General features: G+C 33.6%; 1 protein-coding gene and 1 non-coding gene across 2 annotated transcripts; both read left to right on the top strand.

Moving 5' to 3' along the window:
* Positions 1-12779: 12779 nt before the first annotated feature.
* LOC114294211 (small nucleolar RNA R71) lies at positions 12780-12884 on the top strand. The gene has a single exon (XR_003640401.2). It is a non-coding gene; the product is annotated as a small nucleolar RNA R71 (small nucleolar RNA).
* Positions 12885-27793: 14909 nt separating this feature from the next.
* On the top strand, positions 27794-41142 carry LOC114294209 (protein CELLULOSE SYNTHASE INTERACTIVE 1). The gene is made up of 8 exons (XM_028238334.2): positions 27794-27988; positions 28729-28856; positions 29131-29204; positions 30142-33187; positions 35804-38348; positions 39377-39831; positions 40420-40536; positions 40651-41142. Exons 3-8 carry the CDS (start codon positions 29194-29196, stop codon positions 40789-40791), a joined length of 6315 nt encoding a protein of 2104 aa, XP_028094135.2. The 5' UTR covers positions 27794-27988; positions 28729-28856; positions 29131-29193; the 3' UTR covers positions 40792-41142.
* The last annotated feature ends 30947 nt before the right edge of the window (positions 41143-72089 follow it).

Below are 72089 nucleotides of genomic sequence, written 5' to 3'. Positions count from 1 at the left end.
AATATAATGCAAATAAATGCTTGTATTGTGATTGTTGAAATTTTTTATGTTGCCTTTATTACTATGAAATTTTGTGTCAAATTCATACTTGTATTGGCATCATCAAAAAGGGAGAGATTGTTATTCATATAGTTTGATTTTGATGATGTCTGAAATATTATGGGATAAATTATGATTTTTTAATATACATATTTTATATTCTTTGACACAAAATATTATTTGTTAAAATATATGTTGTATGATGTATCTTTTATAAATATTATTTAAATAGATTTTACTATGTATCATATAATTTTTAATTGAAAAGTTACTATTCAAGTTACTGTGTAACTTTTGAAATTTGTAAGAAAAAATATTAAGTTACTGTTTTCAGTATTCATCGAAAGCGACTTGGCATTTAATTTAATTCCTTTGTCTGCCATTTTTGAAAAGTTATTCCCACGTGTTGGACCTCGTGATCTGAAGTGAAGGAGCATCTCTTTCCAACGGATATATTTTTGGGTATATATAGAATTGTTTTGGTTTGAGAAAAATAAGAAGTGAAGAAGCAAAAAATCTATTATATTGAAATATTTTCAAATATTGTATTGTGCTTCTTTGAATTATATTTTATGTGAGAAAATTTGTTGAGAGTTGAGCAAAATTATAAAAATGTTTTCTATCTCTTACTCTTATTATTCTTGTAAAGAGAGAGTTTTTATGAGGGATTTTTAGGGATAAAATCACTTGGATTATGTGTGACTAGGCACCGGATTCTAAACTAGTCGGAGTGATCGGGATTGGTCACTTGTTGTAAAGGTTCACTAGTACTCGTGAAGCTAGTGGTGTAATTACTATTTGAAGAATAGTGGAGAAATTCTTAAGGAGGATACTTGGGGAGTGGACGTAGGCCCAGCATGCCAAACCATGCATGCCAAACCATTATAAATCGTTGAGTTTGCTTTCTCTTCCATTTGCTCATTTTATTTCATTACTCTATTTTATATAAGTTATACTAGGAACCTCAAATATTCTACCAAACCTCTCACATGGGTGGGTGTGAGACCCACACACATGTAGATTTGTGTGAATCCCACCCCATGTGAGAGGTTTGGTAGAATATTTGGGATACATAGCATTTCTCATTTTATATTGTTGAGCAATTTTATTTATTTGTTATTTGGGTTAATTTTTAATTTAGCAATTTATTTAATAACCTAATTTACCCCCTCTTGGGTTGCCTACCTGGGACAACAAAATTAATTTTGGATTTCTCTATTAAAAAATTTTAGAGTGAGAGAGTGTGCCATGAAATTATTTTCATTTTATGATTCTTCAAATAATTGATTTTAGGATTTGTTAATGGAAGCTTAAGATGTATTTGATTAAAATAGGATTAGATATAAATGGTAGTTCAAGGCATTGGAATGTGTTGCTGTCGTTTACACACCAAAATAAAATGAATAAAACCGGTAGCAACTACTATTACGAAGTATAGTGGTTAAGACTAACTCGCCCTTTTAACTCCATTTTTTACATGTTATTCACAACCATCTTTAATACTCTTCATGTTATTAATTTTATTTTAAACATTGGAGTAAATAAAAACTTTCTTTTTTCTTTTTATTTTTTGATAATCTCCTTGTTCGGCTCACAAGATAGCTTCCTCCGAAAATAATAGACAAAATCCATTCTTGAGACACCAGAGGAAATGGCTAAATGAATTACAAAAAATTCTGTATAGGCTCAACGGGCTAACAAGGGATAATTGAAACGAGAAATGTTTTTTATTTTTATTTTTAAGAAGGCTCAAACAAAGAAAGATGACCTAAAATCACTTATCAAAATATAGCATGATCCATATGTTACAAGGACAAAACGACATAAAAATGATGATTTCAATATTTTTCGACCAATTTGATAGAATAATGAGACTTACAACGACATAATAAGCTATCAAAGAAAAATTAAGAGTAAATGTCGAATAACCCTCCAAAAATAATGATAGGCTCAAAATCTCACACGGGTTATGACATCAAGATTTTCAAAGGCTGTGTCCCAAAATCAGTCAAGTAATATTTGTGTAATGACGTGCACGTGATCAGACCCAGTATGAAATAAATGTGTAACGCCCCAAAATAAATATGATAAACCCATCTCATAGGCGGAAATAAAGTTGAAACAAAGTACTTTCATTAATCAGAGTTAATATATAAAAGGTGACACATGCGATATACATTCATAAACAGCTCATCCTGAATTTACAGTATGTGTTACAAATAGTGAAAAGTAATGAAAGCTAAACAAATATTCATCTGCTCTAAAGGCTTACATCTTTTCAAGTCATTATTTGGTTACAACAAAAATAAGTCTAACTCAATACAATTAAGCCCTTGGCTATGCAAAGCAAATACAATAAAAAAGAAGCTCTTGCTTCAAATCTCCCCAAACTACTGTCTTGGTGGAGGCATATCTCCAACACCTGAAAATGTTTTTTTCCAAATAGGGTAAGCCAAAACCCAGTAGAAACGATCGAACACACTATATGAATCTTAACGAAAATATAAGTATGAGATTCATATTCAATGCCTATGATAAAAATCATATATAACTCTTTTGTAAAACTATGCCATGCCAAGCTTTATATCACAATTCAGGTTACCTCAATTCATTCTATTTCATTTCATGATAACCAAATTTAAGGGTACAACTCAATGAGTTTCAAACAAACACAACCATTATACAAACACTTTCATTTGCCATTTTACGGATATTTTGTCTGCGAGAACCGGCACCCATGTATACATACAATTTTCGAGACTTTCATCCTGGACACATAGGCCAACTTAATTTAATGGAGTCCATCTCCTTTCTTCTCCCAAACATGGAGTACATCTCCTTTCTCCTCGCACATAACATACATTTACAATGTATTAAAACATAGTCATATTCAATGACAACGGATAAAAGATCACTTTCAATTCACCTAATGATCATACAATTTCTATAACAATCATAACTATCCTCCACCGATAGCCCAAAATAAATGTTTTTAAACAGATATCCAATCTTCAAGATAGATAAATTATCCAAATTTCCATAGGTGAGAGGTAATACATACCCAACTCCACCATTTATATAAGCATCCACCCAATTTCATATTGTTATACAAAATAACTATTTGGGACAATTAGGGCAAAGTTCCCTTTTCTTCCGAAATCCACCCCGAGTATCAAAATCAACGAATTTATCACAATACAACCTCACATCTACTCCCATAACCAATTTTCAGACATACGTTTGAAAACCCCTCTTTTGATTTTAAACCAAAACCCTAGATTTGTTCAAAATCACCCCAAGTTCCAATATTTCTTACACATCAACAAATAACTAAGTTAAAACTCATAAGAGAGTGTAGAAAGTCCCTACCTCAAGTTTAGAAGACCAAAGGAGGCAATGGAAGAACTTCAAAGACGTCAAAACCAAGTACTATTTAGATCAAAACATAGCCCTTGAGACGCTCTACCTTTTTAACAAAGGCACACGGGTAAAGAAATCACTAAATCTAGGTGAAAATGTAGAGAGAATATAGGTTTTAGAGAGAGAGAGGCTCTATATCTAGGGTTTTGAGAGAAAAAAGATATGAAAAGGTGATGTAAAAAGGTACTGCTGTGATTTGATATACACACAGTCCGCTCAAGTGCAAGAAGTGACGCTCGAGCGTCAGACATAACGAGTTGTTCCACTCGAGCACAAAAAGTGACGCACGAGTGCAGAATGCATACTCCCAGTAGTTTTGCAGACAATAGACTAACACTTGAGCGCAAGAAAGGTCACTCGAGCGCAGAAGGAACCGCTCGAGCGTAAAATACACTCTCCCAGTAGTTTTACAGACCTGCAAAAGCACTGAGAGTTCACAAAACCTGCTCGAGCATAAGAAGTGCCGGTTGAGCGGAGGAGTAAAATCCTGGGCAACAAAGGTTTGAAAACTAAGCAACCAACCTGTTCCAAACACAACCACTACAATCCAATAACCAAATTTAAAGATGTATAAGGGAAGCAAGACATGAACAACAATACGAAACCATGAAACCCAAGTATGGAAAACAAAATGGGTCGGGTCTAAACTAAAATCGCTATAAAATGAGTATTATAACGAGAAATAGTGCAATGAATTAAGACAAAATTATAATCCTAAGGTAACAAAATTACATCTAAACTTAATTACTGTGACTCCCTGAAATAAACACAATAACCCAAATACCATATTAATAAATGACAACACTAAGAAGGTAATCATATTCCATTAAGTTCCAATTAAGTTTACAAAAGAGTAACATATGTGTATATACATTCACAAGCCTATTCCTGAATCTATAGCATATGTTACACAATAGAATGAACTTCAAGCAAAAGAAATGCCCTAAAGGCTTACAGCGTTCCAAGACAATGCTTGGTTACAATAAAATAGATTTAAATCCAATACAATTAAAGCCCTAGGCTTGTACAAATAAATACAACAAAATAAACAAAATGAAGCTCTTGCTTCCAGGTCCTCCTAAGCTATTGCCTTGGCGAAGGTATATCATCAATACTTGAAATTGGTTTTCCACATAGGGTGAGCCAAAGCTCAATAGAAATAATACAACACAATATATGAATCTTAACAAAGATAAATGCACAAGCAATACTAGTAACAAAATGTTTTATATCTCTTTCGACCATGTAATGACAGGTTTATATCACAGTTCATAAAACATTCTCCCTACAATGGAAAACAAGATAGTGAATCATATCTTTGGGAATCTCTTAAACAAGTATCACATTTCATGGAAATTTCATCCGCGGGAAACTGTAAATCGGCACCCATGTAAATGTAAACTATACAAGCACTATTATTGCTATTTTATGGATGTTTCATCCGCGGGATCGGCACCCATGTATATGTGCAGTTTTTGAGACTTTCACCTCGGACACACCGGCTAACTTATTTGATGTAACAACAACTCCTTCCCAAATTCACCCATTTTCTCAAATAATATACATTTCCAGGAAATAAATATACAACAATGCTCAATGCAAATAGATGAGAAATTAGTTTTCAATTCTCCTAATTCCTATGCAAGTTCTACAACAATCATAGTTATCCTCCACCAATAGCCCAAAATAGATATCTCTAAATAAATAGATAATTTCATTAAAGATAAACTTTTCCAATTTCAAGATGTGAGTGATAATACATATCCAACTCTACCATCATCATCCATAACTACTCAATGTCACCATTTCAATATCAAATCCATTTATCAATACATTTGAGATTTCTGGGGCAAAAACCCTCTTTACTTCATAAAATCATTTTCCAAGGTAAAAATCCTTCATTTCATCATATCTCAACAATAAACATCCATCCACAATCATACCCAATAAACCATTTGAAAACCCCTATTTTGTTTTTGAACCAAAACTGAGATTGTTCAAACATCCATTTCCTTCACAAAGTGGTTTTATAAAAATAAATAACTAAGTTAAAACTTATAAGTAAGTGCGAAGAATCCCTATCTCAAGCTTAGAAGATGGAAGAGAAGAACTCGAAAAAACCCAACATGAACTAAACTACGAGTCACTCGGATCAAAAGGAAGCTCTTGAGATGATCTACTATTTATTTAAAAGGACCAAGGTGAGATGGTACCTCTAGGTGACTAGATCTAAAGGTCTAAGTGAGAAAAAGTGAACTTTGAGAGTGTGAGAGAGAGAGAGTCACGGGGTGAAAGGGGAAAAGAGGTGGAAAAAAAAAAGAGGAAGATGTTTTGAGACCTATTTATAGTGGCTAGGTATTAATAGAATAATAGCTCCAAGGTCAAATGAAAAGAACAAGTCAAGAATCCCTAAAAAGTAGGGCCCAAGCCGAACAAAATATGGAAAAAGACTCACAGGGGTTGACCCTTACGATAGTGGTGTCGACCCTTAGAAAGAAAATCTGAGACACTAATGCTTTGTAACACACGAAGGTTGACCCTAGACGACAGTGCTGTCGACCCTATATTTCAATATGTAATCCGGGACAAAGTAGCGATGGAAGGGTCGACTGCACCAAGACTGATGTCAACCCCAGAGGCCAGTAACAGGGTAAATGTCGACACCTCTAAGCCTGGTGTCGATCTCAAATTTCAGTAACCACTTTAAGGGCACAACAACAAGATGGTGTCGACACCACCAAGGCTAGTGTCAACCCTCAAGCCAAAATCCAACAAGAGAAGGGGGAAAGACGACCGCTACGGATGTGGTTCCCCGAGTTTAAAGGCAATAAATAGGTCGGGTCTAAGCCCGGATCGCTATAATTACCTCACGCACAGAATAAAGAAGAAACAATACAATCATCGCTCATTTTTTTTTTAATAGAAAAATGTCATACACAACAAGAAAAAAATAACAAAAAAACCGCATGAAACAAAAATAACAAATAAAACATAAATTTCAAATGAAATGGTCTTTTAGAGCCAAATTCCAAGGCTTACTGTGATAAAGTTCCTTAGTGAAAATTGTCAATTACGTCCTACTGTAACATGTCTCAAACAAAATTACTTTTGTTTTACTCAGCTATTCCCGAAGTAAGGTTTGTTTAGATCTTTCACCATATAGGCACTTATGTCATTTGAAAATACCACAAATGTGATGCAGAAGAAAGATGCCCCCTCTTCAACTTGAAGGAAGTCTTTCCTGCAAAAAGATTAGAAATTAAAAACAAATATACAGTTCAAAATCAACAATCCAAAAAATTTGTACATAACAGTATTTTTTTTTTAACTAACAAACAATCCTTAACAACGTCTACAGTAAATAGGAATGCTGCAAGTGATTTGACAACAATGATACGTCCCTTTATCCCGAATCCAATTTCTTACAATCTCCCTAACCTTGTAACTTAACAATAGATTAAAAATGGATGTCTCAAAGCCACATTCATGAGTTTTACTCTGCCCCATTGTGATCTAGCCATTAATTTTTTTTTTTTGAAATTGGATTTGTTTGGTCATGTGGAATTCTCCCTTCCAAACAGTAAAATATTCTCTTTGCTCTCCTCTTCTTGGACAGAGAACTTTTTCCATGAAGAGACCTGGCTTTTGAATCTCGGATTTCCAGGGTCTTCACCTCACTAGCCTTCACTAAAATTAGTGTCCGGACGTCATAAGGAAATGAACGAAAAACACACATTCCCAAAACTAACAATTGACCATCAATGTGAACAATGATTACTTTCTAACTGACTCTCTATCAAGTTCTTTAACGTCTGCTTGTCACAAAGACCTAGAATAAATTTTTTATTTATTTATTTTTAAAAACAAAAGAAATATTCAACAAAAGAAATTTTTTTTTTTCAAAAACAAAAGAAATATTACACACAAGAACTCTTTCCCCCCAACTTATTTGACATTGTTCTCAATGGCACATACCATAAAGGATTGATAACAACAGTGACAAATTAGTCTTTTAACGTCAGATTCCAAGACAGTTTAAAGCTTCGGACTAGTTATCCCTTAAGTAACCTGTCTCAGACCAAATTTCTTTGGTCCTACTCAGCAGTTCCCTACTAAGGTTAACCCTTTAACCCTTTTCATTTGCCCTGCAGAAGGAAGCTGCAAACCCTTACAAGGTTTTCCATTTTCCTTTCTAACTGAATTATACGTAAACCTTCCACATCTATAACAGCAACCAAGCCTTTTAGTTCTACGTTTAATAGCCAAAAGCCTATTACCATTAAACGACAACAATTATTTATCCTTAATTTCTTGCTTAGAGGCCTCTTTAACCTTCATCAAAATGATGAACTTGACATCAAGAGGTAACTTAAGATTTTTCACACACCAGATCGCTTGAACACAAGGCTGAACCATTAGTTGCCTCTAATGCAGTGCTAAGTTTAACGTCCTCAGCCAGACTAAAGGACAAATCAATTGGTTTGACAAACAGGTTCCACCAAGACAGTGGACTTAATTTTCTTCCTATCATGAATACCCTCTATGTATGGTTTCAAACGCTGACTATTAACTTTGAATATTTGACGATCACAGGGGTTTTGAATTTCTATCGCGCCATTCGAGAATACTTCAATGACCAAAAAAGGACCGTCCTAACAAGACCAAAGCTTACTAGGAAAGATGCACAATTTAGATTTGAAAAGTCACACCTTTTAGTTAGGCTCAAAGTCTTACGATTGATGTGCTTGCCTTGAAATGCTTTGGTTCTAATTTTGTAAATCCTAACATTTTCATAGGTATCATTGCGTATATCTTCTAATTCATTAAGCTGAAGTTTCCGGGTTAGTCCTGGGGCCAAATCAAAATTAAAATGTTTTATAGCCCACAAGGCTTGGTGCTCTAACTTAACTGATAAGTGACATACTTTTCTAAATACTATCTTATAAGCGGACATTCCTATAGGGGTCTTACAGGCTGTGCAATAGACCTAAAAAGCATCAGTCAAATAAATTGACCAATCCTTTATATGTGGCCTCATTGTCTTCTCAAGGATGTGCTTAATCTCCCTATTAGACATTTCTACTTGACCATTGGTTTGAGGATGATAGGGAGAACCGACTTTGTGGGTGGTGAAACATTTTTTGACCAAGGCTTCGAAAAATCAATTACAAAAGTGTTTCCCACCATCACTAATGATTGCTTGTGGAAAGTCGAAATGACAAAATATGGTGTCATGATGGAACTTAACCACAACTTTATGATCATTTGTCCTAGTAGCTACTGCCCCTACCCACTTGGAGACATAGTCTATTGCCACAAAAATGTACTCAAATGAAAGTGGAAATGGACCCATAAAATCGATGCCCTAAACATCAAAAATCTCTATAACAAGGATATGGGACATTGGCATCATGTCTCGACGAGATATGGAACCCATTTGCTGACAAGTCAAACAAGTGCTACAAAAAGCATAGGCATCTTTGAAAATGGTGGGCCAATAAAACCCGCTTTGTAAAACCTTGGCAGTTGTCTTTTGCCTACTAAAGTGGCCGCCACATGCTCCAGAATGATAAAAGGTAAGAATGCTATGGATTTCACTCTCGGGCACACACTGTCGAATCACTTGATCCAGACAATACTTGAACAACTCAGGATCCTTCAAAAAATATAACTTAATTTAGGGAAAAAAACGATCCCTATCTTGCTTAGACCAATGGGCAAGAAGTTGATTTATGGCCAAGTAGTTCACTATGTGAGAAAACCACAGAGGTTTTACTTGTAACACAATTAAAAATTGTTTATCTAGAAATGAATCATGCAAAGCTGATGGGTCACTAGTGTACTCAACTAAAATACAAGAGAGATGATCTTCTACCACATTCTCACAACCTTTCTTATCCCGAATCTCAAAATTAAATTCTTGTAACAAAAGTATCCACCTAATCAACCTAGGTTTAGTCTTTTTTTTGGAAAGCAAATGCAGCAAAACAGTGTGATCAGTGAAGACTATAATCTTAGAACCAAACAGATATGACCGGAATTCATCTAGGGCAAAGACAACAGCTAGCAACTCTTTCTCAGTGGTGGTATAGTTCAATTGGGCATCATTAAGAGGCTTACTACGTAGTAAATGACATGAGACTTTTTATTCACTCTCTGGTCTAACACTGTACTGATTGCATAGTCAGATGCATTGCACATGATTTCAAAGGGTAAAAACCAATCAGGTGACTGTATGATCAAGGCTATAGATAGAGAAGCCCACAAATTTTCAAATACTACTAAACATGCATCATCAGAGACAAAGGGGGTGTCCTTAACCAGAAGATTGCACAAAGGGCGTGAAATCTTGCTGAACTCCTTGATGAATTTGCAGTAGAAACCTGCGTGTCCTAGAAATGAACGTACTTGGAGCACAATAGTAGGCGGGGGAAGGCCAGAAATTAAATTGACTTTTGCTTTGTCAACCTCTATTTCATGCTTAGACACAATGTGACCTAACATGATACCCTCTTGAACCATAAAATGGCTTTTCTCCTAACTTAGAACAAGGTTGGTTTCTATGCAAAGCTTAGGAACCTTAGTTAAATTTTGGAGACACTCCTTAAAAGCTGGGCCAAAAACTGAGAAATCATCCATCAAAATCTCAAGAAAATTTTCCACCATATCAGAAAAGATAGCCATCATGTACCTTCGAAAGGTCGTTGGTGCATTATACAACCCAAACGGCATACGCCGATAGGCAAATGTACCGAAATGACAAGTGAAGGTCATTTTCTCTTGATCATCAAGAAAGACAGGCACCTGATTGTACCCAGAATAACCATCTAGGAAACAATATAAACTTTGACCTGCTAACTGCTCTAGGATTTAATCAATAAAAGGCAATGAAAAGTGATCCTTCCTAGTCATAGAGTTGAGTTTCTTGTAGTCAATGCACCACCCAGTAGTAGTACGTGTAGGAATCAATTCACTACTCTCATTTTTAACCGTTGTAATTCCTGACTTCTTGGGTACAACCTGTGTGAGACTCACCCCTATTAGAGATGGGGTAAATGATACATGCATCTAGCATTTTTACCACCTCATTTTTCACTACTTCTTTCATGTTAGGATTTAATCTCTGTTGCATCTCACATGATGGTTTTGCATTCTCTTTAAAATGAATGCGGTGCATGCAAATAAATGATCAATTCCCTTCAAATTAGCCACTAACCACCCAATGGCACTCTTATGCTCCTTGAGCACACTTAAAAGGCAACACTCTTGCTCACTAGACAGGTTAGATGCAATAATCACAGGAAGAGTGTCATCAAGCTCTAAGTAAGAGTATTTAAGTGAAGCCGAAAGAGGTTTCAACTCAAGTTTTGGTGGGGTCACAATGGAAAGTACTGTAGGCTCACTAGAGAGGATAAGTAGGAGCTCAAATCGGGGTTTACATGGCTAAAAGTTCATGTGAGGAGCAACATCAAGCAAAGTATTGACCTCCTGAATGGATTTGTTAATATCATAGTTCTCAAAACCAAAATGAGTGAGACATAACTCTAAAAGATCTATTGAGATGATAGACTGAAGAGCGTCGTTAACCAACTTATCAACCACATCAACTGTACAACATTCACTATCATTGGAAGGGTGTTAAAATGCATGAAATACATTCATCGTGACTTGCATATTTCTAAATGATACTTCCATTACTCCCGTCTTACAATTAATGCATACATTGGTAGTGGCTAAGAAAGGTCGCCCTAAGATGACTGGGATCTGTTTCCTATCAGTTAATGTAGGTTCCATGTCAAGGAGAAGGAAATCAACAGAAAAGTAGAACTTATCGACCTTAACCAAGACATCCTCAAGTATGCCACGAAGGATTTTGAGGGAACGATCAGCTAACTAAAGAGTCACTGATGTAGGTTTCAACTCACCAAACCCAAGTTCCTTGTACACCAAATAGGGGAGAAGATTGACACTAGCACCTAAGTTAAGAAGTGTCTTTTTCAATTGAATGTTCATCCATGACACAATAAATGGTAGGTGCACTTGTATCTTTAAGGCTTAGAGGCAGTGTTGTTGGTCAAAATGAAACTGACATGTTCAGTAAGTAGGATTTTTTTGGTCACATGGGTCTTGGATTTTCGCTTTTGTGTGCACAAGTCTTTGAGAAATTTGGCATAGAAGGGTACTTGTTTAATTGCCCCCAACATGGGAGATTGATTTTCACTTGTTTGAACACCTCCATCATTGCTTCTGTAGATGCATGTTTTTTCTTACTAAAAGAAGAAGGATTATTTAACCATTGGGGATACGGTGCTTTTGGCACATAGGGTGCCATAAGCTCACTTAAAAGATTCAGGGGAGGACTTTTAGGCTCACGACTTTACTCTGGTGAATTTTGGGTCTGACTACCCTGCTCACCCACTCTTTCATTGGTCTCATTTGTTCGGTTTGATATTTCTCGACCATTTCTAAGAGTTATGATAGCTTGGATTTTCTCTATGTTCTTGCCATTAGATGATTCCACCACATATTGCCCCTTTGGATTTTTGACTACCTGACTAGGTAATTGTCATTCCTCTCTCTTACTCAAGGTGTTAATTAGTTGGCCAATTTAGGTCTCAAGTTTTGAAATTGATTAGGCCTGTGAATGAACAAGCTGGTTTGTAGCATCCATCTTATGCAAGAGTTCTAACACTATTTCTTCAAGTGGTGAATTTTTCTGCGAAAGCTATTGGTATGGCTGTTGAGACACATAACAGTAAAGAGATAGACTAGCAGAATTTTATAAGAATTCCTTGTGGTTGTGAGCGCCAGAAAAAAATTTGGATGGTCTCTCTATCTTGCGTTATAGGTGTTTGAGAACAGATAATAACCCAGTTTAGAGAAACCTTCGATCGCATTGACATGCTCTGGAATTGACTCAGGACATTGAGGTGCTAATGGGCACTTGGCTTCATAACGGATAGGACTTAAACAGATTATGCAAGCCTCTTGGTATGGCGGTTGTACTGGTTGTGAAGAAATGTGTCCTACTGTTAATAGTTGGTTCATTTTTCTAGACAATATTTTGACTTTCTGAGCAATATCTGCACTATGACCTACCTTATATAGGCCACCTTGCTTCATACCACTAAGGTTCGATTGCTTCTCATGTCAAGAGGTAGACGCATGGTGTAAGGAATTTTACTCAGATTTTCAAACAACTTTCGTGCTTGTACATCACTTTTAGTTATAAACGTCCCACCACAGGCTGAGTCGACCATTTGTTTGAATGAGTCAGTAAAACCAGAATAAAAAATGTGAACAAGTTGCCACTGGGGTATCTGATGATGAGGACACTGATGAAGTAAATCCCAAAACCTTTCCCAAGTCTCATGGAAGTGCTCACTATCAATTTGAGAAAAATTGGTAATGGCACGTCGTATCTGATTGGTTTTACCTATGGAAAAGTATTTGTCCAAAATTTTTTGCCTCAATTGGTTCTAGGTTATGATAGAGTTGGTGGGCAAGGAATTTAGCCAGTATTTGGCCTTATCCTTAAGTAAAAAAGGAAACAGTCTCAACCTAAGGGCCTTATCTATAAAATTTTAGAGTTTCACTGTAGAATAGGTGTGACAACCCTCACTACTGTTTACTGATAACACCACTAATTACTGCTAAACTAAGACTGATCATGATAAGTAATTGAATTGATTGAAATTCTGAGCTAATTTATTGAGTGTGTTAGTTTAAATGCATGTCTATCTGTTTGACTGTTAAATGATTTGTTCATATGTTATGTTTTAAACTGCAAATTGAAGGCCTTATCGGCGGCCGAATCTGAAAATGATTAGTGTTATGTGTTGACTAGAATTTATGTAATTTTATGATATATTTAATTGAAATGTGATTTGGTATGTTTAAATTGGATTAAATAATGCTAATTTACAAGAGTTGGACTTATTCACCAAATTGCCATGCTTAGTGGGCCACTTTCTCCAACACCTTGAGGCTTGAGTACACTTAGACATATCTTTTGCTCAACCATTTTGAGAGACAAACCGACTAGAGAGAAAAAGAGTAGAAGAAAGCTTGATTCCATCTCAATTTGGCTTGGAAAACTTGAAAGAATTGAAGAGAGAATTGGCAAATTGAACTTCTAGACTTGGAATTGAAGACCTAAGGTAGAGAATTTATCTTCTTGTTTGTGTATTTGAGCTAATTCTTGCATGGTTCATGAATCATAAGTGATCTAAGTCTAGAATTGGTTCTAACATGTTGAATTAAAGCTTAATCCATGCATGCATGTCCTTATATGGAAGTTTTGAGGTTATGTTCATGGAAATTATTGCATGCATGTTCATGTTTTTGGTCTTGATCCATGAACTCACCATGTTTTGAAGTTAAACATTGCATTTGATCTTGTTTTGTAGCATTGGAGTTCCTAGGAACCCATGCATGTGTTGAATTTGCATTGTTATTCATGTTCATGAAAACTTCTTTGACATTGTGTTCAATTGAACTACCTTTGGGCTTTGATTTCTCAAATTGATCTTTGAAACATGTTATATTATGAGTTTACAAGTGTTTTCCAGAAAATTAGCTCAAAAGGATCGAATTTGGTACATTTAAAGTTGATTTTGAGCTTGAAGGTTCAATCTGGAATTTCCAGAATTTGGACTCACGCTCGAGCGGGGAACTCCACGCTCGAGAGTACAACCTGTGTTCATGCAGTCTGCTCGAGCGGGAAATGCGTGTATCCAGTACTTTGCATGCATTTACAGTCCGCTCGAGCGGGAGAATGCACGCTCGAGCGAGGACTTGTGTCTTACGCTCGAGCGGAAGTCGAGCGCTCATCGAGCGTGAATTTCACCCATCCAGTACTTTTGCAGTCCGCTCGAGCGGAGTAAGTCACGCTCGAGCGGGGATCTTTTGTCTGCACGTCCGCTCGAGCGGGGAAACCCACGCTCGAGCGGGACCCCTGTTTTCTGAAAATTCTAAAAAGTGTTTTAAAGTGCATCTTTGCATCCTTATTCCATCCTAGGTACTCTTAGGCCTAGTTTAAGGCATCTTAGTAAGGATATTGATGTAGAACCACACTGAGGCAAATTAGGGATTAAGTTATTATTTCCCAACTGTGTAGCTTAGTGTGTGTTCGTTCTGTAACTGTGTAGGGTTGGCATCCGAGGATGCTCTAGCTGCTTATAGCCCAGTGCTCTGTGAGTAACAATGTTGTAAAGATATATTCAACCATGAATATTTTCTGAATGATCAACTGTACTTCTTTTTGAAATGATATTTCTTACTGAATGAATGCTTGTCTTATTTGCGAACTATATTCATGGCATCTATAGCAATTTATTGTTACTGTACTGTACTGTACTGCTACTGTCACAGAGATCTCTGTCGGTTCCTATGCTTGGAACCACTACTGTTTACTGATATGATGGCCATCAATTGACTGTTCGGTCTGATAAGACCTACTGTACTATTTGCTATTGGGTGTACCACTTATGACTGCTATAATTGAATAACTGATATACTGTTCAAATGACTGTTTTAAATACTCAAAGGACATTCATTCTTAACCTCTTTACGCATGTGTTATTCACTGGGTTTTAGCTCACTGTTTATATATATGTAGGTATCCAGGCACCAGATCGGAGCCAGGGGCGTGGGGTTTAAACTCCCTTTTTGTCAAGCCAACCAACGTGCCTCACTGCGAGGTTCCAAGTGCTGCCAAGCTAAGGCTGCTTTGGGGCGTTTTAGATCTCCCCTTTTTCTGTCTCTGTTTTGTATAGACTGTATAGACTGCTACTGTACTGTTCTGGTAGGGACTTGGTCCCTAACCTGAATGATTGTATATGATGTATGTATATACTGTTTTTGTTCTGAATGTGAATATGTTATGAAAAGTCTTTTTGCATACAGACTGTCACAGCTCATTGGACATCTTTTATTACTGTTTTGGCTTCTGCCAGCACCTCTATTATGTATTATTGTTTTACTGTTAAGCAGGCCTTCGGTAATCTCGGATTACTGGCCGGTTACGGTGCTAAACCCATAGGGGCGGGTTTGGGTCGTGACAACAGGTCTCTAAAACTCACTGAGATATTTATAGGGATCCTCATTACTAAGCCTGTGAAAAGATGAAAGCATTTGAATGGTACTAGGCTTAACCTCATAATGGGTTACTTCGGTAATTGGCAATTGAATACAAGATGATGAAACATCAGCGGTAGGGGTAAAATGTGCCTTCAGTGACCTAGGTTAGTCAATTACTGCTTTAGCCATTGCTAAAGTCAGTTTAAATTTCCAGAGATTTCTAATAGTCCACTCTAGTTTAGGGTCATACAATAATTTTGGAAGACAAGAACGACGACCATGCATACAACACACTCACATTTATTATTATTATTATTATTTTTTACAACAACACAAAGAAAGAAAACACCTGCAAATTAGTACAACAAAAATAAATAACACTTTACAAGATAATAAAATAAATGTACAACATATCAGGAGTCATAAACTACCCTTTAAGAAAAATTAAAGTGTGATAAAAAGAAAAGGGGGTTATAAGACCTCCCAAAGAAAGGAAAAAAATATGCAATAAAGTAAATTGTAATAAAATAAATGTTAGTAGTTAGTAGTCAGAATTTTTTTATATCCTTAGAGTTATATGTTCAGCAAAGGTCATCCACCAGTGTCCAACAAAAGTAAATATCCTACAAGTTATATGTCCAGCATGGGTATTTCCTTAATGGAACAGTATGAATATTTTTAATGGTTTTTTAATTTTTTATTTATTTTGATTTGTTGATTTTTTTTAGTTCACCTGCACAAAAAAGAAAAATTGATAAAAACAAAAACTAATTGAAATTTCTAGAAAAAAAAAAAAAAAAACTTGCCAAAGTCCCTAACAACAGTGCCAAAATTTGATGTTGTCGTTTGCACACCAAAATAAAATGAATAAAACTGGTAGCAACTATTATTACGAAGTATAACGGTTGAGAACGGGTGTCGAATCATTGCGACTAGGACAAGTTATTTTTAGTTCAAAGATTTCGATTTTGAAAATAAAAAGTGAGAAAAAGAAACCTCAGGGTCTAGAATCTGTTAGATAATGTCTCAATGGGACCACATAATTAAATGTAGTGTTATCATTTATAAGAAGCCTACAATTTAAGTGATTCAATTTAGTTAATAGGCTTAAGGGTATATGTGTTATGGACCTAATGTGTAGATACTAGTTGTATAATTTCTATTTCTATGAGGGGCAGAAATAGAAATTAAAACATATTGGTTAAAGTTGGTTTTCATTCCTTTTGAACTTCCACAACCTTTCAGTTTTGAAAACCAATAAATAGAAATTAAAACCAATAATGGTTAAAGTTGGTTTTTATTCCTTTTAAACTTTCACAACCTTTCAGTTTTGAAAACCAATTACAACCTTTAAAAGGTTATGGTCCCTATTCCTTCCCAAGTGAAAATAAGAACACTGTTTTTTTTTTCTAAATCCTCTCAAGGAGAAACATAAGGCACCAAAGGGGAAAGGATTAGAAGACAATAACATAATCAATAACAAAGAGTTCATTGATAATCACGCTTCCGTTTAACCGATCATCAATGGATTCAGGTATATCATTTTGTCTTGATTTCTTGATAATACACATGGTAAATGATCCAAAGTGTAAGGTTTATGTTAACAATTGGTATCAAAGCCAACATATCATGTGTCTTATCAGAATTGATATGCTTTATTCATTCTATTTAGTTTCCTGGAATCAGATTCTGAATTTTCTTATGGATGTAAATTCTGTTTTTTCCTGTTTTGTTCTGTGAAAATGACAATCTGTTTTCTGGAATTGTAGTATGATTTGGTGGGCAGTTTTTTTTTTTTTTTTTTTTTTCTCTCTCAAATGGATGAACATCATGTATTTATATATATATAGATATATCTTGCGATTTGATCAGTTTAATTTTGAACATCATAAAAAAAAAACTATTTGTTTTTGGACCCGTCAATTCTATTTATATATGTATATATATAATTGGAATTGCTGCAGATTATATAACATATACGGGGTCACAAATTTAGAAATCTTTAAATTTAATATAATTTCATACAACGTCTACAGAAATTTAATTTTCTAACATTCTCAATATAAGTCAATTCAAACAAGATGTCACAAAAGTGATCTCTCTTGTCTAGATTGTTTTATATGGAATGTTTTGAAGTTCATGTCTGTGTATCTCATGCGGGTATTTATCGGTCCAAAGACATGATTAAGACTTGGCAGAATTACACACACATTTTGTGGTGATAAAAATGTGCCAATTGTCAAGAAAACCTAATGTGAATAATAAATCCATCAAAAGATAGATTTGTTATTTGACATAACTTATTGTCAATGTTTGATCATTACAACAAGAATACCACTTATAGTTAATATCACTACCCAAAGGCTTGGTATTAATGTTGTGCTAGGTATCTTGAGATGTTGTCATTAAATTAATTTATTTAGAGATTATCTGTTTGGTAACTTAATGTGAACATATATTGTATATCTCCAGGAACATGAGGTAGAAAATAGAATGTCGAAAGATGATCCAATCAACTTTCGTCAGGCCATGGAAAGTTCCAACTCTCATAAGTGGATAGAAGCCATGAATGAAGAATATAAGTCTATGCAAGACAATAAAGTTTGGGAACTTGTCTCATTACCAGTTGGTGCGAAGCCCGTAGGTTGTAAATGGATATTTAAAACCAAAAGGGATTCAAATGGTAATGTGGAGAGGTATAAGGCACGTCTTGTAGCCAAAGGCTTTACTCAAAAAGAATGAATTGACTTTAAAGAAACTTTCTCTCCAGTTTCTTCGAAAGATTCTTTTAGGACAATTATGGCGCTTGTTGCATATTTTGATCTTGAGTTGCATCAGATGGATGTCAAAACAGCTTTTCTTAATGGTGACATTAAAGAAATAATTTATATGGTGCAGTCAGAAAACTTTGTGTCAGGAGACCCAAAGAATATGGTTTGCAAATTGACTAAATCCATCTATGGACTCAAACAAGCTTCTCGTCAGTGGTACTTCAAATTTCATCAAGTTCTCACTTCGTATGGTTTTGAAACTAATGTTGTTGATGAATGTGTGTATCACAAGTTCAGTAGGAGTAAACACATATTTTTGGTTTTATATGTTGACGACATATTACTTGCCACAAACGATATAAACTTATTGCATGACACCAAGAGATTTCTATCTAAGAATTTTGAAATGAAAGATCTTGGTGATGCTTCCTTTGTATTAGGAATCGAAATACTCCGAGATCGTTCTCGGGGTATTCTGGGATTATCACAAAGGAGCTATATCGAAAAAGTACTCAATAGATTTGGCACTGCAAGACCACTTAAGTTATATTGTGACAATAAGTCTGCAGTTTTATATTCCAATAACAACAGGAGCTCGACAAAATCAAAACATATTGATATCAAGTTCTTAGTTGTAAAAGAAAGAGTGCAGAGTGGACGGATTTCCATAGAGCACATTGGGACAAACTCCATGATAGCGGATCCACTTACGAAGGGACTACCACCCAAGGTCTTTCATGAGCACACTGCTCAGATGGGTGTTGTTCTATTTGAGAACATTCTGGTTTAGTGGGAGTTTGTATTTATATTACTGCTTTATGTCAGCCTTGAGTTTTATCTATGTAATTAGATTAATTTCTGCAGAAATGAAATATTCAGTTTATTACGCTCTGTTACGTATTGTGAAGAATTGATCTCAATAAAGTTAAGTAGGACCAGTTGGAAATAGGCATGTATGGATCACATCACATGTAATTTCCATGCTACGCATCCATGATTGATCTATGTCATTTAGCTGTATTAGTATACGTGACCATTGGTGGGTCGAGTTACGATTGATGTAACGAAGACCGCTTTGATCCTATATTAATATAGTTAATGGACAAGAATGTTTATATACCCTCAAGTTATGATAACAAATTTCTGAGCTCACTAAAGTTAAGCACATTTTTCAGGATACATATGTGGTCCAGTGGGAGATTGTTAGATAATGTCTCAATGGGACCACATAATTAAATGTGGTGTTATCATTTATAAGAAGCCTACAATTTAAGTGATTCAATTTAATTAATAGGCTTAAGGGTATATGTGTTATGGACCTAATGTGTAGATACTAGTTGTATAATTTCTATTTCTATGAGGGGCAGAAATAAAAATTAAAACATATTGGTTAAAGTTGGTTTTCATTCCTTTTGAACTTCCACAACCTTTCAGTTTTGAAAACCAATAAATAGAAATTAAAACCAATAATGGTTAAAGTTGGTTTTCATTCCTTTTGAATTTCCACAACCTTTCAGTTTTGAAAACCAATTACAACCTTTAAAAGGTTATGGTCCCTATTCCTTCCCAAGTGAAAATAAAAACACTGTTTTTTTTTTCTAAATCCTCTCAAGGAGAAACATAAGGCACCAAAGGGGAAAGGATTAGAAGGTAATAACATAATCAATAACAAAGAGTTCATTGATAATCACGCTTCCGTTTAACCGATCATCAATGGATTCAGGTATGTCATTTTGTTTTGATTTCTTGATAATACGCAGGGTAAATGATCCAAAGTGTAAGGTTTATGTTAATCCACTACTGACCTTGTAATTGAGGGTTATTATATTTAGGTCGTAGAAAATCATTGAAATGGGTACTACGATGTGTCTTGGTCGGGACACATGACTTAGAAAGATTTATGTTTTAAAATCAAAAATTCACGAATCATTTTTGCTTAGTACGGACTGTCACCATTAAACTAAATTAACGTTGATGCACGACCTATCTTATTAGATATGATTCGTTTAATAATTTTAATATACAAGCATGAAAATCATTTGTATAACATACATTCATGATTAGTGAACATATAATTTGATAAAACAATATTTGCATAAAAATCTTAGTTATACAATAGTACCCAAATCAATTAAAAATCTACAAAATTAAATACAAATTACCCCAGTTACTTGATTAGAGTTTCATCCTAACCTTATGATATGAAAATTAGTTCCACGTATTGATATTACAGTCACTATAAAAAAAAATATACAATCTAAACCTTCCCATTCTCCCTTACTTTCTTTCTTTCTTTCTTTCTTTCTTTCTTTTTTTTTTTTTTTTTCTCTCTCTCGCAGAGCCTCGACTCCTCTCTCAGCTACGCTCTCCTTTCGTTGAGTAGCCCTCTCCTTTCTTTTATAGACTCCATCCTCCAAAAACAAACAAAAATTATAGTATTAATATAATAATATATATTAAATGTTAATTGAGAGGATGCATATGGGTGGCGTGGGTATATAGTTAAATACTGTATATTTTTCTAATAAAATAATATTTAAAATATATTATTTATATTAATTTTTTGTACAAACACTCAAAATATATAAAGAGACACAAAAATATGTAAAATTATAAAATAGTAAAAATAAATAGACTAATAAAATGTATTTTAGGAGGTTAAAAATGTAACATTTAACCTCCAATCAGAATGATTGGCCAATAAACTAACATATAGGGCAAATTTGTAAATGACCTATTCTTGTTAGTATTCGCTATAACATTATTATACAGCAACAAATTTTTTATTTGATTTTTTGTCATTTAACATAAAAGTAGTTAATTTATATTAATAAATATATTTTGAATTCATTATTTTATGTCAAGTGAAAAAAAATTATGTAAAAAAAAATTGTTTATTGTTTATAACATTTTTTCAAATTTGTCAAAATATTGAAGGTATTAGCATAAAATTTCCCTTGAATTTAGGAATTTGGTCTCTAAGGAATTAAACTCAACTATATAAATTGGATAAATTAATACTATTTTACTGAAGGATAAATTACATTGACACCCCATGAGATTTATGTTTATTATAGTTCCTCCTCACCTTTTGGAAATTACATCCCTCTCCTTGAGGTTTAAAGTTTCATTACAGATTGCTCTTTGAGGTCTAAAGTTTCATAACAGTTCCCCCTTCACCATAATGATCATCATACATAAAATTAAATTAACAAGGGGTGTCAGTATAATTTCCCAAATGTGAGGGGGGAAACTATAATAAATATAAACCTCAGAGGGTGTCAGTGTAATTTACCCTTTACTGAATTATGATCATCATGCATTATACTGTTTCGGATTAAAATGGATTGATATTACAAATTTAGGTCTTGTTTAGGGTGTCCTAAAAAAGTCAAAAAGTTACCATTCTATTTAAGTTACATCACTTCAAATCCAACCCATATTTCATAAAAAGTTAAAAAGTACACTTATTTAGATCATCCCAAACTACCCCATAATCACCTCCTATACAAGAAAGTTGTAAATTTTTAACTTAAAATTTGTTTCCAATATTATCGATTATTATTGTTATTATTAATTTTCAATATCGAGTGGAATATGAGACAACAGCACGCACCGTGTGGCCAGTTTTAAGTAGGTTGGCGGTCTAAATTCTAATTTCTTCTCCACAAATAAATATTGGTACCACAATAAAAAAGAAAAAAGAAAAAAAAAATTGTTAAACACCTTAAAAAATAGATATATAATTTGCCCATAATAATATGGTACAATTGATGTACACTTTTAATCTATTAAAAAAATGATTCATCTCTCTAATTTTAAGAGAAATTTAGTCAAAATCTCTTTATTGGACCATTATTTGGTGAAAATGGCAGTCCAATTTATTTTTTTTCATAAACCCTCTAAGAGAAAACACATAATTGAGGACAAAGTAAAATATCTTTTTTTTTTTGTTTTCTTGGAAAATATTGTTAGAGTAACATGTTACTGTGAAACAAAATAACATGTTACTGTGAGACAGAATAATATGTTATTGTTAAATAGAGTAATTGTCAAACAGAATAACATATTATTTTGAGATAGAGTAACATGTTACTGTTATTGTTTACATCAATTTCAACGGTAATAATTAAAAAAAAAAGAGAAGAATTTCATAGTCAACATGGATCTTATTTGACAGATCTTGATAAGAGAATTCTAAAAATATAAATTTTATTAAAAACCGACATCTACATCAAAAGTTATATTATTTTAAAGTTTAATATTTTGATATAGTGATATTTGTTGGACTTTTTAAAAAAAAAATTATATTTGTCCTTAATGTATTAAAATTTTATTATAAGGGGGTTTGGGCCAAATCTCCCTAATATTAACCCCCTAACGATGTAGAATTATAAAAGACTAATGATAAGATGTGAGAAATGTGAGACCACTTCACATGGATTTTAGTTAGTCATGTCATTGAGGATGAAATTGAGAGAGCAAAATTAGAAAATGTAATAAAACTATGATTAAGACTGTCCCTTATTTTATGAATATAAATTTAAAATTGTGAATTTCTAACTTTTTTTTCATGAAAAAAAAAAATGTTATGTAACTGTTAAAAGTACTCCTTTATTCCTTTTTTTTTTTAAATAGAAAATTGCAAATAAGTAAAATTTCTACAAAATATTTACAAATTTATTGAAAATTTTATAACTTTAATTATTAAAATTGATAAACTTTTTTTACTAATTTATAATTTTTTTAAAAATACTTTCACTTTTTTTTTTTTTGGTTGTCATTTATGGTTTCAAAATCTGATTGATGCATTGATTTGATTTGATTTAGTTATTCGTTTGGGATATGGATTGATTTTTTAGCTTTTTAGTTTTTTTAGCTATTTTAGTTTGGGGTTAAAAAGTCTCATTTGAGATGGACTTTTTGATTTTTTTAACTTTTGTGAGAGAAAAAAATGAAATGATTATGATTTGAATGTGACATTTTATCTTATTAACTTTTTAACTTATTTTATGACTAAAATAACCCAAAAAAAAACTCATACCAAACATAGCCTTGAGACAATTTGCATGGTGTGATTAATTTTAGAAAAGTTTATACACCAATTTGTATTAAAAAAATATTTATAAATTAATTATAAATTTTAAGAACTTTTTTAGCTCATATTCTTTTTGAGTATTTCATTATATCTTATTTGGTGTAATATGACCAAATCGTCTTTTCAACTTTTTGTGTTTGTTTCTATTTTGAAATTAATACACAATAAAAAATAACAACAATTTCTTATTCCATTAAGAAAATCTCTCATCATTCTAGTGAAAATCTCCTCATTCTAGATAGAAAATCTCTACATTATTTCACGGAGAAAAACTCTTCCTCATTCTAAGGAAAAAATCTCTCTCTTATTCCGCAGAAAAAATCTCTCACATACTTAAAATTCTAAATTACCTACCTTCTAAAAGTCTCTCACTAAATAGTGATGTGAACTTTCACATTACAAATACATGTTGATAAATAACAACTTATCATAAACCATACACACACTTAATGTTACATGAGTGTGTTAACATTAATATTAGATGCAACTACCTATTTCTATTATAGAATCAATGTAAACATTCACATCTCTATGCACATACTATGTTTGTATTAGTATGACTATTAATATACAACCAACCTTTGAAAAAACAAATACATACAAAAATATAATGTGAATTTTTTAATAAATAATAAATATACAACTAATTTTTGAAAAAATAAAATTTTTATCAAAATATAATGTGAATGCTTACAATTTACAATTAACATACAATTAGCCTTAAAAAAAATCTAAACTCATACCAATGTAAACATTCATACTGTAACATGAAAACATAAAACAAAATTGAAAAAAGTGAAAATCGACTATTTCATTTGTTGAATGGTAACAAAAAGGATTGTTCAACCAACATGCTTTTAGTAACAAAAATAACAACATACAACTAACATTCGAAAAAATAAAATTTGCACCAAAATACAATGTGAATGTTCACAGCTTACAATTAGTCTTAAAAAAATTAAAGTCATACAAATGTGAACATTCACTCTGTAACGTGAAAATATGAAACAAAATTGAAAAGTAAATCAACTATTTCGATTATTCAATAGCAATAGAAATGACTGCTCAACCAAAAAGTGTAATAACAATCAATATACAACAAAACATCAAACAATATATAAAAAATCATCAAATAGTTCATATATATTAATGCACCATTTTAGAAAAATTTGTATATAATCAACTCCGACATTATACTGGTGAATAAACTACATAATATTGGTGACTACACAAACCGACGAAGATATTACGGTTTATATATGATAATGACAAAAAAATGATTGTTTATTGCCGGTTTACCATTATCTCTATTGTGAGTTCATCACAACTCTATCATTGGTTTACATGTATAACTAACTTTCTCTTCAAATATTCTTCCATGGTAAGACGTTTTTGTAAAATAATGGTGAAATAAGATCTTTGATCAAGTGAATTCTTCACATTAAGACAAAGAAAATACTAAGAATAATAATCTTCTATATTTATATATAACATTTTCTCTATATATATATATATATATCATAAATGAAATATATCTAATAATAATTTTCTCTCTCCTAGATATATGGTATAATATATATATATATATATATTATAATAAAATTTTATAAGGGTAAAATAGTCCACATAATACTTCTAATATGGAAAAAATGACCTATTGAAATATATGTTCAAATGTATGGGACTAAAGTAAAATATAAGAATACTTTGTAGACTTATTAGGTTATAACTCCTCTAAATAGAATTTATAAATAAATCTCTCTAAATTTACTAGTGTTAGTATGAAGTAATAAATTTATCATCAATAAGTGATTAATAGTTTAGAAATTGACTATTTAATTAATTTTTTGATTTTTTTTATGAAAAAAACGCAAAAATAAAAAAATAGAAAGAAGAGTTGACTATTTTATAATTTTTGAGTTTTGACTATTTTAACATGTTGTCATTACTAGTAGGGATGGCCACGACGCTGGTTTGTGTCAGGTATGCCATTTCCTGCCCTATAGACAAACTCCACCCCCGCTCTCGCCCTCGCCCTCGCCCTCGCCCTCGCCCTCGCCCTCGCCCCCACTACGAGTGAAAATTTTCAACTCTATTCTCTCCCTGTGGATACCCGATACTCACGAATACCTGACCATATTTCAAATAACTAAAAAAATTAAGAATTATTTAAATTCTTAGCATATTAAATAATTTTCTTTATTTCCATATATATATATATATATACAGTAAGACTTTTAAATTATTATTTATTTATATTTAAACAGAACTACAGACTTTTAATATCTTTTTCTTATATCTAATTATGTTATATATATACATATATATTATTTATTATATGGGGTTGGGTTTGGATCCGAGGAGGTGATACTTGCCCTTGCTCCATCTCCATTGCGAGTGACCAAAATATAATCTATTTTGCCCCACATAAGTGATGGAGTGAGTAAAATTTGCCCCATTCGAACTGGTATGGACAAGCCCTACAGATCGGATTAAAATGACCATCTTATGAGTTTTGTTTCAATGATCTGAACCGTTCATTTTATAAGATCTTTAATGTATTTTATTGATAAAAAAAATTAAATTAATCCAATAATTGTAACATTTTTATTTTATCGAGTTTGACTCCCAAAAAATAAACAATAAGTATATTTTTTAAAATAACCCATCTATTTTTTTGAAAATAAATAATTTTTTATATAATTATCATATCGATTTAATTTTTTATAAATAATTTATAAAATAAAATAAACAATTTAAATTATTAAAATGAGGCCATAGCGGTCAATAAGCCTCTCAAATTCTCAAGAATTCGAACATACATGAACTTAGGAGTTGTTTAGGAACGTATTTTTTAATAATTTTTTGACTAAAATTTGAGAAAAAAAAATTAGTTTGTCTTTTTGTTTATTTAGGAAAAGTTATACAAAAAGTAAAGTAAACGGAATTTTTTTTTGACTTTTTAATATATTTTTTTTTCCTGAACTTTTGTAGCGATTTTTTGAATTTTAGAATGGTTGCTTGGAGGCATAAATTGAGTTTTTCTGCTCATTATAAAAAAATGTGCAAAAAATAAAAATGTAATATGATAGAATTAAGTTACATATAAATCAATAAATAACTTATCAAAAATGCTAGAGGCCTCAAAAATTTTACCAAAAATTTTACCAAATGTCTCACATGGGTGTGGGACTCACATGGGACCCACATTGTGTGGAACCCACACCCATGTGAGACATTTGGTAAAACTTTTAGTAGAATATTTGGGATCTCTAGCATTACTCATAACTTATTTATAATAGAGATGTGATTGAGACCCTCTTTCCCCACCACCCCCACACATGTGGGGGTTGGTGATTAGAGAAGAAGAAAAAAAAGAAGAAGTTAGCCAATCACAAGCCAAAGGGGGTCATGGGAGTCACTTCCTGTGGGAGTCCGGATCATTTTTCTTTATAATATTGCTAAAAGAGTTCTATAGTATGGACTTGCCAAATGAAGCCTTACAATGGTAGGACCGAATTGATTCCTACATTAGCATATTTTTTATTTTTTTATAGATCACATCATTTTTTATTTTTTACATAGTTTTTATATAAAGTCAAAAAATACTTACGCTGTGTTTGGTTGGAAGATTTGAAGAGAGATTTGAAAAGGGAAAGAGAAAAGTTAGGTGAAATATGAATATAATATACTTACATTTCACCTAATTTCACATACCCTTTTCCTTTCTCTTTCCAAATCCCTCTCCAAATCTCCCAAACCAAACACAATATTAGGGTTTGTTTGGGATATTCTAAATATAAGTGAATTTTTTGATTTTTTATTAAAAAAAATATGTAGAGAGTAATGTTGATAGATATTAATTGATATTATCCAAATAAATATATATAAATAAAAAAATATACTTTTTAATTTACCTCCAACACTACTTATTTAAATCACCTCAAATAACTTCTTACGTTATCTAAAAAAAAATATCAATCTATGTAATATTTTGAGTACTTTACAACAAAATTAGTAAAAGGAAATAAAATAATCTCATATTTAGGACAATTTTGGCAAGTTAAAAAAAAGTTAAAAATTTATCACTATTTACCAAAATTCAAAAATTACGGTTGCACAACTCTCAATCCTAATTTTTTCCTACACACTAATTTATACAAATTTTTAATACACATTATTTAATAAAAAGTAAAAAAATTAACTCAAACATCTATATTTTTTTCTCAATTTTTTAGTCTAAAAAAATAAAAAATACACGTATTTAAGACACCCCAAATAACCCCTTAAAGTACTTTGCAACAAAATTGGTAAAAGGAAATAAAATAATCTCATATGTAAAAAGTAAATAAATAAAAAAGCAGCGCAAGAGAGAGTCCAGTCCAAGCCAAGCCACAAAGAGCCCGTCGGTGGTCCACTGATAATAACTCAACACTCTTCTTCCCCATCTCTCTCTCTCTCTCCACATCTTCCCTGCATATTCTTCCCTTCACTGCTACGAGACCCATTTATGCATTGAAGATCTTCGATATTGGATCTTCGATCTCTGATCTCTTCCATTCTTTACAGTCTCTTCAAGGTCAGCTTAATCTCTCTCTCCCTCTCTCTGTCTACATTTATTGCAGACTGTTTTGATGCGGTCTATCAACTTCCTTCTTTGTCTTGGATCGTCTCAAGAGTTAATTTACAAATTCATACATTTCTTTCGTTTTCTCTTCAGATCCTGTTCTCCTTGAGTATCTAAAATGTTATGCTTTCTCATTGATTCTGATGTTAGTCACTACTGCTTGTGCCTTTGCTAGTTCAATTTCGCATTTGTGGCGTTTTTAGTTTTTTTGAATTTCAGTAGAGCTAGAGTTTTGATATCAATACATGTTGATCTACTGTTTTGCTAAGCTAATTCTGGGGAATTCTTTTGAATCTCTTTGGAATTGATTTTGGGTTTTTGTTTTTATTGCATAAATTCAATCAAGGCACTACATTGTGCTTCTAGTTGGGTTTTAATGGTGTTAAGTTATCATAATTAGTATAGATGAATCCAGTGATAAGTTGTTTCGAAGTGGTTTATATTATAGTTCAGTTGCTTTTGACATTCTTGGTATGTTTGTAACTTAGATTTGATCTGAAGCTATTCATGTGTGTTTGTATTGATTCACATTCTTTTAAGGAATGTATTGAGGTTTGTTTGGTTTGAAGTGATTTGAAGTAAATTGTTTTTGAATTATGATGGACTAATTGGTAAGCACAAATTTGTTGGGCTTTTTATTTTTTTATGGGTCCCAAAAATTAACATTTTTTAAATTTGATGGTATTTTGCAGGAGGCTTGAATCTTTTGACTGTGTTTGGAGGCAGATCTGAAGATCTCAAATCATCAGCAAAGCTGGCGGCGACACTAGCTTGGAGGTTTGCTCCCAACAATGGCAGCAACCTTGCCACTAATGATCTGGTACTTATTTGCTTATTTCTACGTACAATAAACGATTGGCTTGCCTTTTTGAGACTTGAATTTTGGAGCAATTTGGGCAATAGTGGATATATTTTGCATTCTTACACAACATGCTGTATCACTTTCATGTTATTACTCTTGTGGCTTCCTGTTTTCTTGATTAGAATCTTTAGGGTGGTCAGCATCCTTTTTGTGATCAATAATTATGTTGATAACATTTTCTTTGCTTCTGTATCTAGTGGTGACCACAACTATCTCATTCTTTTTATTGCAGGAGAGAAATGGGGACGCTAAAAATCATGATTCAGAGCCGCCAACTCCGCATTCACTTATAAAAATGGGTTCAAGGTTAGTTCAATTATTATCTGCACCTGCAATTAAGAGCCAAATAGTGTTCCAATTTGCAATTTCTGGGGACCCTATTCTTGTGAGTTTCTATGTTATAATCACATTTTAATATTCTTTGGCAAGCATGTCTTTAGTTGAAAACTGCCTGCTCACTGCAGACATTGGCAAACACTGATTGAGGCTTCTATTGGCTCATCAATACAGCATTCTAATAAAAAATTTATCATGCTCTGAACAATTTATCCTGCATTCAATTTTATCTTTATGAAGCAGTTACTGCTATTGGGCATCCAGCTTCATTGTATCACAAACGATTTATGCCCCTCAAAGCAGAAAAAATGAGAGAAAGATCTATGGGGATAACTCTGACTGTGGACATACCTGTCAATGTCAAGTTCACAGTTTTTGCTAGAGTGAAATATCTTATTCAGAAGACACCTCATTTATATATTTTACATATTTAAAATTCCCTTTTGAATGCTTATATAAATTGCTTACTGAAAAAAGGAAACATATTAATGTATTGACTAAAATTCAACTAATGTCGTTAAAAAAACTTATCCAGTAACTTGTGTTTATTTAAAATTAACATTTATTTTGTTTCTGCTCTATTGGGGCTTCCCCCTGGTAGGCTGTCATGTAACTTAGGGCTGTCAACCCATGTTCTCTTTGAACTCCTCCTGCTCCCTGTTGTGCCTTCAACTTGAACTGTCAACCTTCACTTTTCTTTGTCTATGGAGTCATTAGCCCTTTTTTTCTTGCTCCTGGAAATACTAATGTCATTAAAGAAATCATTCAGCATCTGCATTGTGTAGGCTTTATGTGGGGCCTTTAACAGTACATTGTTGCCCCAGATCAGTTTTAATAGTGTTGCAATACTTAAAAAATTGATGATTTTTTACTGCTCAAGTACTTTACATTCCCAAATTACCCGCAGAGAGCGTAGTAACATGGAAGACCCAGATGGAACACTGGCTAGTGTTGCCCAATGCATTGAGCAGTTGCGGCAGAATTCTTCATCTGTACAGGAAAAAGAGTATTCCTTGAAGCAGTTGCTTGAGCTTATTGATACACGTGAAAGTGCTTTCAGTGCTGTTGGATCTCATTCTCAGGCAGTTCCTGTGCTCGTGTCTCTTCTTCGATCAGGATCACTTGGGGTGAAGATGCAGGCTGCTACTGTTTTAGGCTCCTTATGTAAGGAGAATGAACTAAGGGTTAAAGTATTGCTTGGGGGTTGCATTCCGCCACTGCTTGGTCTCCTTAGGTCCAGCTCAGCAGATGGTCAAATTGCGGCTGCTAAGACTATTCATGCTGTTTCCCAAGGTGGTGCGAGAGATCATGTTGGATCAAAAATATTTTCAACTGAAGGAGTTGTGCCGGTACTATGGGAGCAACTACAGAAGGGGCTAAAGGCTGGAAATGTTGTTGATAACTTGCTGACAGGAGCTTTAAGAAACCTTTCCAGCAGCACCGAGGGATTCTGGTCTGCAACAATACAATCTGGAGGAGTCGATATACTTGTGAAGTTGCTTACAAGTGGACAGTCAAGCACTCAAGCTAATGTCTGCTTTCTTCTTGCTTGTGTGATGATGGAGGATGCATCTGTTTGTTCTAAGGTATTGGCTGTGGAGGCTACAAAACAACTCCTTAAGCTATTAGGACCTGGTAATGAAGCTCCTGTCAGAGCAGAAGCTGCAGGTGCACTTAAATCTCTTTCTTTCCAGTGCAAAGAAGCAAAGGGGGAGATAGCTAAGTCTAATGGTATACCTTCTTTGATAAATGCAACAATAGCTCCTTCAAAAGAATTCATGCAAGGTGAGTATGCCCAAGCTTTGCAGGAGAATGCAATGTGTGCTCTTGCAAACATTTCTGGTGGTTTGTCGTATGTCATCTCAAGTCTTGGACAAAGCCTTGAATCATGCACTTCTCCTGCACAGATTGCGGACACATTGGGGGCTTTAGCTTCAGCTCTTATGATATATGATAGCAAAGCAGAAACTACTAGAGCATCAGATCCTATGGATATCGAGCAGACATTGGTTAAGCAAATTAAACCACGCTTACCATTTCTTGTGCAGGAACGGACCATAGAAGCCCTAGCCAGTTTGTATGGGAATGCCATACTCTCAAACAAACTTGCCAATTCTGATGCAAAACGTCTTCTGGTTGGTTTGATCACAATGGCAACCAATGAAGTTCAGGACGAGCTAATCAGATCCCTGCTCATGCTTTGCAACAATGAAGGCAGTCTATGGCGTGCCCTTCAAGGTCGCGAGGGGATTCAGCTATTGATCTCTCTTCTTGGGCTTTCATCGGAACAACAACAAGAATGTGCTGTTGCATTACTTTGCGTTCTATCTAATGAGAATGATGAAAGTAAATGGGCTATCACGGCTGCTGGTGGCATTCCTCCACTTGTTCAAATTCTAGAGACTGGGTCTGTGAAAGCTAAGGAAGATTCAGCAACAATCCTTGGCAATCTCTGTAATCACAGTGACGATATACGTGCATGCGTTGAGAGTGCTGATGCTGTTCCTGCTTTACTATGGCTACTAAAGAATGGTAGCTCAAATGGGAAAGAAATTGCTGCGAAGACATTGAACCATTTGATCCACAAATCAGATACAGCAACTATCAGCCAACTCACTGCATTATTAACCAGTGACCTACCCGAATCTAAAGTTTATGTTTTGGATGCATTAAAAAGTATGCTTTCTGTAGCCCCTCTCAATGACATGTTGCGTGAAGGAAGTGCTGCTAATGATGCGGTAGAGACAGTGATAAAAATTTTAAGCTCTACTAGAGAAGAGACCCAGGCAAAGTCTGCGGCGGCTCTGGCAGTAATTTTTGGTCTCAGAAAGGACTTGCGTGAAAGTAGCATCGCCATAAAGACTCTTTTGGCAGCGATGAAGCTTCTAAATGTTGACTCTGAAAACATCTTAGTAGAGTCCTCGCGTTGCCTTGCTGCAATCTTTCTTTCAATCAAGGAGAACAAGGATGTGGCTGCTGTTGCTAGAGATGCATTGCCTTTGTTGGTGGTGCTAGCCAACTCTTCAATTCTACAAGTTGCAGAGCAGGCAACATGTGCTTTGTCAAATCTTCTTCTGGATAGTGAAGTTTCAGAAAAAGCCATTTCTGAAGATATTATTTTACCTGCTACTAGGGTTTTGTGCGAAGGCACAGTTGCTGGGAAGACCCATGCTGCAGCAGCGATTGCTCGGTTACTTCATTCTCGCTGCATTGATTCGTCCTTGACTGATTGTGTGAATCGGGCTGGAACTGTTCTTGCTGTAGTTGCTTTCCTGGAATCTGCTGATAATGGATCTGCTGCCATGTCAGAGGCACTAGATGCACTTGCCTTTCTGTCAAGGTCAGGAGCTAGTGGGAATATCAAACCGGCATGGGCAGTTCTAGCTGAATTTCCAAACAGCATAACTCCAATAGTCTCATGTGTTGCCGATGCATCACCCCTGCTGCAGGACAAAGCTATAGAAATATTATCGCGGCTTTGCAAGGCTCAGCCGGTTGTCCTAGGAAACGCAATTGTGTGTGCCTCCAGATGTATTTCATCAATCTCTAGAAGGGTTATCAATGCCTCAAACAGAAGGGTCAAAATTGGGGGAACTGCACTTCTTATTTGTGCTGCAAAAGTAAATCACCAGAGAGTTGTGGAGGATTTGAATCAATCAAATTCATGCAGCTTTCTTATTCGATCTCTTGTTGGAATGCTTTATTCCACGGAGTCTCCTCATTATGGAGATGATGTGGATATGGAGGGGGTAAGCATTTGTAGGAATACTGAAGAGGGGAGGAATGGTGAAACTGAGAGAAGCACTGCTGTTATTTCTGGTGTCAACATGGTCATATGGTTACTCTCCGTCCTTGCTACTCATGATGACAAAAGTAAAATAGAGATTATGGAGGCTGGTGCGGTTGAAGTCCTCACTGAGAGAATCTCTGAATGTTTATTGACGTACACTCAGGTATTGAGCTTGTTCATGTCAATCTTTTTTGGTAAGATTTTATTAACAACAAAACATACAAACAATCATGAGTCATACCCCATGTTTAACATACTACAGCAGCTGAGCTGTAGAACTATATACTTACTTATAGTGTTCCTATCAAGGTTCTGAAAAGCGGTTGCGGTCGCCGTAACGGTGGCGGTGACGCGGTTGCGGTTGCGGGGTGTAAAGGCCGTAGTGTAACGGTTGCGGTAACCGGAACCGTGAATTTTTTTATTTTTCGCACAATTTGAAAAAAACTTACCGATACGCATATTTTTTTTCCATGATCATATTTATTGGGTTAAAAATAAATATTGATCAATTTTTGTAAATTTTTAAGTATGATGCAATATATTTCATATTTTTAAATCACTATAAACTGAGTTTTTTATATTTTATTTTAATAATTAATGACTTTATATTATACAAAAAATCAATCACTAACTATTATACATAAGATAAATAATGACAAAAGTAAGAATAAATAAGAGGCTAAATATATATATATATATATATATACATATTTTAACCAAGCCAAATAGATAATGACCACCCTTATTATTATTATTATTATTTTCAAACAATATATAGATAGACACACACAAACAAAATGGTTTAGTGATAGCAGCTGAATAGAATAGCATAGGTCTTACAGTTTCAACAAATCAATAACATGTTCTTCATCTTCCCTCTTCTCTCTCTCTATCTCTTGCTCCTCCATTTTCTCTCTTTATCTTCTCTCTTCTCTCTTCTCTCTATCCCTCTTCCCTCATTTTCAGCTTTTTTTTGTGTGTTTTTTCTGAAGAAACAGTTTGGAACCGTTACGTAACGGTGTGTAACAGGCCGTTATGGCTGTTACAGCACCGTTACGACCGCTACGGCAGCCGCTACGGCCGACACACCTGTGAATCTCAATCACACTGCAAAAGCGGCCGTAACGGGTGGTGGTAACCGCCAAAACCGTTACGTAACGGCGTTACGTAATGGTTGCGGCCGCTTTTTAAAACCTTATTTTTCGCACAATTTGAAAAAAACTTACCGATACGCATATTTTTTTTCCATGATCATATTTATTGGGTTAAAAATGAATATTGATCAATTTTTGTAAATTTTTAAGTATGATGCAATATATTTCATATTTTTAAATCACTATAAACTGAGTTTTTTGCATTTTATTTTAATAATTAATGACTTTATATTATACAAAAAATCAATCACTAACTATTATACATAAGATAAATAATGACAAAAGTAAGAGAATAAATAAGATGCTAAATATATATATATATATATATATATACATATTTTAACCAAGCCAAATAGATAATGACCACACTTATTATTATTATTATTATTTTCAAACAATATATAGATAGACACACACAAACAAAATGGTTTAGTGATAGCAGCTGAATAGAATAGCATAGGTCTTACAGTTTCAACAAATCAATAACATGTTCTTCATATTCCCTCTTCTCTCTCTCTATCTCTTGCTCCTCCATTTTCTCTCTTTATCTTCTCTCTTCTCTCTTCTCTCTATCCCTCTTCCCTCATTTTCAGCTTTTTTTTTTGTGTTTTTTCTGAAGAAACAGTTTGGAACCGTTACGTAACGGTGTGTAACAGGCCGTTACGGCTGTTACAGCGCCGTTACGGGTGTTGCAGCACCGTTACGACCGCTACGACAGCCGCTACGGCCGACACACCTGTGAATCTCAATCACACTGCAAAAGCGGCCGTAACGGGCGGCGGTAACCGCCAAAACCGTTACGTAACGGCGTTACGTAACGGTTGCGGCCGCTTTTTAAAACCTTGGTTCCTATTTAGAGAGAAAGCATAGATCAAATTCCTATTCTTTACATTGTCATTGATCTTTCCCCAAGTTGCTACCCTGAATCTAACGCCTTCAAGAATATCCTTCCTGACTTCATGAAGATGTTTAGCCTTACGCAAAAATAGTCTTCAAGTTTCTTTCTATTCAAATGATATAAACTGTAGCTATAGTGCTAGATTATACAACCTAAGCCTGAAACATTTGCTTGCTTTATTCTGTCTCGCCTACATGAATTCCTGCTCCAAATCTAATGGAATCCTATTGCACTGAAGCAAATCTAACATGTACTTCCAGATACCAGTAGAAAACATGCATTCAAAAAACAGATGTGAATGGCTCTCATCACCCTGCCCACAAAGCTGACAGATCAGCACTTGAGTTAGCCGCCAATTGTATACTCTCTATAGAGTTGCAAGTCTTCCCTAAGTACTCAACCACAAAATAAAAGACCATTTGGGTACATTGCCCCTGAACCATACCATTTGAGCCCAAGGAGTAGGTTGTTCATGTCAATCTTATTCATGTTCCATATATATGATGGTTGAAAAATTGTTTATCGAAGTACACTCAGGTATTGCACTGGTTAATGTCAATCTTATTCATGATCCATATGATGATTGAAAAATCTAGGTCTTGTTAGCATTTTAACTTAGTTTCCTTGTCTTATGTTGAATCATCTAAGCCATAGTGCAATTTGCTCAGGCACTTATGCTAATATTATCATTGAAACCTTTGTTTGTGCAACGTGGTAATTCATGCAGATTGATTTTAAAGAGGATAGTAGTGTATGGATTTGTGCATTACTACTAGCCATTCTGTTTCAAGATAGAGATATCATACGTGCAAATGCAACCATGAAATCTATACCAATACTTGCTAATTTGTTGAGGTCAGAGGAGTCGGCAAACAGGTACTTTGCTGCACAAGCTATGGCCAGTCTAGTATGTAATGGTAGCAGGGGAACTCTTCTGTCTGTTGCAAATTCTGGGGCAGCAGGTGGCCTCATTTCCTTGCTTGGGTGTGCTGATGTTGATATATATGATCTTCTGGAGTTGTCAGAAGAACTTTCGTTGGTGCAATATCCAGAACAAGTAGCTCTTGAGAGGTTGTTTAGGGTTGATGACATTAGGGTTGGTGCCACTTCTCGGAAAGCAATTCCTGCCCTTGTCGACCTACTTAAACCAATTCCAGATCGTCCAGGGGCACCTTTTCTAGCACTTGGGCTTCTGACTCAGCTTGCAAAAGACTGTTCCCCAAATAAGATTGTTATGGTAGAATCAGGGGCTCTGGAAGCACTGACTAAGTATCTTTCACTTGGCCCACGAGATGCAACTGAGGAAGCTGCTACTGATCTATTGGGGATCCTATTTAGCAGTGCTGAAATACGGAGACATGAATCTGCATTTGGTTCTGTTAGTCAACTTGTAGCAGTCTTGCGTTTAGGTGGAAGGGGTGCAAGGTATAGTGCTGCTAAAGCATTGGAAAACCTATTTTCTGCTGACCATATTAGGAATGCAGAATCTTCCAGGCAAGCTGTTCAACCGTTGGTGGAAATTCTAAATACTGGTTTGGAGAAAGAGCAGCATGCTGCTATTGCTGCATTGGTTAGGTTATTGAGTGAAAACCCATCAAGAGCCCTTGCTGTTGCAGATGTTGAAATGAATGCAGTTGATGTTCTTTGCCGGATTCTTTCATCAAATTGTTCAATGGAATTGAAGGGGGATGCTGGTGAGTTGTGTGCTGTTCTTTTTGGAAATACAAGAATCAGGTCTACGTTGGCTGCAGCTCGCTGTGTTGAACCTTTGGTCTCCCTGCTTGTAACTGAGTTCAGTCCTGCTCAGCATTCAGTTGTCCGTGCATTGGATAAACTTTTGGATGACGAGCAACTGGCAGAACTAGTTGCTGCACATGGTGCAGTTATTCCTCTTGTTGGCCTTCTCTATGGTAGGAATTACATGCTTCATGAGGCTATTTCCCGAGCGCTTGTGAAGTTGGGAAAAGACAGGCCTTCTTGCAAGATGGAAATGGTGAAAGCTGGAGTAATTGAGAGTGTGCTAGATATTCTCCATGAAGCACCAGATTTTCTTTCTGCTGCTTTTGCAGAATTGCTCAGAATATTGACAAATAATGCGACCATTGCTAAGGGTCCATCTGCTGCAAAAGTGGTCGAGCCCCTTTTCCTGTTGCTAACAAGACCAGAGTTTGGACCTGATGGACAACATAGTGTTCTACAGGTTCTGGTCAATATTTTGGAGCATCCTCAGTGTCGTGCTGACCATAACTTGACACCTCACCAATCTATTGAACCACTTATTCCTCTACTAGATTCTGCAGCTCCTGCAGTGCAACAGTTGGCAGCTGAGCTTCTATCTCATCTACTTTTGGAAGAACATCTTCAGAAGGATTCAGTGACGCAGCAAGTGATTGGTCCTCTAATACGTGCTCTTGGTTCTGAAATACACATTTTACAGCAAAGAGCTGTAAAAGCTCTTGTTGGTATTGCACTGACTTGGCCAAATGAAATTGCAAAAGAGGGCGGAGTCACTGAGCTGTCCAGAGTGATATTACAAGCTGATCCTTCACTTCCTCATGCCTTGTGGGAGTCTGCTGGTTCTGTTTTAGCCAATATTCTGCAATTTAGTTCTGAATTTTATTTGGAAGTACCTGTTGCTGTGTTGGTGAGGTTGCTTCGTTCTGGCTCAGAAAGCACAGTGACTGGTGCACTGAATGCTCTTCTGGTTTTGGAAATTGATGATCCTGCAAGTGCTGTAGCAATGGCAGAAAGTGGTGCGATTGAGGCTCTCCTGGAACTTCTCAGATGTCATCAGTGTGAGGAAACTGCTGCAAGACTGCTGGAGGTGTTGCTTAACAATGTAAAGGTCAGGGATTCAAAAGCTACCAAGTCAGCAATCTTGCCATTATCCCAGTACCTTTTGGATCCACAAACTCAAGGTCAGCAGGCAAGACTACTGGCAACCCTTGCTCTTGGTGACCTATTCCAGAATGAGGCTCTTGCTCGAACTGCGGATGCTGTTTCAGCTTGCCGGGCTCTAGTGAATCTTCTTGAGGACCAACCTACGGAAGAAATGAAAGTGGTAGCTATTTGTGCTTTGCAAAACCTTGTAATGTATAGTCGATCAAATAAAAGAGCAGTTGCAGAAGCTGGTGGTGTTCAGGTTGTACTTGATCTGGTTAGTTCGGGTGATCCAGATACATCAATTCAGGCAACCATGTTTATTAAACTTCTCTTCTCTAACAATACTATTCAGGAGTATGCTTCCAGTGAAACAGTCAGAGCTATTACAGGTAAATCCTCTTCATCTCTTTGTGTGAAATTCATTCACCTAGTCCTGATTGGCATCTGTCTGTTATTATTGGCTATGTTACATAGGGGTAATTCTGTTTACACAACAACAAAAATTTCAGTACACAACCATTTATGTGGTTCAGATATAAACTTTCAAACAAAAGTCAAATATTCAGATATATACTTATGAACAAAAATCAATTGTTAGGACATAAACAATTAAACGGAATATATATTTGAACAATTTATTTTTGTTCATCAGTTTATGTCCGAATTTTTGCCTTTTGTTCGAAAGTTTATATCCAAACAACCTAAATAGTGTGTACTGAGATTTCTTGTGGGTGTGAATAGAATTTCCAGTTACATAGACTGTTCTAAAATAGTGAAATACCCATGTTGGACACTGGATACTTGAATAAGGGTATAGGATATGTGTCCGATATGCCTAGATGGACTTGTTCCGAACATGTGTAAATAATCAAGTTCTATACAAGTATAACTATGCATAAGACTTGTATTTTATGCATAAAATGGTATATTTTACTTAATAAACATCATTTTTTCCCTTGAGAATATAATATTTTATAAGAAATGTTAAATCTAACCATGTCATGATGTCCTTAGGCATACAAATTAGATGAGTACAACACTTAAACACATCCCCACACCTGACACCCGAACTTGTGTCCGTGTAACATAGGTTATTGGCATGAATGCACATAGCAGTGGAAATAACATCATTTCTTTATGATGAAACTTATCTTAGTTTCCATTTTCAGGGGGGAAAAGTACGGGAGAAAAAGGGGAAAAAAAAAACTTATTCCATCACTAAAGTGCACTGCATGTAATAGAGTCAGTCAGACCTTTTGCAGGCGAAACAAAAGTAAAATACATAAGATGGACTGTTACAACATTAACGCACCGCTTTATTATATAACATCACTGATGTTGCTTGTTGTTAGGATGGCATTCCAGGCATTAAGAGAAAATTTCAGTTGTTTAATCAGATTTATGGCTCTTTGCGCAGGTGCAATAGAAAAGGATTTATGGGGTACTGGATCAGTGAATGATGAGTATCTGAAAGCTCTAAATGCACTTTTTAGCAACTTCCCACGTCTGAGAGCCTCTGAGCCTGCAACACTCAGTATTCCTCATATGGTGACATCACTCAAGAATGGCTCAGAGGCAACTCAAGAAGCTGCCTTGGACGCACTATTTCTTCTCAGGCAAGCTTGGTCGGCATGCCCAGCTGAAGTCTCTAGAGCACAGTCAGTTGCTGCTGCAGATGCAATTCCTTTGCTGCAGTATTTAATTCAGTCAGGCCCACCTCGGTTTCAGGAGAAGGCGGAATTTCTTTTGCAGTGTTTACCTGGGACATTGATGGTTGTAATTAAACGTGGCAACAATATGAAGCAGTCAGTTGGCAACCCAAGTGTCTATTGCAAGCTTACACTTGGTAACACTCCGCCTAGGCAAACGAAGGTATGATTCGTATGTTATGCTTCTCCTATATCTTGTTTTCCTTGTTTCACCATGCTCATTGTTGTCAAATCGTGAACCGGATTGTGAATCGTTTTGTTAAACTAGTGAATCGGGAATTGTAAGATTCAATTTATTGAGCATAATCTATAATTTTATGTATGTATATACATATAGACAAACAGAGTGTTTAAATGAAATAAATATCAATATATGTATATGTATATACATATAAAATCACATCTATCAATATAATTAGTTGATCTCTCTTTTATTTTATTTTATATTATTTTTTTGGCAAAAACGACGTCATTTCATGCATTATGCAAACACAATTGAATCCTTTGAACAGTGAATCATAACAAATTGCAATGAATCTTGGTGAATTTTAATTGAATTATAAGATTAACTCAATTTAAGATTCAACTACAGGATTTGAATCGTTTTACTTGAAACTCATTGAATCATGAATTGTAAGATTCTAACAACCATGACCATGCACCCAAATATTTTGCTCTTTTTCACTGCCTTTCTTTTCTGTCACAGCCTTACACTAGGTCTAACAATTGCTTTCTATTCATTTGCTAACAGGTGGTATCAACCGGTCCTAATCCCGAGTGGGATGAGAGCTTTGTGTGGTCCTTTGAAAGTCCACCGAAAGGCCAGAAGCTTCATATCTCATGCAAGAACAAGAGCAAAGTGGGGAAGGTAAAATCAACCCGAAATGAATCAAACATTTCTAGAGGCAGTCCAATAATTTCCTCTTACATTTGCTTCTTTAATTTGTCACTTATCAAATTTTTTTTAAAAATCTATTGTCAGAGCTCGTTTGGAAAAGTGACAATCCAGATTGACCGTGTCGTGATGCTAGGGGCAGTTGCCGGTGAGTACACTCTATTACCTGAAAGCAAAAGTGGGCCTTCGCGGAATCTGGAAATAGAATTCATGTGGTCGAACAAGTAAAACATCTAATACCGAGTTTCTTTTAACCCATCCACACCAAAGTTTTAGGAACATGATAATTTGTATTTTTTTCCCCTTCATATTTTGAGTCTTATTTATATGTTATTAGTGTGTATATAGTTTGCAGGAGATTTTATATTTTGTAATGTCCATTTACAGTCTTGAAAAGTCAGTTCTTGTGTTTTTGTTTTGTGACCTGAAAAGTTTACACCTTTGTTGTATTTTTGTATTATTATTGTTGTGCTAGTCAATTTCAGAGGAAAATAAGGATTTGTCTGATTGATTAAAAACATTAGACATATTTGAGTGTAATATTTATTTATACGATCGATTGACTGATTGATTGAAAAATCATTGAGCAATGCAATAAAATTTGCCAACAACAGGGCACATGAAAAGTCTTTTTTTTTTCTTTTTTTTTATTGTATACTGCGCTACAGGTTTTGTAAGTTTGTAAGTCCTTTTTTAGGCAGAAATGCGCGAGACCCCCAGTAAAAGCCACCCCAGTGCCACGTGGCACTGCGGGATTGGAAGGAAAGAAAAAAAAAAAAAAAAAAAGAAAAAACTGGCCAATGGGGGAAGACCACGTCACTGGGGGTTGACCCCCAGTGGGGGTGCGTAGCAAGGTTGCTTTTTTAGGACTTGGTTCCTCTAACCCTGTGTTTGATTCGTGTTTGGATAGTAGTTTGAAAAAAAAAAAAAACAAATGAAGGAAAATTTTAACTTTTATTTTTTCTTTCCTTTCAAATCCCTATTTAAATTTATGATCCGATCACTGTCTAAAAGAATTAGTGAAAAAAATGTTAGCTAATAATTACTTCTAGGATAAAAAATTCACTACAAAAATTATTAAAAAAATAAATCAAATACATTTGTTATTCACGTTTTCGTGGATACAACTAGAAAAGTTATTTTCAAAAGCACTAATTTTTTTCACTTTATGAAAAGGTTGAGATATTAAAAAAGCACTTAAAATATAAAATCCCAAACGACCCTTCGCTAGTGCGAAAAGAAGCGGAGGTGTGCTTGCCTGCTTCTGCTGAATGCTTTAGTTTGGTAGATGCTGTTTTCGGCTTTTTATATTTCAGTGAACTATATAACCTTTTTGTTTTTGGGTAAATTACACTCTATCTCCTCTGAGATTTTTGACAAATATAGCGATCTCTCATGTAATTTTAATAATTATAATAACCTCTCTTATTTTACCTGACATTCTTCAGATCTCCCATTCTGTCAAATTGGAACTAATGGGATTACTTTTTCTATAATAAATGACCTTATTGTCCTTCCTTTTAAAATATTAAACAATATTTTTAGATTGGAAGACATGTTTAGAAGAAATGAAAAGCATTTGAAATAGTATTTTTGGATTTATTTTTTTAAAACATCAAAAAATGTTTAAGAAAAATTTATTTTTTTATTTTAAATATATTAATTTTATTTAATTTTAAATATTTTATTTTATTTTGTAAATATTTTAATTTTTTAATTTTAAACTCAAAACACAATTTCATACTCATATCGTAACCAAACACATAACTCAAAATTCAATTAAAAAATTATTTTCAAACCTCATAACCAAACACATAATTTGAAATTCCAATAAATGACTAACGGGGTTACTCCGAAAAATTTCCCTTTCCACGGCCAAATTGGAACTAACGGGGTTACTTTTTCTATAATAAATGACCTTATTTTTCTTTCTTTTAAAATATTAAAAATTATTATTGGATTGGAGGATATGTTTGGAAGAAACGAAAAAGTGTTTAAAACAGTATTTTTGGATTTATTTTTTTAAAATATTAAAAAATGTTTAGGAAAATTTAATTTTTTTATTTTAAATATTTTAATTTTTTTTAATTTTAAACTCGAAACACAATTCCATATTCATATCGTAACCAAACACATAACTCAAAACTTAATTAAAAAATTATTTTCAAACCTCATAACCAAACACATAATTCAAAAATCCACACTACTTTCAAAACTCTACACTCAAATCATAACCAAATACATAACAAAAAAAATTAAAATATTTAAAAATATATTTAGAAATAAAATAAAATATTAGAAAATTTACCCATAAATCCTAGATTATGGAAAGTTGAACCATTTAGTCCTAAGAGTTTTCTTATACATCATTTAGTCCCTTTTGTTTGGTAATGTTTACAGAGTTGATTTTGAGTATGTTTAAGTTTACATTAATACCCTTTTGTGGGATTTGTTTTTCCTAACTTGGGGATTCGGTGGCGGGGGGAATTGCTAATGTTAGCGTGTGTAGGGGTTTGGGTTGACTTTGGGAGAGCAGCGGTGGGTTGTCTGTGTTGTGCTCCATTATTTTACAATTTTGTTTGATTTTTTTCTTGGCCGTCATTTTGCATCGTTCTCTGGACCCGTTGGGACTGCAACATGTGAGTTGTGTTGTTGAGGGTGTTTTACATTTGTATTATGTTGTTGCACGTGACGTTCAAGGTGTGTTGTGTTGTGGTTTTGGTTGATGTGTATTGATAGGTCATGGTCATCCAGATTGGTGTGGTGTTTTATATGGGTTGAAGTGGCTGTGGGTTTTTTATTCTCCATTATTTTAACGTTTTCTGTGTGTTCATGTGTGTTGATTAATGGTATTCATAACATTAATATTGCACGGTTTCTGTTACTTGATTGTGAAGTTATTCGTAGTGTGTAACTTAATTTTGTATGTTACTCCTCGTTACATAAGAAACCTCAAATTTCCCCTTTCTACAACTTTACCACCTCCCAACCTGAAAATACCTACACAACACCATAGGAAAATGATGTCCCAATTTGTAATTTCACACACCGTCAATTTACCAACTTTGCCCACTAACGTCCATGTTCAGGTCGCGATGTATATGCTCTCTGTCGTCAATTTCTCTATAATGGGACCTTTCAGTCTACAAAAAAATATTTAAGACCAAACAGTTTACAAGTTCATAAATTAAGATTTATTGGTGCATCACCCTAAAATATTTATAATAAAAATTACATATTTAAAATAAAAAAAATTAAATTTTTTAATATTTAAAAATATATTTAAAATATTAAAAAAAATACAACACATAAATGTATGAAATATAATGCACATTAAAATAAATAAATAAATATTTAAAATATAAAATATTTATCCTAAAAAAATAACTTCGAAAAATTTCAAAACTTATAACCAAACTCAAAACTCAATTCAAAACTCATAAGTATTTTTTTTAATTTTTTTAATTTTTAATTTTTTTTTTGAACATGTTTTTATTCAAAACTCAATTCAAAAATTATTTCAAAACTCAAAACCAAACACAAACTTAAAACTCAACTCAAAACTCAAAACTTTTTCAAAACTCAAAACCAAACTTTTTCCAAAATTCTATTTTAAAAGAAAATTTTTTTAAAAAAATATATTTTTTTAAAAATTATTTTTAGAATCATGATTTAAATGTGGAGTCGTATTGTGAGTTATGAGTTTTGAATTAAGTCCTGAAAAGAAAAAAATTGTTTGGTTATAAGTTTTAAAATTTTTCGAATTTAGTTTTTTAGGGTAAATATTTTACATTTTAAATATTTATTTATTTATTTTTATGTGCATTGTATTTCATACATTTATGTGTTGTATTTTTTTAATATTTTTAATATATTTTTTAAATATTAAAAAGTTTTAAAATTTTTATTTTTTATTTTAAATATATAATTTTTATTATAAATATTTTATTTTATTTTATTTTATAAATATATTTTAAATATTTTAATTTTTTTGTTATGTGTTTGGTTATGATTTAAGTGTAGAGTTTTGAAAGTACTGTGGAGTTTCGAGTTATGTGTTTAATTATAAGGTTTAAAAATAATTTTTTAATTAAGTTTTGAGTTATGTATTTGGTTATGACATGAGTGTGGAAATGTGTTTTGAGTTTAAAATATTAAAATTTAAAAAATTAAAATAATTTCGTTAGTTCCAATTTGACAGAAGGGAGAATCTGGAGAATGTCAGGTAAAGTAGGGGAGTCATTGTAATTATTGAAACTACAGAGGAGGTCGCTGTATTTGTTAAAAATCACGGGAAAGGTCAGTGTAATTTACCCTCTTTTTTTTTTTTTGTTTAAATTTGTGTTTAGGTGTTTCTAGATTAAAAATATTTAAAAAGGAAACAGTTTAATCAAATTTGAAATTTTTTATTAAAGACAAAAAAAAAAAATTGATTTTTTTTCGAATCAAATGAACTTTTTTTTTTTTTGTTTCCCCTTTGTTATTCTTTTGATTAATAAAGTTTAAAATTTGCTAGACCACTGGATTCAAAACAGGCTTCCTCTAAATTTGTTATGGTTTCTGGCTACAAAAACACTTCATTACTTTTCTTTCATTTTTAAAGAAAAAATATTAACAAGCTAAGGCTTGGCATTAATTGCAGTAATATTAATATATAAAAAAAAAAAATGAAGATTAAACCCTAATGACCCCTCCACAATAACCTCATAATAACATCTATCTATCTATACTATCTATACTATATATTAAGCAAAAATGAATTTTTAACCCCAAACTTTGTGGGAGCTCCAATCTCCCAATCTAAATTTCTTGATTTTTTGATTTAAAAAAAAAATCTTTGCATTTATTAACTACTCTCAACTCTCAAGTCTTACCATCATAATAACACTTTAATGCATTAAGAACAAGCATAAAAAAAATTCTTTGAAATCCAACACATATGAATTCATTGAAAAGTCCCAACACATATAATTATTAGCCCTCATAATAACACTTTAATGCATTAAGAACAAACATAAAAAAAAATTTCTTAAAAAGTCCAACACATAGGATTATTATGAATTTCTTGAAAAGTCCCAACACATATGATCATTATCCCTTATAATAACACTTTAATGAATTAATAACAAGCATAAAAAAAAAATTATTAAAAAGTTCAACACAAATGATTATTATCAAAATATTAAATTTTAATATAATATAATAATAAAAAAAATATTTAATTTCTTGAAAAGTTCAACACATATGATTATTATCAAAATATTAAACTTTAATATAATATAAAAAAGGGAAAAAAGAAAACATTTAAAAAAAATATTTAAAAATCATAATTCACATATATAGATAATTGTAAACACAATTCGTGTATAGCACGAGTGATATGCTAGTATATATATTAAGTAAAAAGGGATTTCTAACTCCCAAGGCCTGTGAGAGCTCCAATATGTCAATCCTAATTTTCTAATTTTTTGTTTTTTTTAAAAGAAAATTAACCCCAGCATTTATTAACTTTTCTCAACCACAAGACTTTTTGACTTCTCTCATAATTATTGCAGTACTTTTTCCAAAACAAATAATTTGTATATTAAAAAAAATTTAAAACAAATATAAATATCTATATCTATCTATTTATTTATATCTATCTCTAATCCACAAGTTTTGTGGGAGTTCCAATATCTCAATCTAAATTTCTTGATTTTTTTATTTAAAAGAAAAAAAAAAACTTAGCATTTATTAATTTCTCACAACCCCCAAGTCTTATCCTTATAATAACATTTCTATACTATATATTAAGCAAAAACGGGTTTTTAACCCAAAGCCTTGTGGGAGTTCCAATCTCCCAATCTAAATTTCCTGATTTTTTGATTTAAAAAAAAATCTTAGCATTTATTAACTTCTCTCAACTCTCAAGTTTTACCCTCATAATAACACTTTAATGCATTAAGAACAAGCATAAAAAAAATTCTTTGAAATCCAATACATATGAATTCCTTGAAAAGTCCCAACACATATGATTATTATCCCTCATAATAACATTTTAATGCATTAAGAACAAGTATAAAAAAAATTTCTTGAAAAGTCTAACACATATGATTATTATCAAAATATTAAACTTTAATATAATATAATAATAAAAAAAAGACATTTAATTCCTTAAAAAGTCCAACACATATGATTATTATCAAAATATTAAACTTTCATATAATATAAAAAAGAAAAAAAAAAGACATTTAAAAATCACAATTCACATATAGATAATTGTAAACACAATCCGTGCATAGCACGGGTGATATGCTAGTACTATATATTAAGCAAAAGATGATTTTTAACCCCAAGCCTTGTGGAAGCTCCAATCTCCAAATCTAAATTTTCTGATTTTTGATTTAAAAAAAAATACTTGCATTTATTAACTTCTCCCAACCCCCAAGTCTTACTCTCATAATAACACTTTAATGCATTAAGAACAAGCATAAAAAAAATTCTTTGAAATTCAACACATGAATTCCTTGAAAAGTCCTAACACATAAGATTATTATCCCTCATAATAACACATTAATGCATTAAGAACAAGCATAAAATTTTTTTTTGAAAAGTTCAACACATATGATTATTATCAAAATATTAAACTTTAATATAATATAATAAAAAAAAAGACATTGAATTCCTTGAAAAATCCAACATATATGATTATTATCAAAATATTAAACTTTAATATAATATAAAAAAGAAAAAAAAAAGACATTTAAAAATCACAATTCACATATATTGATAATTATATATACTATATATTAAATAAAATGGGGTTTTTAACCCCAAGCCTTGTGGGAGCTCCAATCTCCCAATCTAAATTTCTTGATTTTTTTATTTAAAAAAAAAATCTTAGCATTTATTAATTTCTTCCAACCCCCAAGTCTTATCCTCATAATAACACTGTAATGCATTAAGAACAAGCATGAAAAAAATTCTTTGAAATCCAACACATATGAGTTCCTTTAAAAGTTTCAACACATATGATTATTATCCATCATAATAACACTTTAACGCATTAAGAACAAGCATAAAAAAAATTTCTTAAAAAATCCAACACATATGATTATTATCAAAATATTAAACTTTAATATAATATAATAATAAAAAGATATTTAATTCCTTGAAAATTCTAACACTTATAATTATTATCAAAATATTAAAATTTAATATAATATAAAAAAGGAAAAAAAAGAAGACATTTAAAAAAAAAACATTTAAAAATCGCAATTCACATATATAGATAATTGTAAATATATTAAGAAAAATGGGGTTTCTAATCCCCAAGCCTTGTGGGAGCTCTAATCTCTCAATTTTAATTTTCTAAATTTTTTATTTAAAAAAAAAACCCTCAGCATTTATTGATTTGATCAAAATCTCTTAATCAGCATTTATTAACTTTTTCCAATCCACATGTGTGTATTTATTGATTTGGTCAAAATCCTTGATTAGCATTTAAAATCTTCTTATACAAATAATTATAAATACAGCCCGTGCATAATTACTGCAGTAGCCTTTTTAATTTCTCCTGTACACTGTGGTTGGTGATAAGATTGTTAAATTATTTTTATAAAAAATCTTAAAAAACATAATTTATATATTAAAAAAAATTAAAACAAATACAAATATCTATAATTATCCCGTGCATAGCACGGGTAATAGGCTAGTATCTATCTATACTATATATTAAGCAAAAGGGGGTTTTTAACCCCCAAGGCCTGTGGGAGCTTCAATATGTCAATCTTAATTTTTTAATTTTTTGTTTTTTTTTTAAATTAACCTCAGCATTTATTAACTTCTCTCAACCCACAAGACTTTTGACTTCTCTCATATTACTGCAGTACTTTTCCAAAACAAATAATTTGCATATTAAAAAAAAATTAAAACAAATATAAATATCTATATCTGTGTCTATCTATTTAGACTTTTTGACTTCTCTCATAATTACTGCAGTACCTTTTCCAAAACAAATAATTTGTATATTAAAAAAATTTAAAACAAATATAAATATCTATATCTATATCTATCTATTTATTTGTATCTATCTCTAACCCACAAGTTTTGTGAGAGTTTCAATATCTGAACCTTAATTTCTTAATTTCTTTGATTTTTTTTGAAAAAAAAAAAAGTTAGCACTTATTAAATTCTTCCAAGTCATTTTAACTTCTCCAATACACACACTGTTTTTTACTTTTCACATACCCATTACAAACAATGAGTTTCCTTTTTGTTTTCTCATTCTTGACTTCTCACTTCTACACTTTCAACTTCAGTGACCACGTATGCAAACAGTAAGTCTTTTTTTTTGTTTTCTTATTTTTGACTTTTCCTTTTATTTATTGTTTTAATATTATAGTTAGATAGCGCATAAAAATTTTGTGATTTGTCTAGCGAATAAAAAAGTATAATTTGATTTTTTAATATGATTGAAATTAGATAAATATAAACCCTCACAAAGAGAAAAATGTGATTATAATTAGTTGAATGATTCTTTTTTTTTTAATGTGATTGTAGTTAGTTTAATAGTTCTTTTTTTTCATTTATTTATTTTATTATGTGAAAAATGTGATGTGATTGTAATTTGTTCAATGGCTCTTTTTTAAATATGATTGTTGTAGTTAGTTCAATGATTTTTTTTAATATTATTTAATCTTTTTATTTACTATTTTAATTTTATTTTTGATTTTTTTAATATGATTGTAACAACCCTCATACTGTTTACTGATTAATGACTGATTGATTACCGATAATCACCGATTACTATTAAACGGAACTGATAATGACTGATAACTGACTGAGAATTGAACTGATTAAGGTACTGAACTGACTGCCCGAAATTGAAACTGAATTGAGTGAATATATCTGTTTGAATTGCATTTTATCTGTTGACTGTTTGTTTGATCTGTTCGTGTTTTATGTTTAAACTATTAATTGAAGGCCTTATCGGCGGCCGAACCGGAAATTGGTTAGTGTTTTATGATCCTCATAATTAATGTGCTTTTATGGTACATTCATTGAAAAAGTGATTAGGTATGATTAAATTAGATTAAATAAGCTAATTAAAGAGTTAGGCTTATTTACCAAATTGCCACCCTTAGTGGCCCACTCAATACACACACTTGAGCCTTATGTACACACTTGAAGAACATTTCATCAGCCATTTCTTCTTGTTCTAGCCGACCTTAGAGAGAGAGAGACTTGAGGAGTTGATTTCATCTCAATTTTGCTTGTGAATTGTTTGGAAATTGAAGAAATTGTTGAGGAGATTGCATATTTGAGCTCCCTCACTTCTAATTCTACACCTAAGGTAGATCATTCATCATCTTAATGGTGTCTTTGAGTTGTTCTTGCATGATTCATGCTTCATTGTAGAACTAAGTCATGAATTGGTTCATTGTTGTTGAATTGAAGCTTAAGTGTTGCATGCATGTACATATATTGAAGTTTTGAGGTGGTAGTTCATCATACCTCACTTGCATGTCCATCTTTTGGTCATACTCCATGAGTTCATCTTGTTTTTGAAGGCTTGAGCTCTTTTGAAACAGCATTAAAGCTTTGAAAATGATTTAAGATCATGCATGTCATGTTTGAAGATTGTTCTTGAAAATGATTTGAAATTGGTTTGAAATTGGGTTTGAATTAAACACCCTTGGGCTTTGATTTCTCAAATTGAGCTTTGAACCACGTTATTCTATGTGTTTATAAATGTTTTCCAGAAAATGAGCCCAAGAGGATCGGTTTTGATGCATTTAAACTTGAGTTTGAGCTTGGAGGTGCAATCTGGGTTTTCCAGATTTCGCACTTCCGCTCGAGCGGGGAAAGTTACGCTCGAGCGTGGAATCCGAGCAACCAGCATCTCTCTGCACTGTTTTGCAGTCCGCTCGAGCGGAGGATTGGGCGCTCGAACGGAGTCATGTCTCAAGCTCGAGCGGGCGTCGAGCGGAGATTTCACCCATCCAGTACTTTTACAGTACGCTCGAGCGGAAAAGTTTACGCTCGAGCGTGTACCTTTGTTGCATGTCCGCTCGAGCGGGGAAACATGAGCTCGAGCGGGACTCTGTTTTTCTGAAAATGCTTTTAAATGTGCATCTTTGCATCCCCACTCCATTCTAGGCATTCTTAGACCTAGTTTAAGGCATCTTATTGAGGATATAGATGTAGAACACACCGAGGCAAATTAGGGTTTAAGTTGTTACTTTCCCAACTGCGTAGCTTAGTGTGTTCAATCTGTTAACTGTGTAGGGTTGGCGACTGGGGAGGCACGCTCTAGCATACTGTAGCCCAAACTCTGTGAGTAACAATTGTGTAAAGATATGTTCAACTGATATCTTTTGAATACTGAACTGAACTGTTTACTGAACTGGTATTACTGAATGAATGTATGTCCTTTATTTCTGAACTATACTGTGGCATCCTTAGTACCTACTGTTTACTGTTACTGTTACTGCGATAGAATTCTCAGTCGGTTCCCTCGTGGAGCCACTACTGTTTACTGACTGATGGCCATCATTACTGTTCGGTCTTTTAAGACCTACTGTTACTGTTATACTAATGGATGTACCACATATCACTGTTTACTGTACTGAACAACTGAAATACTGATTGAATTGAACTGTTTTCATTACCGTAAGGATATTCATTCTAAACCTCTTTACGCATTATGTTATTCACTGGGCTTTAGCTCACTGTTTATATATATATATATATATATGTAGGTGCTCAGCCACCAGATCGGAGCTAGGAGCGTGGGTTAGACTCCAGTTTTGTCAAGCCAGCCTTTGTGCCTCACTGCGAGGTTCCGAGTTGCCATGCTATGGCTTTGGGGTGTTTTGTTTGTTTCCCCCGTCTGTCTCCATACTGTTTGGATTATTGTATAGACTGTCAGTTGCTAACTGTACTGTTATCAAGGGATTAGGTCCCTGTACTGTGTGACTGTAAATTTTGTATAGACTGTACTGTTTGTATATGTATGAATGCATGAAAAATCTTTTTGGCATACAGACTGTCACAGCTCATTGGACATTGTTTAATTACTGTATTGGCTTCCGCCAGGCCCTGTACTCTGTTTTACTGTATTACTGTTAAGCAGGCCTTCGGTAATCTCGGATTACTGGCCGGTTACGGTGCTAAACCCATAGGGCCGGGTTTGGGTCGTGACAGAGTGGTATCAGAGCGATACTTACCACGAGTAATACCGCACACACGTGTCCAAATGAGCTATAGGGTGTCCTAGAAAAGTGATTAGGGCATCTCATGAGCATGATAAGTGTGTGGTTATGTTATGACTGAATACATACTAATGTGGTAAACTATTAAACAAATGACTGCTTATGTTTAAAACTGTTATAACTGCTTATAGTGAAATGGACAATGCAAATGAACCTGAGTCCTTATCTACTGAGGCAAGAATGGAAAAAATGGAAAGAATGATGGAATTGATAACTGCTAGACTTGAACAACAACAGAACCAACCGCCCCCACCTCCTCCTCCTCCGGTACAGCCAGAACCTAATGTGGATGTGAATGATGGGGATATAATTGCTCTTACCCAGAAGTTCAGCAAAATGAAACCGCCATCCTTTCAGGGAGGCCTTGAACCGTTAAAAGCTGAAGCTTGGGTTCTGGAAACAGAAAAACTATTTGAAGTGTTCCCGTGCTCAGAAGCGAATAAAGTACTGTTAGCTACCTTCACCTTACAAGAAGAAGCTAGAAGGTGGTGGATGTTGATCCGTGATACAAATACTGTTATGACTTGGGCTCAGTTCAAGGAGTCCTTCTTTGAAAAGTATTTCCCTCAGTGTGTTAGGGATAGAAAAGTGACTGAATTTGAGCAACTGAAGCAGGGCACGATGACTGTTGCGGAATATGAGACGAAATTTACTGAACTTGCCCGTTATGTACCGCATATGGTGGATACTGAGTATAAGAAGGCCAGGAAATTCGAAGGTGGCCTTAATGTTGCAATCCTTGATCGAATAAATGTCTTGAAACTACCGACTTTTGTGGGTGTTCTCGACCGGGCATTGATGGCCGAGTCGAACATTGCAGCGGTGAAACAATCTGAAACACCAACAACCGAATGACATGGTAAAAGGCAGGGTTTCAAATTCAAGAAAGGCAAGCACAACCCAGCCAACAAGAAACAGAATACGGGGTCGACAACTAGCCCCAGCCAAGGGAGTGGGTTCATACCACCCTGTCCTGAGTGTGGCAAGAAGCACAAGGGGGTCTGCTACAGAATATCTGGAGCCTGTTACAGGTGTGGCAAGGTGGGCCACATGGTTAAAGACTGCCCCTTTGCTCCACAAGCCAGTAGTAAAGCTGCACCAAGCGCAGCAGCATCAACTGTAGCACCAAAGCCTAACCCCAGAGCTACCGGGAAAGAGCCCATGAGGCAGGGCCGAGTGTTCGCCCTAGTACCGGGAGACGTGCAAAATACTGAGACCGTTGTGTCAGGTATTCTCTCTATTTGTACACAGAATGCATATGTATTGATCGATTCGGGGTCTACACATTCTTTTGTATCGCATGCTTTCTCACGAAAATTGAATAGACCCTTAGAACCTATGAACTATCTGCTAGCCGTATCATCACCCGTAGGAGGGTCCATGACATGTGCTTATATGTACCCCGCATGTGAAATCCTTGTTGGGGATATGCATCTGTTTATTGATTTACTGCCATTGAACATTGATCATTTTGACGTAATATTGGGGATGGATTGGTTACAAAAATATCATGCCACTATTGACTGTGTGACCAAGCAAGTTGTTTTCCGTCCACCTGGTTTGCCTGAATTTGTGTTTAATGGGAGTGGAGTAGTACCTCCTCCGTATTTGATTTCGTCAGTGAAAGCTGTTAAATTAATTAGGAAGGGGTGTAAAGGGTATCTGTGTTCTGTGCTGACTGCGTCTACTGATGATAGTGTTAAAATTGATGTGAATTGTGTTCCTATAGTCAGGGAATTTCCAGATGTTTTTCCAGATAATCTTCCAGGAGACTTGACGGACAGGGAGATTGAATTTACAGTTGATGTGATTCCCGGAATACAACCAGTTTCTAAAGCTCCTTTACCGAATGGCTCCAACTGAACTGAAAGTGCAATTGCAAGAACTGTTAGACAAAAAGTTCATCAGACCTAGCACTTCGCCATGGGGTGCTCCTGTTTTGTTTGTCAAGAAGAAAGATGGCTCACTGAGACTGTGCATTGACTACCGTGAACTGAATAAGGTAACTGTAAAGAATAAATACCCATTACCGCGTATTGATGATTTATTTGATCAGTTACAGGGTGCACAAGTGTTTTCCAAAATCGATCTCAGATCGGGGTATCATCAACTGAAGGTTAAACCAGAAGACATTGATAAAACTGCTTTTAGAACAAGGTATGGCCATTATGAATTTTTAGTTATGCCATTCGGAGTCACGAATGCCCCTGCTGTTTTTATGGACCTCATGAACAGAATTTTTAAACCATACCTTGATGACTTTATTGTTGTATTTATCGATGACATATTGATTTACTCCAAAAGTATAGAACAGCGTGAACATCATCTGAGACTTGCCCTACAAACCTTAAGAGAACAGAAACTGTATGCTAAACTGTCTAAATGTGAATTTTGGCTTGACCATGTTATGTTTCTGGGGCATGTTGTTAGCAAAAATGGAATTTCTGTTGATCCGCAGAAAATTGAAGCTGTAGTGAATTGGCCTAGACCGACAAATGTGACTGAAGTCCGAAGCTTTTTGGGACTGGCTGGATATTACAGAAGATTTGTCAAAGATTTCTCCAAAATTGCCCTACCATTGACCCAGTTAACTCAGAAGGGGACATCATTTGACTGGACTGACCAAAGAGAATCTGCTTTTCAGGAGTTGAAAACTCGATTAGTGACTGCGCCGGTTCTTACCTTACCTTCAGGTACGGATGGTTATACTGTATTTAGTGATGCTTCTCATAAGGGTTTGGGATGTGTTTTAATGCAGAATGGGAAAGTAATTGCCTATGCTTCCCGTCAACTGAGACCACATGAAAAGAATTACCCGACCCATGATCTGGAACTTGCTGCAGTAGTATTTGCACTGAAAATCTGGCGTCACTATCTGTACGGGGTGACATGTGAAGTATACACCGACCACAAGAGTTTAAAATATTTCTTCACACAGAAAGAACTGAACATGAGACAGCGGAGATGGCTAGAACTGATTAAAGATTATGACCTACAGATATTGTACCATCCGGGAAAAGCCAATACCGTTGCCGATGCATTGAGCCGGAAATCGATTGGAAACTTAGCCTGTTTGCTTACAGGACAGAAAGAGTTGCTTTGTGACCTTGAAAAATCTGAAATCGAAATTGTTTTACGAGAACAAGGTGGAATCTTAGCTGCTATTTCTACTCAACCGGCGCTGATTGAGGAGATTAAAGAGAAACAGCAACTGGATGACTTCTTGAAAAAGATCATCGAAGAAAGAGAATCTAAGCCGAGACCGGGATTCAAATTTGAGAATAATGTACTGAAATTTCAAGAAAGACTGTGTGTACCAAATGATACTGAACTGAAAAGAAGAGTTCTGCAAGAAGGCCACAATTCGAAATTGTCTATCCATCCGGGGAATACGAAAATGTACCAAGATCTGAAACAGAATTTCTGGTGGCCGGGAATGAAGAAAGAAATTGCTGATTTTGTATCCAAATGTCTTCATTGCCAACAGGTCAAAGCTGAACATCAACGACCTGCCGGACTATTGCAACCCCTACCCATACCAGAGTGGAAATGGGAGCATATCACGATGGATTTTATCGTTGGATTGCCTCGCTCCAGAAAAGGTATGGATTCAATTTGGGTTATTGTTGATAGATTAACCAAATCTGCTCACTTCTTACCTGTCAAGACAATCTATAATGCGGACAAATTGGCCGTTATCTATATTGATGAGATTGTAAGACTGCATGGAGTGCCTGTGTCTATTGTTTCTGACAGGGATTCGAAGTTTACATCAAGGTTTTGGCAAAGCCTACAAACTGCACTGGGTACTGAACTGAGACTGAGTAGTGCCTATCATCCTCAGACAGATGGCCAATCAGAAAGGACCATCCAAACTCTGGAGGATTTACTGAGAATGTGTGTCCTTGATTTTCAGGGAGACTGGGAAAGTCATCTGCCATTAGTTGAATTCGCCTACAATAACAGCTACCATTCGAGTATTGGTATGGCGCCCTTCGAGGCATTGTATGGCAGAAAATGTAGATCTCCGATTTGTTGGGCAGAAGTTGGAGATGGGCCTTTGCTTGGGCCCGAGATTGTGTATGAAACAACTGAAAAAGTGAAACTGATACAGCAGAGACTGAAAACTGCACAGAGTAGACAGAAAAGTTATGCAGATGTCAGAAGACGGGATAGAGAGTATGAAGTGGGTGATCACGTTTTTGTGAAAGTGACACCAATGAAAGGCCAGACTCGTTTTGGAGTCAAAGGCAAGTTAGCGCCGAGATATGTCGGACCGTATGAGATTATTGAGAAAATCAATCCGGTGGCGTATCAAGTTGCGCTTCCTCCTGAAATGGAACACATGCATAATGTTTTCCACATTTCTATGTTAAGAGATTATCTCCGGGATCCCTTCCACATAATAGAGCCTACCCACGTAGTGTTGAGTGATGACTACACTTACGAGGAACGGCCTATACAGATTGTAAACAGACGAATCAAGAAACTGAGAAACAAGGAAATCCCATTGGTGAAAGTCGACTGGCAGAACCATGGTGGTATGTATGCCACTTGGGAAAGGGAAGATGACATGGCTAAAAGATATCCTGAACTGTTTCCACTGAACCCTGTTTTCGTCCAGAATGAAGGTAACTCGAGTTTAGATGACTAAACTCTTTATAAGGAGGGGAGACTGTAACAACCCTCATACTGTTTACTGATTAATGACTGATTGATTACCGATAATCACCGATTACTATTAAACGGAACTGATAATGACTGATAACTGACTGAGAATTGAACTGATTAAGGTACTGAACTGACTGCCCGAAATTGAAACTGAATTGAGTGAATATATCTGTTTGAATTGCATTTTATCTGTTGACTGTTTGTTTGATCTGTTCGTGTTTTATGTTTAAACTATTAATTGAAGGCCTTATCGGCGGCCGAACCAGAAATTGGTTAGTGTTTTATGATCCTCATAATTAATGTGCTTTTATGGTACATTCATTGAAAAAGTGATTAGGTATGATTAAATTAGATTAAATAAGCTAATTAAAGAGTTAGGCTTATTTACCAAATTGCCACCCTTAGTGGCCCACTCAATACACACACTTGAGCCTTATGTACACACTTGAAGAACATTTCATCAGCCATTTCTTCTTGTTCTAGCCGACCTTAGAGAGAGAGAGACTTGAGGAGTTGATTTCATCTCAATTTTGCTTGTGAATTGTTTGGAAATTGAAGAAATTGTTGAGGAGATTGCATATTTGAGCTCCCTCACTTCTAATTCTACACCTAAGGTAGATCATTCATCATCTTAATGGTGTCTTTGAGTTGTTCTTGCATGATTCATGCTTCATTGTAGAACTAAGTCATGAATTGGTTCATTGTTGTTGAATTGAAGCTTAAGTGTTGCATGCATGTACATATATTGAAGTTTTGAGGTGGTAGTTCATCATACCTCACTTGCATGTCCATCTTTTGGTCATACTCCATGAGTTCATCTTGTTTTTGAAGGCTTGAGCTCTTTTGAAACAGCATTAAAGCTTTGAAAATGATTTAAGATCATGCATGTCATGTTTGAAGATTGTTCTTGAAAATGATTTGAAATTGGTTTGAAATTGGGTTTGAATTAAACACCCTTGGGCTTTGATTTCTCAAATTGAGCTTTGAACCACGTTATTCTATGTGTTTATAAATGTTTTCCAGAAAATGAGCCCAAGAGGATCGGTTTTGATGCATTTAAACTTGAGTTTGAGCTTGGAGGTGCAATCTGGGTTTTCCAGATTTCGCACTTCCGCTCGAGCGGGGAAAGTTACGCTCGAGCGTGGAATCCGAGTGTAACAGCCCTCATACTGTTTACTGATTAAGGACTGATTGATTACCGATCATCACCGATTACTGTTAAACGAAACGGATAATGACTGATAACTGACTGATAATTGAACTGATTAAAAGTACTGGACTGACTGACTGAAACTGGAAACCGAATTGATTGAGTATATGTTAGTTAAATTGCATTATATCTGTTTGACTGTATGATTATCTGTTCATGTTCATATGTTTAAACTGCTAATTGAAGGCCTTATCGGCGGCCGAATCTGAAACCGATTAGTGTTTTGTGACCCTCATAATTTATGTGATTTTATAGTATAATTATCTGAAAATTGATTAGGTATGATTAAATTAGATTAAATTAAGCTAATTAAAGAGTTGGACGTAATTACCATTTTGCCACTTAAGTGGCCCACTACTTGGATCATCTTTGATTCTCATTGTGCTCACACATACACATTTCATCAGCTCATTTTGAGCACACCACCGACTAGAGAGAGGGAGGTAGGGAGTTAGAGTGAATTCACCTTGAATTCCTTGGAAACTTGAAGAATTGCTTGGTAATTGAAGTGTATTTGCATATTTGAGCTCCCTCACTCCTAATTCTACAAGACTAAGGTAGGACATCCATCTTCTTGTTGCTGTTCTTGAGTTCATTCTTGCATGATTCATGTTAATTTGTAGAGCTAAGTTATGATTTGGTTCACTAATGATGGATTGAAGATCATTTCTTGCATGCATGTTGGTATTGTTGCATTTTGAGGTTGATTACATGGACATTAGTGCATGCATGCTCATATTGTTGTTATAGACCATGTTTCCAACTGATTTGAAAAGAAATGAGCTCATTTGAACAAGCTGTGAAGCTTTGATTTGGTCTAAATCCATGCATGTTTGCATGTTCTTCATATTTTTGAAAATGGGTTTGAATGAGGTTTTAATTGACTCACCTTTGGGGCTTGAATTCATAAATTGAGCTTTGAAACTTGTTATACATTGAATTTAATGATGTTTTCCAGAATTTGGGCCCAAGAGGTCGAGTTTGGAGTGGTTGAATGCTTGGTTTGAGCTTGGGAGGCAGATCTGGAAATTCCAGATTTGGCTTCCTCGCTCGAGCGAAGGATTCCCCGCTCGAGCGAGCGCCTTTGTCCAGGGCTCCGCTCGAGCGACCATCGAGCGACGATCGCGCGTAAAATTTCAGCATCCAGTACTTTTACTGTTTTGCAGACCGCTCGAGCGAAGGATTCCTCGCTCGAGCGAAGCCTTTGATTTTGGACTTACGCTCGAGCGTAGAAAGTCTCGCTCGAGCGAGGCTCCTATTTTCAGCAAACTTTGCGAAATATTTTCCAAGTGTATTTTTGCATCCTCATCCCATCCTAGGCATTCTTAGGCCTAGTTTAAGGCATCTTGATGAGGACATCATTGTACAACACACCAAGGCAAATTAGGGATTAAGTTATGAGATTTCCCAACTGTGTAGCTTAGTGTGTTCAATCTGTGAACTGTGTAGGGTTGGCAACTGGGGAGAGACGCTCTAGCATACTGTAGCCCAGAACTTTGTGAGTAACAATTGTGTAAAGATATGTTCAACTGATATCTTTTGAATACTGAACTGAACTGTTTACTGAACTGGTATTATTTACTGAATGAATGTATGTCCTTTATTTCTGAACTGTACTGTGGCATCCTTAGTACTTACTGTTTACTGTTACTGTTACTGCGACAGAATTCTCTGTCGGTTCCCTCGTGGAACCACTACTGTTTACTGACTGATGGCCATCATTACTGTTCGGTCTTTCAAGACCTACTGTTACTGTTATGCTAATGGATGTACCACATATGACTGTTTACTGTACTGAACAACTGAAATACTGATTGAATTGAACTGTTTTCATTACTGTGAGGACATTCATTCTAAACCCCTTTACGCTTTATGTTATTCACTGGGCTTTAGCTCACTGCTCATATTTATATGTAGGTGTTCAGGCACCAGACCACAGCTAGAGGCGTCAGGGTTACTCCAGTTTTGTCAAGCTACTCCAGTTTTGTCAAGCCAGCCTTTGTGCCTCACCGCGAGGTTCCGAGTCTACCTGCTAAGGCTTAGGGGTGTTTTAAGAATTCCCCCTTCTGTACTGTTTTACTGTTTTGTATAGACCGTACTGTTTTGTACAGATGGAATGTTTTCTGTACTGTTCTATAGGGTTGAGTCCCTAGTTGAATGAATGTGAATATTGTACATACTGTTCTGTACTGTTTATGTGTGAATGTATGAAAAGCCTTTTTGCATACAGACTGTCACAGCTCACTGGACACTATTTATTTACTGTATTGGCTTCCGCCAGGCCCTGTACTCTGTTTTACTGTATTTCTGTTAAGCAGGCCTTCGGTAATCTCGGATTACTGGCCGGTTACGGTGCTAAACCCATAGGGCCGGGTTTGGGTCGTGACACCGAGCAACCAGCATCTCACTACACTGTTTTGCAGTCCGCTCGAGCGGAGGATTGGGCGCTCGAGCGGAGTCATGTCTCAAGCTCGAGCGGGCGTCGAGCGGAGATTTCACCCATCCAGTACTTTTACAGTACGCTCGAGCGGAAAAGTTTACGCTCGAGCGTGTACCTTTGTTGCATGTCCGCTCGAGCGGGGAAACATGAGCTCGAGCGGGACTCTGTTTTTCTGAAAATGCTTTTAAATGTGCATCTTTGCATCCCCACTCCATTCTAGGCATTCTTAGACCTAGTTTAAGGCATCTTATTGAGGATATAGATGTAGAACACACCGAGGCAAATTAGGGTTTAAGTTGTTACTTTCCCAACTGCGTAGCTTAGTGTGTTCAATCTGTTAACTGTGTAGGGTTGGCGACTGGGGAGGCACGCTCTAGCATACTGTAGCCCAAACTCTGTGAGTAACAATTGTGTAAAGATATGTTCAACTGATATCTTTTGAATACTGAACTGAACTGTTTACTGAACTGGTATTACTGAATGAATGTATGTCCTTTATTTCTGAACTATACTGTGGCATCCTTAGTACCTACTGTTTACTGTTACTGTTACTGCGACAGAATTCTCTGTCGGTTCCCTCGTGGAGCCACTACTGTTTACTGACTGATGGCCATCATTACTGTTCGGTCTTTTAAGACCTACTGTTACTGTTATACTAATGGATGTACCACATATCACTATTTACTGTACTGAACAACTGAAATACTGATTGAATTGAACTGTTTTCATTACCGTAAGGACATTCATTCTAAACCTCTTTACGCATTATGTTATTCACTGGGCTTTAGCTCACTGTTTATATATATATATATATATATATATATATATATGTAGGTGCTCAGCCACCAGATCGGAGCTAGGAGCGTGGGTTAGACTCCAGTTTTGTCAAGCCAGCCTTTGTGCCTCACTGCGAGGTTCCGAGTTGCCATGCTATGGCTTTGGGGTGTTTTGTTTGTTTCCCCCGTCTGTCTCCATACTGTTTGGATTACTGTATAGACTGTCAGTTGCTAACTGTACTGTTATCAAGGGATTAGGTCCCTGTACTGTGTGACTGTAAATTTTGTATAGACTGTACTGTTTGTATATGTATGAATGCATGAAAAATCTTTTTGGTATACAGACTGTCACAGCTCATTGGACATTGTTTAATTACTGTATTGGCTTCCGCCAGGCTCTGTACTTTGTTTTACTGTATTACTGTTAAGCAGGCCTTCGGTAATCTCGGATTACTGGCCGGTTACGGTGCTAAACCCACAGGGCCGGGTTTGGGTCGTGACAATGATTGAAGTTAGATAAATATAAACGCTCACAAAGAGAAAAATGTGATTATTATTAGTTGAATGATTCTTTTTTTTTAATGTGATTGTAGTTAGTTTAATAGTTTTTTTTTCATTTATTTATTTTATTATGGGAAAAATGTGATGTGATTGTAGTTTGTTCAATGGCTCTTTTTTTTAATATGATTGTTGTAGTTAGTTCAATAATTTTTTTTAATGTTATTTAATATTTTTATTTACTATTTTAATTTTATTTTTAATATGATTGAAATTAGATAAATATAAACATTCACAAAGAAAAAAATGTGATTATAGTTAGTTCGATGGTTCTTTTTTTCATTTATTTATTTATTTTATTATGGAAAAAATGTGATGTGATTGTAGTTTGTTCCATGGTTCTTTTTTTAATGTGATTTAATTTTTTATTTACTGTTTTAATGGTTTTTCTTTACAATTATTTATAAAAAAAATACAATTGTAGTTAGATAGCATAAAAATATTTGTGATTTGATTTGATTTTTTTTGTGATTTGATTTTTAAAGTACCAATTATTGATAATGATTAGATTGTATTTTTTAAAAAAAATTGTAATTGATTTTTTTAACTCACTGTGTTTTTTGAAAAAAAATTATTGTGTTTTTTTAACTATCACTTCACTTAACTTGTGATTTGACTTTTAACTCACTATGTTTTTTGAAAAACAAAATGGATTGTACTCATTAGGGTCATATAATGTACCAATTATTGATGATGATTATCTCCTTCTTGACTTCTCACTTCTGCACTTTCAACTTCAGTGACCACGTATGTAAACAATAAGTCTTCTTTTTTTTTTCTTCTTCTTAACTTTTCTTTTTATTTACTGTTTTAATATTGTAGTTAGATAGCGCATAAAAATATTTGTGATTTGTTTAGCGAATAAAAAATTATAATTTGATTTTTTTAATATGATTAAAGTTAGATAAATATAAACAAAAAAATGTGATTATAATTAGTTGAATGATTCTTTTTTTTAATGTGATTGTAGTTAGCTTAATAGTTCTTTTTTTTTCATTTATTTATTTTATTATGTGAAAAATGTGATGTGATTGTAATTTGTTCAATGGCTCGTTTTTTTAATATGATTGTTGTAGTTAGTTCAATGATTTTTTTTTAAAATGTTATTTAATTTTTTTATTTAATATTTTAATTTTATTTTTGATTTTTTAATATGATTGAAGTTAGATAAATATAAACCCTCACAAAGAGAAAAATGTGATTATAATTAGTTGAATATAATTTTTTTAATGTGATTGTAGTTAGTTTAATAGTCATTTTTTTCATTTATTTATTTTATTATGGGGAAAATGTGATGTGATTGTAGTTTGTGTAATGACTCTTTTTTTTAATATGATTGTCATAGTTAGTTCAATGGTTTTTTTTTAATGTTATTTAATCTTTTTATTTACTATTTTAATTTTATTTTTAATATGATTAAAGTTAGATAAATATAAACACTCACAAAGAAAAAAAATGTGATTGTAGTTAGTTCAATGGTTTTTTTTTTAACGTGATTGTAATTCGTCAATGGTTCTTTTTTTCATTTATTTATTTTTTTCATTATGAAAAAAATGTGATGTGATTGTAGTTTGTTCAATAGTTCTTTTTTTTAATGTGATTTAATCTTTTATTTATTGTTTTAATGGTTTTTCTTTACAATTATTTATAAAAAAAATATGATTGCAGTTAGATAGTATAAAAATATTTGTGATTTGATTTAATTTTTTTTGTGATTTGATTTTTAAAGTACCAATTATTGATAATGATTAGATTGTATTTTGAAAAAAAAATTGTAATTGATTTTTTTAACTCACTGTGTTTTTTGAAAAAAAATTATTGTATTTTTTTAATTATCAATTCACTTAATTTGTGATTTGATTTTTAACTCATTGTATTTTTGGAAAAAAAAATGGATTATACTCATTAGGGTCACATAATGTACTAATTATTGATGACGATTAGGTTGTATTTTGACCCCCAAAAAAATTGTAATTGATCTTTTTAATTCACTATATTTTTTGAAAAATAAATTATTGTATTTTTTAATTATCAATTGACTTAATTTGTGATTGATTTTTTTAATTATTGTTGATGATTAGATAGCATTAAAAAAATTGTAATTTGTATGATTAGAGTTATCTCCTTTTGTTTATAATTTTATTTTTTAATATGATTGAAGTTGGATAAACATAAACACTTACAAAAGAAAAATGTAATTGTAGTTTGTTCAATAGTTCTAAATAGTCTTTTTTATTTACTATTTTAATGGTTATTTTTTTTATTATCAGAAAAATGTCATTGTAGTTATATAGCATTAGAAAAACATTAAGGAATAAAAAAAATTCCTTGAAAAGTCCAACACATATGAATTCCTTGAAAAGTCCCAACACATATGATTATTATCCCTCATAACACTTTAATGCATTAAGGACAAGCATAAAAAAAAATTTATTGAAAAGTCCAACACATATGATTATTATCAAAATATTAAACTTTAATATAATATAAAAAAGAAAAAAAAAGACATTTAAAAATCACAATTCACATATACAGATAATTGTAAATACAACCCGTGCATGGGTGATATGCTAGTACTATATATTAAACAAAATGGAATTTTTAACCCCAAGTCTTGTGAGAGCTCCAATATCTCAATCTAAATTTCTTGATTTTTTGATTTAAAAAAAAAAATCTTAGCATTTATTAATATCTCCCAACTCCCAAGTCTTACCCTCATAATAACACTTTAATGCATTAAGAATAAGCATAAAAAAAAATTCTTTAAAATCCAACAAATGAATTATTTGAAAAGTCTCAACACATATAATTATTATTACTCATAATAACACTTTAATGCATTAAGAACAAACATAAAAAAAAATTCTTGAAAAATCCAACCCATATGATTATTATCAAAATATTAAACTTTAATATAATATAATAAAAAAACACACATTTAATTCCTTGAAAAGTCCAACACATATGATTATTATCAAAATATTAAACTTTAATATAATATAAAAAAAGAAAAAAATAGGATATTTAAAAAAAAAATTAAAAATTACAATTCACATATATAAATAATTGTAAACACAATAAAATAGGAGGACATTCATGTCTACACGTTTTTTTTATAAGATCTCCTTTATTATAATAAGATAGCACTTTATTTCTATCATCTTATAATCTATATATATATTATATATTATATATCTATATCTATACTATATATTAAGCAAAAGAGATTTTTTAACCCCAAGGCCTGTGAGAGTTTTAATTTGTCAATCCTAATTTTCTAATTTTTTGTTTTTTTTTTAAAAAAAAATTAACCTCAGCATTTATTAATTTCTCTCAATCCACAAGACTTTTTGACTTCTCTTATAATTACTGCAATACCTTTTCCAAAACAAATCATTTGTATATTAAAAAAAATTAAAACAAATATAAATATCTATATCTATCTATTTATTTATATCTATCTCTAACCCACAAGTTTTGTGGGAGTTCTAATATCTGAACCTTAATTTCTTAATTTTTTTTGATTTTTTTTTTTAAAAAAAAACGTAGCACTTATTAAATTCTTCCAGGTCTTTTTTATTTCTCCAATACGCACATTCTTTTTAATTTTTCACATACCCATTGCAAACAGTGAGTCTCTTTTTTGTTTTTTCCTTCTTGACTTCTCACTTCTATACTTTCAATTTCAGTGATCACGTATACAAACAGTAAGTCTTCTTTTTGTTTTCTCCTTCTTGACTTTTCCTTTTGTTTACTATTTTAATATTGTAGTTAGATAGCGCATAAAAATATTTGTGATTTGTCTAGTAAATAAAAAATTATAATTTGATTTTTTAATATTATTGAAATTAGATAAGTATCAACCCTTACAAAGAGAAAAATGTGATTATAATTAGTTGAATGATTTTTTTTTTTTAATGTGATTGTAGTTAGTTTAGGTGCCGTTTGGTAACACTTACGTTTTCAGTTTTCTGTTTATATTTACAAAAATTTAAAAAACTCAAATAAAAACTTGTTTGGTAAAATTTTTGATTTATAAATCAATGGTCTCAGTTTATAAATTTGGCCAAAAAATGAAAACACAAAAAATGTGTTTTCGTTTTGAGTTTTGAGTTTTTTTTTTTTTTTTTTTTTTATCACCCAATACTAGCCACCACCCACTACCATTTTCCACCACCGTCTTCCGGCACCACCACCCATCCCCCACCACCACCACCACTCACCACCCACCTGTCACCACTAGCCACCAGCCACCACCACCAGCCACCACCCACCTGTCACCCACTCGCCGCCGCCGCCACCACCACCTACCACTCACTCGCTACCACCTACCACCCGCTACCATCACCCACCCACCCACTACCACCACCACCACCTGTCACCCGCCATCCGCCACCTACTTGCCACCACCACCCACCACCTGCCACCTGCCACCACCACTGCCACAACCACCCACTTGCTACCACCTGCCACCGTCACCCACCCACCCGCCACCACCCGCCATCCGTCACCTACCTGCCACAACCACCAACCACCACCACCACCACCACCCACCACCCGCCACCGTCACCCACCTACCCACCACCCACCACCCGCCACCGTCACCCATCTACCCACCACCACCACCCACCCGCCACCCACCTACCACCACCACCCGCCGCCACCACCATCACCACCCACTCACTACCATCGGCCACCGGCCACCCGCCACTGTCACCCACCCACCCACCACCACTACCACCCATCCGCCACCCACCACCACCACCCACCCACCACCCACCATCCGCCACCCACTTGCCACCGCCTCCCACCACTTGCCACCACCACTGCCACAACCACCCACTTGCTACCACCGTCACCTACCCACTCACCCGCCCGCCACCACCCGCCATCTACCACCTACCTGTCGCCACCACCAACCACCACCACCACCACCACCACCCACTTGCTACCACCCACCACCCGCCACCGTCACCCACCCACCCACCACTACCACCACCCACCCGCCATCCGCCACCTACTTGCTACCACCACCATCACCACCCACTCGCTACCACCCACCACCCGCCACCGTCATCCACCCACCGACCCACTACCACTACCCGCCACCTACCCGACACCCATTTGCCACCACCACCAACCACCCGTCACCACCACTACCACCACCCACTCGCTACCACCCACCACCCACCACCGTCACCCACCCACCCACCACCACCACCACCACCACCCACCCGCTACCACCCCCTACCAGCCGCTATCCGCCACCCACCTACCACTACCACCACCACCACCCACTCGCTACCACCCGCCACCCACTTGCCACCACCACCACCCACTCACTACCACCCACCACCCGCCACCCGTCATCGGCCATTCGCCACCCACTTGCCACCACCACCCTCAACCTCCCGCCGCCACCACCACCACCACCACCGACTCGCTACCACCCGCCACCGTCACCCACCCACCCACCCACCACCCACCGCCACCAGCTACCCACCACCCACCATCACCACTTTTCACCACCGTCTTCCACCGCCACTTGCCACCATTTGCCATTTCTTACTCTTTTTTATATTTTAAATTTTTTTTAAACATTTTGTCAATTACCAAACGCGTTTGTAGTTTATGTTTTTCTAAAAATAAACAAAAAATAAACAAAAACCAGTTTATAAAATTTTTGTAAATATAAACTGAAAACGTAAACGTTACCAAACACACCCTTAATAATTCTTTTTTTTCATTTATTTATTTTATTATGTGAAAAATGTGATGTGATTGTAATTTGTTCAATGACTTTTTTTTAATATGATTGTTGCAGTTAGTTCAATGGTTTTATTTTTTAATGTTATTTAATTTTTTTATTTACTATTTTAATTTTATTTTTGATTTTTTAATATGATTGAAGTTAGATAAATATAAACCATCACAAAGAGAAAAATATAATTATAATTAGTTGAATGATTCTTTTTTTTTAATGTGATTGTAGTTAGTTTAATAGTTCTTTTTTTTATTTATTTTATTATGGAAAAAATGTGATGTGATTGTAATTTGTTCAATGGCTCTTTTTTTAAATATGATTGTTATAGTTAGTCCAATGGTTTTTTTTTTATAATGTTATTTAATCCTTTTATTTACTATTTTAATTTTATTTTTAATATGATTGAAGGTAGATAAACATAAACACTCACAAAGAAAAAAATGTGATTGTAGTTAGTTCAGTGGTTCTTTTTTTTTTTTTTAATGTGATTGTAGTTAGTCAATGATTCTTTTTTTCATTTATTTATTTTTTTTATTATGAGAAAAATGTGATGTGATTGTAGTTTGTTCAATAGTTCTTTTTTTTAATGTGATTTAATCTTTTATTTACTATTTTAATGGTTTTTCTTTACAATCTATCTATCTATCTATCTATCTATCTATCTATCTACCTATATCTATATCTATACTTCTATACTATATATTAAGAAAAAGGGGGTTTTTAACCCCCAAGGCCTGTGGGAGTTTCAATATCCCAATCTGAATTTTCTAAATTTTATATTTTTTATTTTAAAAAAAACTCAGTATTTATTGATTTGGTCAAAATCTCCTGATCAGCATTTATTAAATTTTTTCAATCCACATGTCTTTACACATGCCTACATTTATTGATTTGGTCAAAATCCACTAATCAACATTTAAAATCCCCTCATACAAATAATTATAGATACAATCCGTGTATAGTTACTGCAGTACCCTTTTCAACTTTTCTCATATAGTTAGTGATAAGATTGTTAAATTATTTTTATAAAAAATCTTAAAAACATAATTTATATATTAAAAAAAATCTAAAACAAATATAAATATCTACAATTATCCCGTGCATAGTACGGGTGATAGGCTAGTCTATACTTTATATTAAGCAAAAGGGGATTTTTAACCCAAAGTCTTGTGGGAGTTCCAATCTCACAATCTAGATTTCTTGATTTTTTGATTTTAAAATAAAAAAGCCTTAGCATTTATTAACTTCTCCCAACTCCCAAGTCTTACCCTCGTAATAACACTTTAATGTATTAAGAACAAGCATAAAAAAATTTATTTGAAATCCAACGTATATGAATTCCTTAAAAAGTCCAAACATATATGATTATTATCCCTCATAATAACACTTTAATGCATAAAGAACAAGCATAAAAAAAATTCCTGAAAAGGCCAACACATATGAATATTATCAAAATATTAAATTTTAATATAATATAATAAAAAAAAAAGACATTCAATTCTTTGAAAAGTCTAACACATATGATTATTATCAAAATATTAAACTTTAATATAATATAAAAAAGAAAAAAAAGAAGGCATTTAAAAAAAAAGAAAAAGACATTTAAAAATCACAATTTACATATATAGATAATTGTAAACATAATCTGTACATAGTACGGGTGATATGTTAGTCTGTACTATATATTAAGCAAAAAGGGGTTTTTAACCCCAAGTATTGTGAGAGTTTCAATCTCCCAATCTAAATTTCCTGATTTTTTGATTTAAAATAAAAATAAAAAATCTTAGCATTTATTAACATCTCCCAACTCCCAAGTCTTACCCTCATAATAACACTTTAATGCATTAAGAACAAGCATAAAAAAAATTCTTTGAAATCCAACACATGAATTCCTTGAAAAGTCCCAACACATATGATTATTATGCCTCATAATAACAATTTAATGCATTAAGAACAAACATAAAAAAAATTTCTTGAAAAGTCCAATACATATTATTATTATCAAAATATTAAACTTTAATATAATATAATAAAAAAAGACGTTTAATTTCTTGAAAAGTCCAACACATTTGATTATTATCAAAATATTAAATTTTAATATAATAAAAAAAAGGTAAAAAAGAAGACATTTAAAAATCACAATTCACATATATAGATAATTGTAAACACAATAAAATAGGAGGGCATTCATGTCTACACGTTTTTTTTATAAGATCTCCTCCATTATAATAGGATAGCACTCTATTTCTCTCATCTTATAATCTATATATATATATATATATATTATCTATCTATACTATATATTAAGCAAAAGGGGGTTTTTAACCCCAAGACCTGTGGGAGCTCCAATCTCCTAATCCTAATTTTTTAATTTTTTGATTTTAAAAAAAAATCTCAACATTTATTGACTTTTCTCAACCCAACCTCAGCATTTATTGACTTCTCCTAACCCACAATCCCTTTTGACTTCTCTCATAATTATTGCAACACCCTTTTCAATTTCTCTCATATACTATGGTTACACAAAAAAAAAAAAAAAGATAAGAATTTAGCTATAAATCTCAAAAAGATATAACATCTAAATTTGAATTATGATTTAATAATACAATCATGTATTTTTTTTATGTATATCTATCAAAATTTTAAATCACTTAATGGGACAAATTAATCAATTTTTCAAAATTATTGATTTTTAATTTACAAAATAGATTAAAAAAAATATTGACTGATTTATTTATTTAATAACAAAAATATTTCATAATCTCTCCCTCCTAATCTCTCTCACAAATTAAAAAAAAATATATTAAAACTTGTATTCATTTTCTCTTCCCCAAAAAATCAGATAATATTTTCTATTAAAGTTGTAGATATCTACCTATATTTTATATAAAGTTTATTTAAATAAACTTTAAATCAATAAAACTCACATGTCTATCACATATCTAACTCACATCATAATTTACCTAAATAATAATAATTAAAAACAAATGAAAATCACAGACAAATTAAATTTTAAAAAAAAAGATACCCACAACTCCAACTTAAATAAATTGAAAAAAAAATACCCGAATAGAAACCACACAAAAATAAAAATAAAAATAAAAAGATATATTTATCTATCTATCTATATCTATACTATATATTAAGCAAAACGGAGTTTTTAACCCCCAAGACCTATGGGAGCTTCAATATCCCAATCTGAATTTTTTAAATTTTTTATTTAAAAAAAAAACTCAGGATTTATTGATTTGGTCAGAATCCTTTGATCAGTATTTATTAACTTTTTTCAATCCACATATCTTTCCACATACCTGCAATTATTGATTTGGTCAAAATCTCCTGATCAGCATTTAAAATCCCCTCATACAAATAATTATAGATACAATTCGTATATAGTTACTGCAATACCTTTTTCAACTTCTCTCATACATTATGGTTAGTGATAAGAAAAAAATCTTAAAAAACATAATTTATATATTAAAAAAAATCTAAAACAAATATAAATATCTATAATTATCCCGTGCATAGCACGGGTGATAGGCTAGTACTATATATTAAGCAAAAGGGGGTTTTTAACCCCAAGCCTTGTGGGAGTTCCAATCTCCCAATCTAAATTTTCTGATTTTTTGATTTAAAAAAAAATCTTAGCATTTTTTAACTTCTCCCAACTCCCAAGTCTTACCCTCATAATAACACTTTAATGTATTAAGAACAAGCATAAAAAAAATTATTTGACATCCAACACATGAATTCCTTGAAAAGTCCCAACACATATGATTATTATCCTTCATAATAACACTTTAATGCATTAAGAACAAGTATAAAAAAAATTTCTTGAAAAGTCCAACACATATGATTATTATCAACATATTAAACTTTAATATAATATAAAAAATAAAAAAAAGAAGACATTTAAAAAAAAAATTAAAAATCACAATTCATAAATCCAATCTCCCAATCTAAATTTCTTGATTAAAAAAAAAAAATCTGAACATTTATTAACTTTTCCCATCTCCCAAGTCTTATCCTCATAATAACACTTCAATGCATTAAGAAGAAGCATAAAAAAAATTCTTTGAAATCCAACACATGAATTCCTTGAAAAGTCCCAACACATATGATTATTATCCCTCATAATAACACTTTAATGAATTAAGAACAAGCATAAAAAAAATTTCTTGAAAAGTCCAACACATATGATTATTATCAAAATATTAAACGTTAATATAATATAATAAAAAAAAAGACATTTAATTTCTTGAAAATTTCAACACATATGATTATTATCAAAATATTAAATTTTAATATAATATAAAAAATGAAAAAAAAAGACATGTAAAAAAAAAAAGGAAAACTTTTGAAAATCACAATTCACATATATAGATAACTAGCCTATCACCTGTGCTATGTACGAGATAATTATAGATATTTATATTTGTTTTAGATTTTTTTTTAGTATATAAATTATGTTTTTTTAAGATTTTTTATAAAAATAATTTAACAATCTTTAAATGCTAATCAGAGAATTTTGACCAAATCAATAAATGCAAGCATGTGGATTGAAAAAAATTAATAAATACTGATCAGGAGATTTTAACCATATCAATAAATGCTGAGTTTTTTTTTTTTAAATAAAAAATTTAGAAAATTCAGATTGGGATATTGAAGCTCCCACAGGCCTTAGGGGTTAAAAACCCCTTTTTGCTTAATATATAGTATATATAGATAGATAGATATATCTTTTTATTTTTATTTTTATTTTTGTGTGGTTTCTATTCGGGTATTTTTTTTTCAATTTATTTAAGATGGAGTTGTGGGCATCTTTTTTTTTTTAAATTTAATTTATCTGTGG

Source organism: Camellia sinensis, chromosome 1, assembly GCF_055761805.1.
Source record: "Camellia sinensis isolate YWXY chromosome 1, ASM5576180v1, whole genome shotgun sequence".
Taxonomy (NCBI): Eukaryota; Viridiplantae; Streptophyta; class Magnoliopsida; order Ericales; family Theaceae; genus Camellia; species Camellia sinensis.
The sequence above is the reverse complement of the archived record's forward strand: the minus strand, read 5'-3'. Positions and strand labels throughout refer to the sequence as shown.

Excerpts from the sequence above, each read along its gene's own strand:
- LOC114294209 (XM_028238334.2), top strand. Across the intron at positions 33,188-35,803 it reads GTTTATTGACGTACACTCAG|ATTGATTTTAAAGAGGATAG; the intron begins GTATTGAGCTTG and ends TAATTCATGCAG. Across the intron at positions 40,537-40,650 it reads ACAAGAGCAAAGTGGGGAAG|AGCTCGTTTGGAAAAGTGAC; the intron begins GTAAAATCAACC and ends ATCTATTGTCAG.